At 37.3% G+C, this 72,089-nt stretch overlaps 1 protein-coding gene across 3 annotated transcripts; it reads right to left on the bottom strand.

Annotated features, from left to right (window-relative positions):
• Window positions 1-15,581: 15,581 nt before the first annotated feature.
• NETO2 (neuropilin and tolloid like 2) lies at window positions 15,582-70,932 on the bottom strand. 3 transcript variants are annotated; one of them, XM_037516324.1, is made up of 9 exons: window positions 70,871-70,932; window positions 62,421-62,477; window positions 59,119-59,259; window positions 58,310-58,558; window positions 53,042-53,086; window positions 52,831-52,958; window positions 39,733-39,961; window positions 24,054-24,167; window positions 15,582-16,560 (listed from the first exon to the last, which is right to left on the bottom strand). In XM_037516324.1, the coding sequence occupies exons 1-9, from the start codon at window positions 70,902-70,904 to the stop codon at window positions 15,980-15,982; spliced, it is 1,578 nt and encodes a 525-aa protein (XP_037372221.1). In that variant the 5' UTR covers window positions 70,905-70,932; the 3' UTR covers window positions 15,582-15,979. The 3 variants fall into 3 exon arrangements, with proteins under 3 accessions (XP_037372221.1, XP_037372222.1, XP_037372223.1); XM_037516325.1 differs by having other exon boundaries at window positions 53,063-53,086; XM_037516326.1 differs by lacking the exon at window positions 53,042-53,086.
• Between the last annotated feature and the right edge of the window lie 1,157 nt (window positions 70,933-72,089).

Here is a 72,089-nt window from a genome sequence, read left to right as displayed (position 1 = left end):
CCAACTAAGTCGTAGTTAGGCGCCCCTGAGGTATCTAGGCTTCAACTTTGGCATCTACCCTTGTTGGGCTTGCAACACCCAGTTGCAACAAGATTCTTGCTAATCCAATTTTGAAAGAATTCCCTCCATATTTCATTTCTTATAACACTCAATTTCTGATCAAATTTCTTACCCTCCATCATCACTTAGGTGATGTCTGAGCACCTTGGTCTGCCCTCACCAAGACTGGTGTTTAAGTCCATTTAACTAGAATCCCTTTTATTCATGATGTTTCCTTTTAGTAATCTACCCAGTGACACCTACCACACTCTTTGGCTGTAAGTCCCCAATGTCCCTGGTGTATTTGCAATTTAGCCCAGTTCCATACTGAAGCCTCTTTTCCTCATTGCAACATTTTGAATAAAACGTTGTTGTTGTTTTTAAAACTGCTTTAGTTATGACCAGGCTCTGTTTTTTTTTTTTTTTTTAATTGGGAAGAGGATTTCTTTTCACTGAGATACACATAAATTTTTTTCACTGAGACACACATAAATGAGCAAGTGACCAAACAGATTTTTGGCCTTGACTTGTTGGCATTTTTCAAATATAAATGTTACTGTGGTAACTTCACCACAAACCAGGCAACCATTCATATCTGAACAAAAAAGCAGCTAAGACATCCAACCAATGCTCTGCTGAGCCAACAGATCAGGAGAAGTTGTGCACTAGGATGCAGTGACAAAGAGAAAATCTTAAAAACAGTTAGAAAAAGGCTCATTATATACAGAAACAATGAATGATCGTTGATTCTTGCTAGAAATTATGCAAACTAGAAGACAATAATAATCTGCCTTTAAAATACTGAAAGACAAGAAAAATCCAAACTTAGAATTACATAACCATCAGGCATATTTTCTCAAAATACATTTTCAGAAAAACAAATCCCATGAAACCTGTAACTATAAATTTTTCAGGAAGTTCTTCAGGCAGAAGTAAATGATACCAGATAGACAATTGGATTTTCAGGGAGGAAGCAAGAGTGAAGGAAATAATAAATATGTAGGTATTTCTCTTCATTTAAACTTTCTTTCTTTTTTTTTTTTTTTAAAGATTTATTTATTTATTTATACAAGCACTGGGTACAGTCAGAAGCGCAGAAGGGTGAGAGAATTCACCAGAGCCAGAGCGGGGAGCAGAGCAGGCAGAAGGACAGAAGTACACTGCTGAGGGGAGCAGCGGGCAGCAGAGAGGTGTGCGCGCCATGTGGGACCCTCTGGTGGCCAGGGAGCAGCCGGGGATCGAACCGGCGCTGCAGAGGCTGCAGGCAGCTTCGCAACCCAGAGCTCAACTGCTGTGCCACCGGGGAGGCCCTTATTGTTTATTTTTTAATTGGGCATTTTCTTTTTTCTTTATTATTATTATTATTTTTAATTTTATATATTTTTTACATCATTTTTCATTTTTGCACAATGTATGCATTTTCATCTTGGTTATAGTCCCCATACAATGCCCACCCCCCTTGTCTTGATCCTACTACCTTCTCCCGTCCTCCCTGTAGTATGTCTCTAGTTTATAGTTGCTTATTGATTTTGATTTTTACTTTATTATAATTAGTCTTTTTCCTGGTCCCTTATTTAGGTTTTTTAAATTCCTGCTATGAGTGAGACCATTCAGTATTTTTCTTTTTCTTTCTGGCTTACTTTGCTGAGCATGATCCCTTGCAGCTCCATCCATGTTGCTGCAAATTATATGAATTTATCTTTTTTGATAGCTGAGTAATACTCCATTGTGTATATACACCACATCTTCTTTACCCAGTCATCTATTTTTGGGCGTTCGAGTTGTTTCCAAAGCTTAGCTATTGTAAATAGTGCTGCTGTAAACATAGGGGTGCAGGTGCCCTTTTGAATTAATGTTTCTACGTCATTTGGGTCAGTACCTAGGAGTAGAACTGCTGGATCATATGGAAGCTCCATCTTTAGCAGACTGAGGAATCTCCACACAGCTCTCCATAGTGGTCGGACCAGTTTGCACTCCCACCAGCAGCACAAGAGAGTTCCTTTTTCTTCACATCCTCACCAACATTACTTTATCAAAACTCTCTAAAGGAAGATAATTAGTCATTTTATTATTGAAAATGCTTAAAATAAATACAAATACATGATGGATTTTATAGCATAAGTAAAAATGAAATGTCTGATAATTGTGGAAAGGATGGAAATGGGAAATAGAGCACTACTGTGTTCAACGCTACTGCCTAATACAAAAGAAGGCAGGAATAGAAGAAAAAGCAGATAGGACAAATGGGGCATATAGGAAACAAATAGTAAGATGGTAAACCTAACCATATTAATAGCTACATAATATGAAAATGATCTGTTATAAGTTATACCTATAAGGGTATAACTTATAGGTCTATAATGGTTACATTGTAAGGGATAAAGTAGAAAATTTTGTTATGATAGAGCTGTCAATTCAATAAGAAGACAATCTAGTGAGAATGCATATAAAATAACTTGGAAATACATGAAGCAAAAAAACACCAGAAATGAAAGGAGACACAGGCAAGTCTACAGTTGTAGTTTGAGATTTCAAACTGCTCTTAAAATTGATTGAAAAATAATAGATCTATAAAAGACCTGAAAAATTCAATGAAGACAATCAATAGGCTCTAATGAGATTTATAGAACATTATATACCCATTAACTGTAGGATACGCATTCTCTTAAGTTGCATGGAAATGTTTACCAATAAAATAAGCCAATAAACCAATAAAATAAAATAAATGTTTACCATAAAATAAACTTTAATAAATTGAAATGACATATCATACAGTGTGTATTTTCCAAAATCACAAAACAAATTAGAAATTAACAATAAAAACATTGCTAATAATAGTAAAGTTTAAGATCAATGATTTAACTATTCATGTTAAAAAACAGTAAATTAATCATAAATCAATTAGAAAGAAGAAACCAAAAGTTACAATAGAAATTAATAAAACAGAAAATGGACAAAAACTTGGAGAAAATGAGTTAAATCTATTAGGGAAGGCTTGGTAAAGACTTCTAGCTGGACTGATAAGAAAAAAAAAGAAGAAAATACTAATTACTAGTACCAGGAATGAAAGAAGAGATGAGAAATTAGTTAAAAGTTATCTTTGGTTGAAGGTACCCTGGTGGAGTCTAATAGGAACAACTGAAAATTCTTTTTGGAGGAATATAGTCACACAAGTTTCATTAGATTTCCATGAATATGGGATGAATTCACAATAAGAAGAAAATTAACAGCCACCCAAGAAGCCAACTACTAGGAGCATGGGTCAATAGAGACTGCAAATAACTAAATCAAACTCTCCGGGATGTTTAATGGAATACAGAATTTAAAATGTCTATACAATGGTTAACAAGAGGAAAGAAAATTAAAAAACACAGGAAAAAAAAGATAGTGTAGATTTGGAAAAGAACTAAATAGAATTGCCAGAAATTAATAAAATTATTCAAGTTATATACTTTTTGGAACCCAAGAAGGCTCATAGAAATTAGACATGGCTAAAGAGAATATACAGCTCATTGAAAATATGAAGAGATGGAAATATTGAAAGATTGAGACATGAAAAAAGAATTTTCCAGAACTTGTTAAAAATATATACCTTTGATTCAAAAAGCATATGGAAAAATATGAATGATAGAAAAATAAATTCATATGTAGACATAGTGAAGTGGGAAATTAGCAGAGACTATTGTAACATCCGCTAAAGGGCAAAAGACAAATTATAAAGGAAATTATAATTTATAATTATAATGACATTTATAATTTATTAAAAAAGATTATCATGAAATAAAAACTTAGAGATAATAGCTGTTAACGTAAGCTTTTATATCCCTATATACTGTCAAATCAATTTTCAGAAAATTGAAAATGGGACAGGTTACTAGGCAGAGCACCAAGAAATAACTTCCAAAGCAAGATACAGGGATATGATCCCAATTGTAAAGTCTGGGATGCAAGAAGGTATGACGAGCATATGAACTGATAAACATTGATAGAAGTCTAAATGCCCACTACAAAATTTTAAAAAATCATTTTGGAGAGATATAAAAAACAATTTTAAACCAAAAAACAGACAAGATGGAAATGGGGTGAGTTAAGGCATTATATGGTTATTGTCCTGTTTAGAAGAGTGAAATAGTGATTTTAGACTTCATTTGTACATGAGAAAAAGTGAAGTTCAGCCATAAAAGTAAGAAATAGAGTGCATAGCTTCCAAGCAATACATACATGGGAATGATAGACATCAAATTCAGAACCTCAGGGTGATGGGGTAGGAAAAGAAAAAAATGAAACTGAGGGAGGTTAAGCAGGGATCTGGGTACATGTGTGCTCATTTTTCTTGCATCTTTATCAAAGTCCGAACTATTTCTTTTTTTTATTTAAATATTTTATTTTATATAATTCTTACATCTTTTTTCATCTTTGCACAATGTATGCACTTTTGTTTTGGTTATATTCCCCATACAATTGCACCCCCCCCTTATTTTGACTCTAGTCCTTCCTTTCCCTCCCCCTCCCTCCCCCCACCCCCAGTGTGTCTCTGGTTTATAGTTGCTTCTTGATTTTGATTTTTACTTTGTATTGATTCGTCTTTTTCCTGGTCTCTTATTTAGGTTTTCTAAATTCCTGCTATGAGTGAGATTTAACAGCATTTGATTATTTTAAAGCAATTCTTCTTTTTCCCTCGCAGTAGCTCTCAACCTGGGTTGATTTTGACACCCTCCAGTTAGGGAACATTTGGCCACATCTGGAAGGCATTTTTGTTTGTCATCAATGGTTGTGGTGCTTCTAGGATCCAGTGGGTGGAGACCGGAGTTGCTGCTAAACATCCTAAAATGCACAGGTTGGTTCCACTGTAATAGAATTACTTGACCTTAATACTAACAGTGTCCAACTTAAGTGATTCCATTCTTTTTTTTTAATCCTTCAGAAAAGTTCCTTAATTTTTTTTTAAAGATTGAAGTAACATTGGTTTATAACTTAATACAGGTTTCAAGAATATAATAATTCAATATGTGTTTTGAATAATTCAATATGTACACATGCTGCATGTGACCCCTATCAAATTTTAGTTCTCTTTTACCACTAGAAAATTGATCGCTTTTACCTGATTGCCCCCACACCCCACTTTCACTTTCTCCTCTGGTTATTACTATTTTCCCTCATAATCTTAGAGTTTTTTTTTCTTTTTTTTAACTTCACATGTGCAACTTTATATTTTGAGACCTCTACATACTGTATTATCATCGCCACTATAAGTATGGTTTCATCCAACACCATAAAATTGACCTGTCCCTGCTTTACCTGTCTTCTAGTTCTCTTACCCTCTGGAAACTACTCTTCTATCGTCAGAATTTAAGGATTTATTTTTGCTTTGTTTTGTTTATTCATTTGCTTAGTTTCTTTGCATGCTTTGTTTTTGCTTTGTGATTAAGGTGAAGTTCCGATGGAACTTTCGCCCTGTGTGATGTGTTTGGGGTTGATAGCTACTAAAATCAGAGCACATTCCAAAACTTTACATTTTTATTCCCCTCCCCCATCTTTTTATATTTTTGCTGTCTCATTTTACAACTTTATCTTAAATATATTATTTCACCAATTGTTATGGCTTCAGTTAATTTAACTACTTTTCTTTTTAATATTTAGATTTCTTTTATAAGTGACTGGGGGAAACCCCCCCCACCTTTTTGAAGCACATTAATTTAATCAATAAAGAGACCTACTGGGGGTGGGGGTAAAGAACAGGGCCCTACTGGTTGCATAGGAGATTAAGATGAAGGGTTGGCCAAGGGGAGTGATGGGAAAGAAACAACATTTATATGTATTTATTCTCCTGTCTCTTTTGGAGGTCTAATTCCTCTCTCCAACATATAGCCACACTCTCCAAAGGGTATAACTATTTCTTTAAGATTTCATTACACCAGTAATGCCCATATAGGCTAGGAGTTTGAGATCTCATTCTTTTGGATAAGAAAATTTGTTTCTTCAGAATTAAATTTCTTTTTCTTCCTTGTACTTAAAAAGAAACACTTCCATTTTGTACAATAAATCACGAGATGCTACTTTTCATGAGCAGTATTGTATTTTCAGAAAATAAACATGTTTGATAAAGTCTTCAGGAAAAACGCCAACTTCATAAATAGAAGTATAACTTTTTCGTGTGTGAAAAATTAATTTCCTGTGGTGGATAAAGTGTCAAGAACACAGCAATACCCATCATGGGTTGCTTGTGACTAGAGTCTCTGTATGAGAAGAGGGTTCTATGAAATAGTTCATTACTTCCATTTTCTCCATCTCCAAGAAAGGGACAAAAAAGGTAACTGAGAATGAAGCTGTGTCTTTTCGGTTTTCTTGCTAGTGGCACATTAGTATTCGATGGTGGTAGTATACTAAATCCTGGGGCTGCTACTGAAATGTCGTCATTAAATCCCAACCGTACACATCTGGCATGTAGCCTAAATGCAGATCAGTGTTAAAGTGTCGATTGTAGTCCAGCCAATCAATGTTTTCAAATTGTGAGTTTATGTAAACCAGCAATTAAAACCAGTGTGTAATCACTCTCCTTGCCTACCTGATGAGGGCGAGGGACGCACGCTGCCTTTGCAGGGAGAGGGGAGAATGCCAGCTTAAAATAGAAACACTTCCTGGCACATTCTTTCAGACATGGCTTTTGCTAAGAGCAGTTTCTGGGGATACCTCTTAGCCTACTACTGTCCTGCACCGTTCGGGGCATTTCCTCATCTTCACTGACAAACCTGGGAGTTTCTTCAGAGAACCTGGTTTGGTGTAGTAGTATTTAAAAAGAAAATCTATGCATATTTGTGTATGGGAAGGAAAAAAACATATACCAGCGTTTCAAGAAAGGTGGTACTGATAGCGGAACAGGACAATTTTTGTAAAGTGTGTGTGTGTGCTAATTTTTATTTATTTATTTTATTATTTTTAAAGATTTATTTATTTATGAATACAAGAACTGGGGTATAAACCAGAGGTGTGGGAGTGAGAGGAGTCACCAGAGAGAGTGGGGAATGGAACAGGAGGATCCACTGAAATACACTGCTGAGGGGAGCAGTGGGCAAGGCAGGAGAGGTCTGCTGCACCATGTGGGTTGCTCCCTGACTAGTGGGGATCCAATTCATGCTGCAGTCACTGGTGATAGCTTGATAACACTGTCTTTAACCCTTGCACCACCAGGGAGGCCCAGGTGTATATTTTTAAATGAAAGAGAGGGCATTTGGGGGCATTTGGGTTGTTTGCAGGTTTCACCTATTGTAAATAGTGCTGCAATAAACATAGGGGTACAGATGTTCTTTTGAATCAATGTTTTTGTGTCCTTTGGGTAGATCCCTAGGAGTGGAATTGCTGAGTCACATGTTTGCTCCATTTTTAGTAGAGTGAGGAACTTCCAGACAGCTTTCCATAGTGGTTGGACCAATTTGCACTCCCACAAGCAATGTAGGAGGGTTCCTTTTTTATGTGGTATATATACACAATGGAATATTATTCAGCAGTTAAAATAGATAAACTCATGACATTCACAGCAACGTGGATGGAGCGAGAAGGAATTATGCTCAGTGAAATAAAGCCAGGCAGAAAAAGAAAACTATTGGATGGTTTCACTTATAGCAGGAACATAGAGGAACCCAATAAGTCATCAGTGTAAAAAAGGAATAACAGTACAAAACACAACACAGCAAAACCAGACAATTATAAATCAGAGACATCCTGCAGGGGAGGAGGCAGGAGAGGGATCAGAGGGAGGGAGGGAGGAGCACAGGGGACTGAGGTGATGGTGCACGGGGTGCATTGGTGAAGGAAACTCCGGTGAGGACAACACCAGAGGAGGTGGAGGGAAGCAAATATTGTTTAAAAATGAACAATGATGTAAAAAATTAAATAATAAAAAAAAGAAAACCGGTACCTTTTTTTTTTTTAAATGAAAGAGAGGATATACACAATACTCCTCAGTGGAAATGAAACGCACATTCTTCTCCCAGTCCTGCTGAAGAAAACAAAAAGCTTCAAGCAGTGCTGTCACTGGCTGGCATCTTGCAATTAAAAGTGGCAGGTTGGGAGGAGAGCAGGAATTCCTCCGGAATTTCAGAAAGGCCTCTCTTGAAAAGATCAGAGTACAAGGTAGTCTCTCAAGCAACAGGTGCTATTTTATTTCCAGGGGCAAAGTTATGATGGATTCATATTAGAAAATGATTTAGAACACAATTACACCCACAAGGCAAAACAATGTCAGCAATAGCAACTTCAAATTCAAATGAAAAATTACAAACATATACAATTAAAGATGCAATTTTATTTTTATAGTAGGGAGCTGTGGCTGTCAGCCAAGTATTGAAAACAATTCAGAAAGAAAAACTTTCCCGAGTTGGAATTTTGATCATTTTAACCAAAGCAAAACAACAAAAAGAGTATTTTCTTCTAGGAAGTCTATTTTTTGTTACAACAGAAAAATCTCTAGCTATACTTCTCATTTGGGGGTAGGGTAGGTTCTGGACATGAAAGCTTTGCAATTTTTTTCCTCAGTGACAGTCCCCTCCAACTTTTCCTCTCTCTCTCTCTCTCTCTCTCTCTCTCTCTCTCTGTGTGTGTGTGTGTGTGTTTTATTGCTTTCTGTATCAGTTTTCCCAAGAACCAGTTTTTCATGTAGAGTCATGACTGAGTTGTAAGGGCCTGCAATATATGAAACCGTGTGTAAATGTGATTACAAATATGAAAGATGTTGAGTTATGGGAATATCACATAGAATCCGAATAAAATTTTATCCTTTATTCATTTTCAGATAATTTCATCTTATTCAAAGGAGAATTGATGAGTGACTTGAAAAGAGACATTATACAAGAGCTAGGATTTAATTGTAATCTACTTTACATTTCAAGTGCTGAATCTAATTTCAGTATCGTTTGCTATGCTTGAAAGAAGGAATTTAGTTATGTTTTTATTTGTGTCCAGGGAGGCTAAGATAGCTGACAGGTACTCGTGCAGGCAGAGATCAGCTCTTCTGATTACACACTGCCAGATTCATGATAGTTCTTCTGCAAACATGAAATATGTTCGAGCTCCACCAACTCCCTGGATCCCAGGGGCAGAGATGAGATATGGCGCTTTTTCTAGATTTGTGTGTTATACGTGTTTGTATTACAAGTCACCTCCAATTCAGAACTTAAAATGACAGGTGTTATTTTGCCTTCTTGGGCGGTCTCTGAGTGGGGCTCAGGTCCTCCCACACTGTAATCAAGGTGCTGACTGCTCCTCACAAGGCTGCAGTGGCTCCCCTGGCAGACCCTCTCCTGTGCGTTGCTGGCAGGACACAGCTCTTTGCCAGTGTTTGGATCAAGAGCTTCCATTGCATGTTTGCTGTTGGCTGGAAATCCCATTTCTTGCCCCATGAGTTTCCCCACAGAGCATTTCAGAACATGTTAAATGGCTCCCAGCAAAGCGGGAAAGGACTAGTGTGTTAATGAATCAGCAATAGAGATGCCAGGCTTCTGTCACCTTGTCTCAGAAGTAACATTTGTCACTTTCCCCATATTCTATTCATTAGAAGCAGGTCACTAGGTCCAGCTCACAAGGGTAGAGGATGATACAAGATTGTAACAGAGGCAGCGATTGCTGAGAGCCATCTGAGAAGCCTCCTACACCGAGTTATTCTTTGGTTTTTTTTTTTTTTTTTTTTTGGTGTGTGTTTAAAAACCAATGGCTAAGAAGGAAGATCACCTTAAGACTATGGATGTGAAAGGTAGGGGCTATTATTGGAGTCAGTTGCAGCAAATTCACTGTGTACATTTTCAGAGATAAATTGCCTTCCAAGGCATTACACATGATGGTGATAAAATAACTCAAGGGTATAGAAAGAACTGCCCCATAATTCACTATTTTTTGTTCAAAGTTTGTGAACACTTCTTTGAAACCACTCAGTAAGACAAAGTCATCATTGGATGAATAGAACAAGAGTTGAAAAGCATGGTTTAATATCTAGATTTCTGATGAAAATTCTTTCTAGCCATCAGCAGCTACTCAAAATGTTTCAATAAAGTATGTACTGGCTCAGTGGTTTGCTGGTACCAGATGTTACTGAGTATGACAAAGCTTGGAAGGTGAGAGCACTTTTAGATAAAAGCTGTTTCACGGTCCTAAATAATAGAAAGTAAAATTGCTCTGTAACTATTTGCAGAGAGAGACCAGTGGTAACTATTTCTTCTTTAAAAAATTCAGACATTGTACAAAAATGAAAGACGATGTAAAAATATATAAAATAAAATAATTTTAAAAACCTGATAAATACAAAAATATTTATGATTTTAAAGTAACACTAATAAACCTATTACATGTTAGAAGTCTTTTTTTTTTAAAGATTTATTTATTTATGCATACAAGAACTGGGGTATAGGCCAGAGGTGTGGGGGGGTGAGAGGATTCACCAGAGACAGAGTGGGGAACAGAACAGGCAGACTGACTGAAATACACTGCTGAGGGGAGCAGTGGGCGAGACAGGAGAGGTCTGCTGCACCATGTGGGTAGCTCCCTGGCCAGGGATCAAACTCGTGCTGCAGAAGCTGCAGATAGCCTCATAGGTTGTGTCTCAACCCCTTGCACCACCAGGGAGGCCCTATATGTTAGAAGTCTTTTAGTGAAAAATAACTGTTTTCCAAAATAAGAAAAAAAATTTAGTGAGGTTGGCAGTTTTACATATTTGCAAATTTAATTTCTTACTTAGTAGCTGACAGCTGGAATCTGATATCTGCTTTTGATTCTGTCTGTTAGACTATATTGTTGTCTGAAGGGGGTGAAGAAAAGCTGGATTTACCCAAATATATGATTATAAAAAGGAGTATTTTAAGTTTCAAGTAATTGTGAATACTCTTCCTTGATACTTCATCAAAGCTATTTTTCATCCTTTTTTCTTTACTCCCTGATGTGTGTCTGCACGATGGTAAAACTCAGAGGAGTTTCTGCCTTCCTTTGCTTTCTCCTCAGTGTACCTTTCGTGAGATCTACTCACCCATCCTTACAAAGCAGTGGCTGAGGGATGCTTTCCTGAGGGATGCACTCAAAAGGACAGGGGTTTCTTACACCCTCGCTGCCACATCCGCCGTCTACACAGATGACTGGGCCCTGCAGTAACCTCATGTTGCAGGTCCCACTCAAAAATGGGGTTCCATTGCCCTGCAGGAAAAGAGCTCACCAGACAACCAAGTATAGTGGAAATCGGCCAGGCTTTATTAGAGACTCATGCATGAGGGAGCCAGTGCAGGAACGGAGAATGTGGCTTGGCCCTTCAAGGGGAGTTAGGAGGAGATGTTTAACGGGCATATCCGCAAGGCGAGTAGGAGGCAGCAGTGTCATCACTTATTCAGGGTTGGACGAGGTCCAGATCCAGGGCTTTTTGTTTCTCGTGGTCAGTGTGGCGAGCAAAACCATCTGGACAGGCTCCCCGACCCATGACTTAGTCCACTTGTTGAAACAGGATGAGGGTCCTCTCACCCTACTAACTGGCAATTTCTTTTGCCTAAGTTACCTCACCAAAACGACATTTTTGTTTAAATTCTCCTTCACTTGAAAATTAATTTGAAAACAAGATGGTTTTAGGTGTACTACTTTTATTTTTCATTATAGCTATGATTTCTTTGGTTTGGAAGTTACTTACTGGACAGGAAATGTGACTTTGCTCTGGATATAAGAAAGGGTTTGTTGCTAATTGTAGAGAATTTAGAAACTGAGAGAAGGAAATCTAAACAAAGGTGTTTAGTTCCAGTTCAAGGGTCAAACTGTCCATTATGAAGTATCAAATCCAGGTTTAAATAGATAAGAATTTTTATATGGTCTGGGGGGCTCATCTCTAAAGAAAACTCCATTGCTTTTTAAAAAATTTACTGAAGACAGAACACACCAAACATGCACCCCAGTCATTAGTTTCTTGGGCTGTTATAATCATTAAAACAAATCACAGGAATATATGAAAAAATTATCAAAGAAAAACAAAGTCAGATGTTTGAAGATATTAACAGGAAGTATATAAAACACAGACAACTGATTTTGCAGGGAGCTGAAGACATCTGAGGTCTTGTGCCATTTATAACAGCTCAGAACTCAAATCATTCTCCAAACTCAAGAAATAGAGCACACAAATGTTTAATTTCTAGAGTATACAGTATTTCCTTTAAATTTAAAAAAGATCACAAATGCAAAACACTGAAGCTTTCTGTCTAGTATCAAGCCTATAAATTGTTAACAAACATTGTTTAATAAGAATTCACAGTAACTGTCTTGCAGAGTCTGCAGGAGCCAAGAAATCATGGCAACAAAATTATAGAACAAAGTGTTACATAAAGAAAAAAAAAAGTAAAATATAATGCTTTGAAAAAAATATGGAATAAATTACATCTTAAATCGGAACATTTGACAAACTTACACAGAACATGACTTTTAAAACTTAAGAGTCAACTAAAGCAAAAAGACAGCAAAAAGCAAGTCTAGTTTCTCATTTCTCTTCTGGGGCTTTAGTGTTCACATTAATAAAGTTGGACCAGCTAATATTTCTTGGATCTTAAAAAATTCAAAAATTCAAGGCTCCTTCCAATCAGTTGGTCAGTCTGAAACAAGGGATATTATTTTTAGTACTTGAAATAAAGTAACAAATAATATAGTCAACATTTTACAAGAACAATCTCCTTTGATTGGGAATTATCACTGAATTCACAATTAGATCTTTCCCATCCTCTCTTATCAATTGGCACACTTTTGAAACAAGGAAGCATCCTTCTCATCAGACAATAGCCAAACTATAAAAATGTTTGAAGGCAGACATTTAGGTTATTTTTTAATGCCTAATAATTATATGAAACATGACAAAAGACTTACATAAGAGTTGTTAACGTGTCAAAAGAGCCTTTTACATCTCTTGTGATGTGAAATGTGGAAAATTCTTTGCTTTTTGTTAAACTTCAGCTTGACCATTTCCTCACACAGAAGGTACCTCACACTTTATCCCCACATACTTTTAAAGTTAGGGTTAGGTTTCTTGCAACTTGTGGGTGCTTGGGGTTTCATATCTTTTGTTAAATTCACAACCAGACATCACAGATGGAAGCTAATGACAATACTGTAGAGGTCTGCTTGATGTGACTCCTGAATTGAAGATATTCTTCCTCTAGAATTATAGTTTTGGTTTCATATTTAATATAGGGACTACATTCTTAGGGAAGGGTTTAAAAACTCCCAAAAGTAAGCTAAATTTCATCTTCTATTACTAAAATTTATGGCTTTCACTTTAATAAACAATCTGAAATTTTTCCTCACTGACCTTAAAGATGAAAGACTATACAGCAAAATAGCATTATGCTGGTACTAATGTCTAAAATTCATTAGTTCCATTTTTTCTTCCCATAACATACTGCCAAAGGTTTGACTAAGAAGTAAATGAGATCTAATAACCATGGATGGCTCAATAAAGGGATACAGTATATGTAGTCTAAGGCTGCTTTAGCTATTGATCATCTGGTTCTTTAGTTCTATCCCTGCAGTAGACTGATCAGAAACCAATGCTCCTAGACTACATTAAGATGAGCCTTCACTATTAGGATTTACCATTTTGACTGCTGTTTTTGCATCTTTTAAAAATTACCAGGAAATGTCAACCTATATAAAGATGTTTGGATTTTCTACTGTGAAAAACATAAAGTATTTCTTTTTTTTTAATCTAGAAAAGTTAAAATGAAATTTGTTGTTTTATTTGCTGAATTGCCTGCAACTATTAAAACCAACTTTTTGCTGTTTGAATGTAAAATGTCTCCTTTAAAGGTTCTATATTTGGTAGACCTCTTCATGCCCATTTAAAATACAATAGAATACAAATTTCAAAATAAAAATATAGTTACAAGTGACTATAGGTATAATGTAGTTACATTTACGGTTTTATTGTCTACAATAACCTAGATGTTAAAGATGGATTTATAACAGCTGTTTTTATACTAGATACAATTTTACATAGAAAATATGCTAATTTCCTTTCATCGTCAAGAAGAATGAGATCACAGTTATATTATATACTTACTATACCACTCAAATATTGCCTGGTATAAGTTACCTACTAAAATGCCTATTCAATATAGCTACTGAAAGAATTTAGCTATCTAATCTGGCTCTGGTTCATTAATTCATTGAAAACTACATTCATTAAGTCTTTTTACCTTCCCAAGTTATATTTTTAAAGCAGGAAACTATGCTGACTTAAACTTTAAAATATGAATATGCCCTGTGTAGGTTTTTCTATCACCTGGATATTATATGCTTTTTAAAAAATGAAATATGTGATAGAAGAAATGCAAATTTTGTGGGAGTATATATATTTGTATGAGATTTAAATCACAGCTTTTGCTAATCTGAGAAATTACATTAAGAATTAATGAAATCCAGTAAAACTTCTATTTCTCATTTCACTGAGAATTTACAAAAAATATAGAAAACAAGAAAATATGTCTCCTTTAAAATGGCATGTCTTCATTAGTCCAAATTCTTTAAATGGGTTCCTTTACATATGTATCTTAAGATTCAGAATTTCAGTGCCATAAATAACATGATTGAAGGTTGATGAAAGAATGTAGATTTTAATAAGATTTGTGTAGTGACTTAGAATAAATATCACACAGTGAAAATGTATCATAAACTAAATGCACTAACAAAAGGAAACAAAAAGCTTATGTACACACACAAGGTCTTTACAATAAATTACCGTGTAAAGTTCCATCATAGCATATTTGTATACAAAGCTGCTAATGTGAACAACAAGAGAAATATGTCATGTAGTTCTTTAATCTCGATTTAATAAAGTTTGTACAGTATCAAATAATATCAAAAGTCTAAAAAAACACAATGAACTTTTATATCATGTTTATAAATTATTGTTTCACATACCATAAAAAAAACATAAGGTCAAAAGTGCAGTTTAAAAAAAGTGGAGGTTGTTATTCTAGGTAAGAACTAGAAAAATGTATTGTCCCAAGTCAGAAGCAATGATGAGAAACATTGGAAATAAACCTAAGTATTGGTCTCCCCCAAAATGAATTAAATTACTTGTTGCTTACAGGAAAGCATGAGTTGTATCACTGAAAATGATCCAATTTGGGAATATTTCAAAGGCTCTCTGGAAATTTTAAACTTTTTCAGGTTATTAGTCATAACTGACAATGGTGTGTACTTCCCAGGAATATGAAATTATCTAGTAAAATATAACTAGGACAAAATATGACTTAAAGGTGAAAAATTCTATCATTTGCCTCTCATAGAAAATAAAGACTAACGATAAAGTCATTAAAAGGCAGCAGTATAGAAATTAGTCAAGAAGAAAGAGATGGATGAAATGTAATTCTGGGTCTTAATTAGCACTCACCACACTAACTAGTAACAGTTTGACAAATTCTAGAACAAATATGTATATTGAAATATGTGTGGTAAATTAACCAGTGATACTTACGTAAGAAATCAAATGGTAAAAGTACTGACTTATCAGACAAATTAGAGAAAAGAAAAAGTTATATAAGAAAAATTTTATTTTTAAGCTTATATTGGATCAAAATACCGACTAAGCTGTATCAATCAAGAGCAGCATTTCTGTTGCCAAAACTAACAGACAACCTGAGTCTGGCTCAACAAAACCAATCCCCTCTTTAAATACTGTTTAACTGGTGCTTCATTTATATAACACCAAGCAATAGATGATTATTTTTCTTCACTGAATGGATTAAGTTCCTTGGTTGTTTTAACATACACAGGCTGCCTGATAATAAAAACATCACCATTACAATAGGTTAGTGGCAAATGAAAGTCTTCCTAGTTTTGATAGAAGAAAAGGGTTGGCTGCTGAAAACATTACGGGTGCTCTGTAGGCTGCATACACACATACTTAATAATTAATGTCAATGTCACCTTGAGAAGATTAAAAATCGATGGATATGGAAGCTTGTGCAGAATCTTCTCGCCCCCTGACATAAATTTCACAGGGAATCTCCTCCATCACTCTATCTTCTAGCGCCTGTTCAGGGCACTCATGTGCCTGTTTGAAAGTATAGCTACTTTTTTTAAAGGTGCTATTAAATGTTTTCATTGGCTGTGGTTGTGCAAAATCATTTCGGAAAGGAAGTTCCATGGAACTGAGGTTGGTCCTGCTTTGTTTGACATTGGATGCTTGCGATCCACAGTGATGGTCATGAATGCACCGGGAGGCAGTGGAGGAGCGCCGCATCTTCTGGTAGTTGTCCAGTTCTTCTGACAAGTCGGCCAGGTCTGCAGAAATCTCTTTGTCCCTTAGTGAAAACAGTTCATAATGAGGAGGATCAAACACTTCTTGAAATCCAGTTTTATTAAAAGCAGTTTTGCAAGCCATGACCTTTTTTCGAGGCTGTTTCACTTGTACTAAAATAGAAATAATGAGAAGGACCAAGACAATCCCTGATGTAATGCCAATAATTGTTCCATGAGTTTTAGTGATTTGTTCAAATAGTCCTGCTGTTTTCTTTTCTGCAGAAAAAGAAAGAGAAATGCTGAGGCTTTCAAAATTTATTATTGAGTCCTATCAAAAACACATTCATGGCAGGGGACTCCATCACCCTTCTTTCACCAAAGGACAGATCAAGTAGACAGAAAATAAATAAGGAAACAATAGCCTTAAGCAAAGCCACAGGGCTTATTAGACATTTATAGGGCTCTGCATCCACACAAATCTGCATACACATTTTTCTCAAGTACACACGAGATATTCTCCACGATTGATGACAGATTGGGTCACAAGACAAGTATCAAAAAGTTAATGAAGACTGATATGGTCCTCTCTGATCATAAAGGTATCAAACTAAAAATCAACCTCAAAAAAGATCAGGGAAACCTCTAGTACGTGGAGATCAAATAAAAAATTACTGAATGGCTACTTGGTTAATGAGAAATCAAAGAGGAAATCAAAAAATACCTTAAGACTAATGGCAATGAGAACACAACCTTCCAGAACTCATGGGACATACCAAAAATAGTACTAAGAGGAAAATATATAGCAACACAGGCTCACATCAAGGCAGAGGCAAGAGCTCCTATAAATAAGCTTATCTCTCATGTCAAGGAAAAAAGAACAACAAACAAAACCAAAAGCTACTAGGAGGAAGGAAATAATAAAAAATCAGAGCAGAAATAAATGAAAAAGAAGTAAAGACAGTCCAAAAGATAAATGAAACCAAAAAATGGTTTTTTGAAATAATAAACAAAACTAGACAAACTTCTACTGTAGATAGGATCACAAAAAAAGAAGGAGGAAAACTCAGATAAGTAGAATCAAAAAGAAAGAGAAGTCACAACAGACATCGTAGAAATTCAGAGGATGAGAGATGACTATGAACATTTGTATGCTACTGAAGTTCAAGAACCTAGAAGACATGGAGAAATATTTAGAATTATATAACCATTTGAGACTGAATAGGGAAGAGACAGAACTGAATAAACCAATCACAAGCAAGGAAGTTGAAACAGTAATCAAAACTATCCAAAATCAAAAGTCATAACCAGATGGCTTCCCAAGTGACTTCTACCAAACCTTCAAAGATAGCTAAATACTAAGCTTCTTAAACTCCTTTGAATAATTGTGAGAGAAGGAATACTTCCAAATACATTTTTGAGGACATTAGTATGGAAAACAAAGACAACATAGGACAACAAAACTAAAGACCAGTTTGCAAAAATCTTTGAAACTGAATCCAACAATGCATTAAAAGGATTATACACCATGACCATGTGGGATTTATACCAGGGACATAAGGATGGGCCACATCCAAAAATCAATCAACAGAGTTAACCATATCAGTAAAAAATAAAAACCACATGATCATATCAATAGATGCCAAGAAAGCATTTGATAGCATTCAACATTCACTTATGAAAACCCATAAACACGAGGATAAATGGAACATATCTCAATATAAAAAAGGCCATATATGATAAGCACACATAAAACATCATTCTCAAAAGTGGGACACTTAAGGCTTTTCCACGAAGATTTTGTAAGAGACAAGGATGTCCATTTCCACTACTATTCAAAATGGTATTGGAAGTCCTAATTAGGGAAATTAGGCAAGAGAAGTATATAAAAGGAATCCAGATAGGGAAAGAATAATTGAAGCTATCATTATTCATAGATGACATGATAATATACATAGAAAACCCTGAAGACTCCACTGAAAAACTAACTGAAGAAACAGATAAGTTCAGCAAAGTGGCAGTTTACAAAATCAACACATAAAAACAGTTGCCTTTTTATATGCAAACAATGAACTACAGAAGGGAGAAATTAAGAAAATAATCTCATTTAAAACTACTCCTGAATAATTAAATACCTAGGAGTAGACCTAACAAAGGCAGTAAAGGACCTATACCATTAAAAATGTAAGACATTGTTAAAAGAAATAAAGGTCATGAAGAAATGGATGATATCCCTTGTTCATGGGATGTTAATGAACACTGGAAGAATGTTAATTCTTTCAGCCATTACTGAAATTCATTTCCAAACCACAAGAAACTCCTAGTAACCAAAGAAATGGTGATATCGCATTTCCAAATTTCAAGCTATATTACAAAGCTATAATAATCAAGACAGGATAGTACTAGAATAACAGCAGAAGACACACAGACCAATACAATAGACTGAAAACCCAGAAATAAGCCCACAACTATATGGACAGTTAATCTATGACAAAGAAGCCAAGAATATACACTGGAGCAAGAATATCCTCTTCAGGGTCTCCCTGGTGGTGCAAGGGGTTATGTCTCAGCACTATGAAACTATCAGCAGCCACTGCAGCATGAGTTCGATCCCTGGCCAGGGGCTACCCCCATGGCACAGCAGACCTCTCCGGTCTCGCCTGCTGCTCCCCTCAGCAGTGTGCTTCAGTAGATCCACTTGTTCTGCTCCTCAGTCTGTCTCTGGTGAATCCTCTTACCTCCCTGTACCTCTGGCCTACACTCCAGCTCTTGGATACATAAATAAATAAAATAAATCTTTAAAAAAAAAAAAAAGAAAGTCTTCCTCAACAAGTAATACGGGAAAACCAAACAGCAGCATGCAAAAGAATAAAGCTAGACCACTACTTCACAACAACATACAAATCAACTCAAAATGCAAAGAAGACTTGGGTGCAAGTCCTAAAACCAAGAAATACATAAAAGAAAACAGACAAAACACTCCATGACATCAGCTTCAGAGATACCTTTGTTGACTCATCTCCAGCAACAAGGAAAACAAAATAATATAAAAAAATTGGTACTACATCAAACTATGAAGCTTCTACACAGCAAAAAATAAATAAATAAATAAATAAAATCACTAGGGCCTCCCTGGTAGCCTAGGGGTTAGTTCTCAAAGCTATCACCACTACAACCTGAGTTCAATCCCTGGTCAGGGAGTTAACTCACGTATGGTGCACAGATCTTTCCTGTCTCACCCAATGCTCCCCTTAGCAGTGTATTTCAGTAAATCTGCCTGTTCTGCTCCCCATTGTGCCTAAAAGAAATTATTACAAGAAAAAGGAAACCAACAAACAAAGAGACACCCTATTGAGAGGGAGAAAATATTTGTACACCATATAGCTGACAAGAGACTGATATAAAAGATAGACAAAGAACTCATTAATTCTACAAAAAGAAAGCCAAAACCCCATTAAAAAATGGGCATAAGAGGGCCTCCCTGGTGGCACTGGCAGTTGAGCGCAGCACTGTGAAGCTGTCCACAGCCTCTGCATTTCTGGTTCACTTCCCACCAGCCGTGGAGATACCCACATGGCGCAGCAGACCTCTGCTGTCTCACCAGCTGCTCCAAAAAGCAGTGTATTTTGGTCTGTGTGCCTGTTCTGTTCCCTGCTCTGTCTCGGGTGAATCCTTGCACCCTCCCGCCCACCCATCCCACTCACCCACCCATCTGGCCTGTATGGCAGTTCTTGTATAAAAATAAATAAATCTTTAAAAAAAATGGGCAGAAGGGCTAAGTAAGTACTTCTCCAAAGAAGACACACAGATGACCAATAGGCACATGAAAAAAATGCTTATCATCACTGATGGTCAGGGAATTGCAAATCAAAACCACAGTGAGATACCACCTCAACTGAACCTGGAACTTTTTTGATGATATGCTACATATTGGGCCACAAAACAATGTCAATAAAGACATGAAGGTTGAAATCACATCAACGATGATTTTCTCTGATCACAATGGTATTGAACTAGAAATGCATAAATGACCCAAGACAAAGTGAAACAAATTTGAAATATGTGTATGTGGAGATTAAAAACATGCTACTAAATTGGGTTTATGAAGAAATAAAAAGGAAATGAACAAATATCTAGCGATGAACAAAAATGGAGATATGTAAATCTAGAAACTATAGGACACAGCAAAAGACTAAGAGGTAAGTGTAAAGCAATATAAGTCCACATCAAGAAACAAGATTATCTAGAATACATAATACAGTCTTACCCCTTAAGGAACAAGAAGAACAAGCAAAACTGAAAGCAGACATTAAAAAGAAAGTTCAAAAGATCAATGCAACCAAAGCTGTTTCCATGAAACAAAAGAGACAAGCTTCCAAACTAGTTTCACAAAGTAAAAGAGGGAGAAAACATTAATAAATAGAATCAGAAATGAACAAGGAAAGTTACCAGAGCTCAAAAATACAGATGATCCTAAGATCCAATTTATGCCAATAAATTGGATAACCTAGAAGAAATTGGAAAATGTTTAGAAGAATATAACATTCCAACCCTGACTCATCAAAAAATAGAAAACCTGATCAAACAGGATGTTAAAATAATAATCAAAGCTTCCCCCAAAACAAAAGCCCAGATCAGATGGTTTTACTAGTGAGTTCTACCAATCCTTTTCAAGGTCTTTCAAATGAAATTGAAGAGAAGTGAATGCTTCCAAGCACAGTTTTGAGGTCAACATTACCCTGATATCAAAAGCAGACAATGACATCACAAAAAATGAAAACTATAGACTAATATCCCTGATGAACATAAAGGCAAAATTCTTTAAAATCTCTTAGCAAATTGCATTTGGTAATACATTAAAATGATCAAATATCATAACCAAATGAGATTTATTTTAGAGATGCAAAGAAGGTATAATAGTCACAAATCAATTAATGTCATTCATCAACAACAAAAGATAAAAATCATATGATCTTATCACATGTTTGATAAGATCTAACATCAATAAAAATTTTCTAACATCAATGACAATTTTCAATAAAATGGGGAGAGAACGAAAACTCAACACAATAAGTGCCATATGTGACAAGTCCATAGCCAATATTAACTCAATAGTGGAACTATGAAAGCCTTTCCTCTAGGATCAGGTATAAGACAAAGACGTGCACTTTAACCAGTACTATTCAAAATGGTATTGGAAGTCCTAGCCAGAGCAATTATGAAGAGAAATATACAGAAGTATTACAACCTGGAAGAGAAGTAAAACCATCTCTATTTGCAGACAACATGATAGTACATAGAAAACCCCAAAGAATCCACTAAAAAATTATTAGAAATGATAAATCAGTACAGCGATGTGGCAAGTTACAAAATCAATATACAAAAATGTGTTGTGTTCCTGTAACCCAAACAATGAATTACAAGGGAAAGAAATCAAGAAGACAATTCCATTTATAATCACCTCAAAAATACTAAATAGCTAGGAATAAAGCTAACAAAGGAGGTGAAAGATCAGAACAACAAAAACTGTAAGACATTACTAAAGGAAACAGAATACAAAGAAATGGAATATATTCCTTACTCATGGATTGAAAGAATTAACTTTGTTAAAGTGGGCATCTTATATAATCTGATTTACAGATTCAATACAATCCCTATTAAAGTTCCAATGGTTTTCTTCAAAGAAATATAACAATCATTATTGAAATTTATATGGACCACAAAAGATTCTGCATAGCCAAAGCAATCTTTTTTTTTTTTAATAGAGGCATGTTTTATTTATTTATTTGTTTGTTTGTTTTGTTTGTTTTGTTTATACATGCACTGGGTACAGTCAGAAGCGCGGGAGGGTGAGAGAATTCACCAGAGCCAGAGCGGGGAGCAGAGCAGGCAGAAGGACCAAAGTACACTGCTGAGGGGAGCAGCGGGTGGCAGGAGAGGTCTGCGCGCCATGTGGGACCCTCCTCCGGTGGCCGGGGAGCAGCCGGGGATTGAACCGGCGCTGCAGAGGCTGCGGGCAGCTTCGCAACCCAGTGCTCAACCGCTGCGCCACCGGGGAGGCCCGCCAAAGCAATCTTAACAAAAAAGAATGAGATATCACACTGCAGACTTCAAACTGTATTCAAAATAGTATGGTATTGAAATAAAAAAAAAAAAAATTTACAAGACCAATGGACTTCAACTAAGAGACCAGGAATAAATAATTAGATGGACAGTTAATTTATGACAAAGGAGCCAAAAGTGTACAATGGAGAAAGAAAAGTCTCTTCAACTAATGGTTTGAGAAAACTGGAGCCACATGCCAAAGAACAAAACTAGACCACTATCTCACATCACAGACAAAAATCAACTCAAATGGATTAGAGGCTTGGATGTAAGACTTGAAATCATAAATGCATAGAAGTAAACATGGGCAAACATTTCACATTAGCTTCAGTGATGTCTTTGGGGAATCAGCTACAGTGGTGAGGAAACAAAAGCAAATATAAGCAAATATATCATTGAACTAGCATTGAAAGGGAGAAAATATTTGCACATCATAAGTCCGACAGGGATTAATACCCAAGATCTACAAAGAACTCATACAAGTCAACAAAAAGAAAATTAAGTACCCATTCAAAAGATGGCCAGAAGTACCAAAAGAAACTTCTCCAAAGACACAAAAACGGCCAACCGGCACATGGATAAAATGTTCATCATTTGTCAACAGGGAAATCAAAACCACAATAAGGTGTCAACCTTTATCAAAAAAACCAGGAACAACATATGTTGGCAAGGAATGTATACTGGAATAGCCCCTGTGGGGAAATGCATGGAGTTTTAAAAAAATATTATGTCTGCCGTATGAATGCAGAAATACTAACTTGAATACGTGCACGTGTAAGTTTACTGTGGCACTATTTACGATAGCCAAGTTATGGAAACAACCTAAGTGCCCAAGAACAGACAAGTAGATTAAGAAGGTGTAGTATATATACACAATGGAATAATACTTAGCTATGAAAAAGATGAAATCTTGCTATTTATGACAACATGGGTGGAGTTGTATGGGATCATGCTAAAAGAAATAAGACGACAAATGCAGGATGAGTTCACTTATATATGGAATATAAACAAACAAAATAAAGGGTCAGATAAACACTAGGAATCTGGCAGCAGTCCCTCTGCCCACCTGTGACTATGCAGGTGCCTCTTTTCATCAACTCTCTCCCTCTGCAGGGCAGCGGCTTCCTGCCTGCCCTTGACCTGTCAAGGCCGCCCGCGTGCAATCATGCAGGCCTCTTTCAGCAAACCTGTCCCTTCTGGGGGCAGCTCTTCCTGCCCGCTTGTGTCTGTGCAAGTGTCTTTTACTGTTTTATCCCTTCCCTAATAAACCTGCCCTTTAAATAAAAAAACAAAACAAAAAAAAAAAAAACCAAAGACCAAAACACTAGGAATCTGACTGAAGCACTGAGGCTCCCAGAGGGGTGGGTGAGGTTGGAGAGGAAAATGTGGAGGGGGGCAATGGATTATGGTAGAGAAATACTGGTGCTTTGGTGGCAGGTGTGGTAATATACATCTGAAGAGGTCTGATTCCTACACAGTGTTTTATGCCAATGTTACTTCAACAAAAATGATTCAATTAAAAAAATACAAGAACATTTATACCATATGTATTCATTTTTTGGCCAAAAGAGAGATGCACAGTTGTCAAAAAGGACATTTTACTCTTTTTAAATAAAAGGCAAGAACTACTGTTCTTCAAAAATGTTGGTGTTTGCCAGTGGACTTACCTTTACAATGATTTTCATCCCAAGGGTATGCACAGTTTTGGACACCATTACAGACTAAAGAATTATTGATGCACATGTTGCTATGGCAAAAGAATGTGTTTCCTGTGCAGGGAGCTGTAGGAAAAAAGAAAACTTGCTAAGAATGGAAAGCATATAGGCTATGAACTCACCTTGTTTTAGTCTATGCTTAGTTTCATGAAGTCAGCATCTTACCTCAAAGACTTTGCCATGAATACATCACGCACTATGCAAACTGCAAGAAAAGGCCATTATCTCCTGATGCTGGTTCATGTAAACTTCTACTTATGCTAAACATCAGAAGGTTGTTTAAAATGTAAGAGCAATATGAATACATTACCTATGGTTCTTATGAAACTATATGAATATATTACCTATGGTTCTTATGAAACTACTCTACAGCTTGGTAAATTGTTTCAAAACTATAAAAGTTGTATTGCTGGTGGGAAGGTAAAATGGTGAAGTTACTATGGTAAACAGTATGATGGTCCTTCAAATACTTATTTACCACATGAGAGAACTGAAAGTAGGGACTTGAACAGATGTTTGCAAAACATTAGTCACACTAGTTTGGAAACATCCGAATATCTACGGATGAGTGGGTATCCATGCTGTGGTGCACACTTATGGTAAAATATTCTGCCTTAAAAGTCAGAGTGAAATTTTCATACATGGTACAAGGATGAACCTTTAAACATTTATGCTAAATGGAATAAGCAAACACATGAAAGGAAAATCACTTTTTTCATTCCACTTAAATGAGGTATGCAGAGTCGCCAAATTCATAGAAACAAGGTAGAACAGAGGTTATCAGGGGATGCAGGAATTACAAGTTCTATGGTGTGGAATTTCAATTGGGATGATGAAAAAGTTCTGGAGTTGGTGATGGTCACACAATTTTATGAATCTACCTAATGCCACTCAACTGTATACATACAAAGGGTTAAAATGGTATATTTCATATTGTATAGATTTTATCACAGGAAAAAAAAGAAAAATACTCTTTGGAATGAAATACTTTTTGGAAGAACAACAGAGATCTAAGGAGCAGATCCCACATAAGTTCATATTTTGTGTAAGTTGTTCTTTCAACCTGGGATGTCTCTAGCATCCCCTTCCTGGTGATGACCTACTCATCTTTCAATGTCATCCAAAGGTTTCTGTCTCTTGTGAGGCTCTCCAGTCCTGGAAACCTGCTGTGGATTCCTATCATACACTCTTCCATCTAGCTGTCCTCCTTGTATGCATAAACACGTGACAGTAGGTTATAATTCAGTGTGTTTATTTCTGTTAGGAAATAAAGTCCTAGATCAGAGATGGACATTCAAACATAGTAATATAATGTATTTCAATGTAAAGAAACAATTGAGCCTGAAAGCAAGAAGCGAGACAGCTTTTTTCCTACCAAGCAAAAGATGTAGAGATGTAACAGAAGCCTCCAAAACCAAATAATTGTTTTAACTTCTAAAAATATAACCAGACAAACTGCATTATCTGCCTAAAAATTCTACTTTTTTATTTTCAGGAAATACATATTTCATAAAGGAAGGGGACACTTTACTGACAGATGGCAAATATTTTGAACATTTTTTCTTTAAATGTTCTTTTCAAAATGTATCTAAAATTTACTGGACTAATAGGAAGTCTGTATTACCTTTCTTTTAATAAACATACAATGAACCTCATTAAAATAATAGCCATGATTGAGTATTTCTTCCCCTCTAAAGAAAAGGCTCTCTCTTTAGGGTTAGAAAGTGTTGGAATTCCCAATTACATTTGCCAACTGCATCACCAGTAATCAAACTGGTGACCTGATATCCACCTGCCTGGTCCCTTTTGTCTGTTTCTTGATTATGAACATGAGCTGGAAAAACAGGTGTTGTTTATTGGGTTCACAGAAAATCCTAAAACATAAACTAATAAAGGGAGGTTAACAGAAAACATACAAGGTTGTGGTTATTAGAGAACATAATCTCTTTAAAAAATATTTATTTATATACACTTTGCATCATTGTTCATTTTTGTACAATGTTTGCTTTCTCCTCTCAGGTGTGGCTCCTGTAAAATTCCCACCACCATTCACCCGAGCACCATCACCGTAGTCCCTTGTAGATAACAATGCAGGATTTTTTTTAAAGACAGGATCCTCTCTCTATAAGGTAATATTTGCATAAGTTCCAGTGCAGCAGCCTAATAATCTGTGGTTAATCATTATGAACTAGGATTTCTTTATTCCACTGTAAGCTAAATGGCTATTAGCTATGATTTTGATCTACATATGATTAAAGAGTCCCCAGACTAAATTTCTAAGCTCGCTGATTTGCTGAGTACTTATCCACTATAGCTCAAGTACAATAAGCCCTAAGTAGCTCTTATGGGTAAAAGTCTAAAACAGCTAAGAGCTGTGAATGACGCGGTAAACGGTGCCATGAACAGAGAGCAGATAGAAGAATGGACGAGTAATTAAAAGAAAGTGTTATCCATTCACGCAGTACTTTAAGATATTTAACCTCTGAGTCTCAGCTTCTCTTTTAAAATGAGTGGGGTGGACTACAGGGTATCCCAGATAACTGGTTCTAAAATCTGATGAGACTGTGCAATTAGTGGTCTCAACCACATCGATACTTCTGTTTTAAAGGTAAATGCAAAAAAAAAAAAATGTATATAGTAATTTACTTAGAGACTGTTAGCCTTTCAAATTGTATCATTTAAACTATTAAATTTTTCAAGATATAAAAGTGGTTAATGACAAAAAAGCAATGAAATGTATAGTGCTGTTATTTAACACGTTGTAAACTATCATAAAATTATATTATATAAATATGTGCACTCTAACATATAACCTAGAGAACACAGTATTTTTTTTTTTAAAGATTTATTTATTTATTTATGCATAAAAGAGCTGGGGTACAGGCCAGAGATGCCGGGGGGTGATAGGATTCACCAGAGACGGAGTGGGGGAACAAAACAGGCAGACTGACTGAAATACACTGCTGAGGGGAGCAGCAGGTAAGACAGGAGAGGTCTGCTGTGCCATGCGGGTTGCTCCCTGGCTGGGGATAGAACTCGTGCTGCAGAGGCTGCGGATTGCTTCATAGTGTGGTGCTTAACCCCTTGCACTACCAGGGAGGCCCAAGAACATAGTATTTCTAAGTCTCTGCTATTAACACTGGAGTTTTCTGCTTATATATCATACCACAATTCTGTTATATACTCTATCATATTTTATGTTGAATTTTAATTCTACTTTTTTTTATCCAGTTCACAAAAGGGAGTTCAGGAAGAGAAGCTATTTTCAGGAGAGGTTGAGTAAACAGCACTGTGGCTTCTTGGTATTCTGATTTTCTGAATCAAATGATCATTAGCTTTTAAAGTTTATCCACAGAACATATGTGACTGCATTCTGGTTCTTTATAGGTTCAAATGTGGTAGGAAATAAATAGGTTTTCTACTCAGTGTTTCTCAGTAGATTGAATACTGAGTGGAAAATACCCCAGTTTTATGTAGAATTCTGTAAAACTGCTCTCCACATCTAATGCAATTAGAAAGCAGCACTGATGTTATCAAATTTTGTTTCATAGATAAATGAGTTATGTTTATAATTACAAATATATATTTATTGTGATGTTTATGGAAAAATATCCCCTTTTCATGGACAAGCATAGCTGTTTATAATGAGAATTGAAAAATCAGTTATTGATATGAATGCTAATACATGCTTCAATTCAAAAATACATAAAATGGCTAACAATTATTTATGAATAAGGATAAAGATAAGGCAAAAATAGTGCCAGTTATGAACTGCTCTCTACTTACAGCCTGAAGCCTTTCTGCTTTTCCCTTACATACTACTGGTCCTAGCGTGGAAAGAAGAGGGTTAGGATTTCAGTTCTTTTCTACCTTTGAAGAGACATGGCAATGATGCTGAAAAAAAGGTCTGTCAGCTAAGCCCACAGGGGGCCTGTGGGCAATAGTCACTGAAAATCACGTTATGAATTTATTCTAACAAAAATATCTTACTGCTGCTTTTGCAGTTCTAGTCCTATAAATTATTTTCGTAAACTATATCCCTTCTTAAACAGGGAACATCTAGTATTCAGTACTTGGGGAGAACTCTTTTATCCTGATTGCTATTCTGCAGCATTCTTTTAGTCGAGTTATATTTTATTCACAAGATGCAATCTACAATGGGTAGATATGAAGTAAATCTCTCATGCAGAATTAGTAGATTTATATAAACCTCTTCTGAAATACTGTTTTCATGGATGGATTCAGAACAATTAAAAATCATTAACAGCTTAGACGAGAACAAAAGAAAGAGTTTAGCAATCTGAATTAATGATAAGCATGTAAAAATGTACTATTTTGAGTTCTGAAATAAGCTTATCAAAAGATTTTGAAACTGGGACTTGTGTTTTATAAAAATCCATGAAATCCTTTATTTTGATCACACATACAATTTTTGGAAGGATGGTTTTCTTTTTGTTCTTGGGTAATAAAGTTAAATTTGGGATATGAACCTTAGTCTATTGCAGCTGTACAACTTAGTTTTACACTCATTCATTGTCAAGATAGCACCTGAAGGAGGCTTTTATCTGTTAATTTATCACATTTGTCCAGATGGAGAATGCATTAGTGCATATAGAGAAAATACCCGACCTAAAACACCTTAGAAAAGATTTTTCATACAAGATTTAGACCAGTACTGACCAAAATAAATACAATGTGAACCCAAATCATGAGCAAATAGCCATATTAAAAAACATCTTTAAGAGGAATAGGTGGAGTTAATTTAACTACTTATTTGACCCAACCTATCAATGCAAAAAAGAGAGTGAATAATAAGTGGTTGAAGGCTGCTACCATTAGGAGGGTGTGCATGCACAGCTGGCCTTTAGTGACTTCTGGGAACTTGGCTCCCCTCCAGCCCCACCCAAGTGGTAAGGGGATTTATGGTGCCCAGTATCTGCTATCCTTCTACAAGTCTACAATTTTGGCACACACAAGGCAGACAGTGCTGATATGACCAGACCCTGATAAAATCTTGGGTGTTGCACCTTTTAGGGACTTCTGTGGGCAGAAACACTGAACATGTTACTGTATTTTTCAGTGCTGGAGAAAGGAGCATGCTCAGTGAGGGGAGAATATGAGGAAGCCTAGGAAAGGAGTTCTCCAGGCTCAGAGGGTCTTTTTCCCTTGCTGATCCTATCCTGTATCCTTTTTCTGTAATAAATTTTGGCTGTAAATTTGCTAGCCCTCCTAGCAAATTACCTAAGATGTGGGTGGTTCTGGGGAGCCTGAAACAAAATCCAAAAATTCTCATTTTAACATCTTATGAAATAAAACATTACTAGTAGGGTATTTTACATTTTTTATTTCATGCCATGTCTTTGAAATCTGGGATATAGTTTTACAATTATAGCGCATTTCCTCTTAAGTTAGTCTCAAAGGAAGTCCTCCACAGCTGCCTGTGGCTGGTGCACCCAGTACTGGAAAGCATATATAAAGAAAATTGAGAATAAACAGAAGGAAAACAGCAAGCAGGCTTTGTGGCTAACAAATCTGTGTATCAAGCACTGATTTGTAGTTATTTGGAATAGTTTCTGGATGGTTGTTTTTTAATTTTCAATTTTAAAAAGTTCTCCAAGTTAAAAAAAAAATGTTTAGAACCACCATGGTTCTATGTTCACAGGACAGCAACCAGCAGCAGTACAGTCACTTGTGACCAACGCCACAGCTGAGTTCTGACCTTGCCATCCGCCCTGGAATGCTCTGTATTCAAAGCAGCTCAACACTTTCACTTTCTCCCTTTTATCTCTTCACTTTTCATTTTCTAAGAAATCAGATACCAAATTGTAGATATCGCTGACTCATTCTCTCTTATTTTTCATTCTTGATTAGCGAACAAATCTTGGTTATTCTCTTCACAACTCTTCTTTCTTGTTACTGTTTTGGCTCAGACCTTCCTGTTTCCCACCTATAATGTGGAAGTAGCCTACAAACTGGTCTCCATACTCCAATTAAAGCATAGCTTTGATATCATTTTGTACCACACAAAACCCTTCAACACCCCCCATGCCTGTAACTAAGTCTAAATATAGCCTTTAAAGACCTTCAAATTCTAGTTTTACTCTATTCTCCCAGCTTTTTATTTCAGTTCTCTCTTCCATTCCTTTGGCGGCACAAATTAGGTCTAGTTCTATGCCTTTTGTCCACAGTAACAATGCAGTTAACATTGATGCCTTCTATAATCTACCAATCTGACTCTCAAGGATAAACTCAAAGGACCTACCTTCTAGGATTACTTACTCTATTATTGATACTGCCTGCTAGAAGTAACTGGAATATTTAAGAAGAAAGCACTTTTGCTTTCTCTCCCAAATGGCCTTTGTCACGACTAGCTTATATTTGCTTCATTTACATATATGTTACCTCACCTAGTGAGTATAAGATCCTTTGGGACAGGGACTGTTCTAATCTAAAATAGATCTTCATAGCATCAAACACAATGTCTCATATGATAAATGTTAAACAAATTAATGGAATACAGGTAGGAAGGCTGGGAGGCTAAATTGGCTTCATAACCCAACTGACCATCTGGCAATTCATAATGTTCTTTATAAGTAAAGGGAAAAACTATTAATTCCAAAATTTCTCAAGAAAATATCCAGTAACAATTTACAATTACACCTTTGTATTTATAAATTTTGTAATTGCAAAAATCATATACCTTGCCATATTTACCAGCCAAGATATAAAAGCTAAAACAATAGTTTTTCTTATGAGGACAACAGATATTTGTGATATAAACACACACAACAATATCTTCGTAGTTCAGATGTGTCTTTAAATGACAATGTTCTTTATATAGGAGACAAATCTGAGTAAAGGGCCCAGTACTGCCCAAATGTAGATTAAAGTTAAGGGCCATTCAAAGCCTAGTTTAAAAAGGTGATGGTATTTATTTATTTATTAATTGAAAAAGATTTATTTATTTATTTATTTATACAAGCACTGGGTACAGTCAGAAGTGTGGGAGGGTGAGAGAATTCACCAGAGCCAGAGTGGGGAACAGAACAGGCAGACGGATAAAGTACACTGCTGTGGGGAGCAGCGGGCACGGCAGGAGAGGTCTGTGCGCCATGTGGGACCCTTGCCAGCAGCCAGGGATTGAACCGGCGCTGCAGAGGCTGCGGCAGCTTCTCAGCCCAGCACTCAACCGCTGCGCCACCAGGGGAGGCCCAATGTGATGGTATTTTTTAAAGCAATTTCTTGTCAAAGCTGATGTAATATGATCTGTACTTATGATAAGCATATCAACAAATAATTGTTAGGAAGTACTGACAAGTTGCTTGCACTTTCGTAAGCTAGAAAAGCAGCAGGATCTTTTTTTTCCCAATGGAGATTTGTTTATCTGAATTATCAGAAGTTTGAGGAAAGAATCCTAAAATCTGTCCTCAAAGTTTTTCCTCTTTAGGCTTGGTCAGTGCCTGTATATCAGGCATAAAATCCTTTAATATAAAAGGTTCCACATGCTAACAAGAGAGTAATAATGAATTTTAAAGGCTTAAATAAGTCACAAAAACACATAATCAACAGGGAAACCACAAAGAAAAAAATTAAAGACTATACACAAAAGGACATTAAAAGTTATCACTAAAAAAATAAACTAGACACAAAAAAGGCTATAATGAAGGACATAAAGAACAACAAAACCAGAAGACATATAGAAAAGAAACAGAAAATGGTAAAAGTCCTCACTTTTTAGTAATTATTTAAGTGTAAGTGGATTAAACTCCTCAATCAAAAGATAGAGACTAGTAGAATGAATAACAAAACAAGACCAACTACATGGTATTCTATGCTACTTACCTTAGATCTAAAGCTATAAATAGGTTGAAGGGAAAAGGATTGAGAAACATAGTTCATGCAAATAGTTACCCAAAGAAAGCTGGGATGGTGATAGATATATCAGGCAAAAGTAGATTTTAAGGGCCTCCCTGGTGGCGCAAGGTGTTAAGCATAGCGCTATGAAGCTATCCACAGCCTCTGCAGGACGAGTTCGATTCCCAGCTGGCCAGGGAGGTGACCCACATGGCGCAGCAGACTTCTCTTTCTTGTCCACTGCTCCCCTCAGCAGTGTATTTCAGTAGATTCGCCTGTTCTGCTCCCCACTTTGTCTCTGGTGAATCCTCTCACCCCACTCCACCCCCACACCTCTGATCTGTACCCCAGTTCTGGAATAGAACCAGAAATCAGTAACAGAAGGAATACTGGAAAACTCACATCTATGTGGAAATTAAACTATACATTCTTAACCAACCAGCGGATCAAAGAAGAATTCACATGGAAAATTAGAAACTACCTTGAGACAAAAGAAAAGAAAAACTCAACATACCAAAATTTATGGGAAAGATCTCAAATTAATAACTTAACCCCAAAGAAGTTGGAAAAGAAGCAAAAAGTATTAAAACAATAAAGATAAAGCAGACAAAAATAGAGAATAGAAAAACTAGAGAAAATAAACAAAACCCCAAATTGGTTCTTTGAAAGATCAAAATTGATAAGCCTGTAGTTAACACTAAAATAAAAGAAAGAAAAGACCCAAGTTATTAAAAACAGAAAAGTAGATGCGGACATTGGTGTATATCTTGCAGATGTAAAAAGGATTAGAATAGAATATTAAAAACAATTATAGGACCTCCCTGGTGGTGCAGGGGTTAAGACCTATGAAGCAATACACGGCCTCTGCAGCATGTGTTCGATCCCCGGTTGGCCAAGGAGCAACCTACATGGAGCAGCAGACCTCTCCTTACTCACCCGCTGCTCCCCTCAGCAGTGTACTTCGGTCGATCCGCCTGTTCTGTTCCCCACTTTGTCTCTGGTGAATCCTCTCACCCCCCGCACCTCTGGTCTGTACCCCAGCTCTTGTACGCATAAATAAATCAATCTTAAAAAAAATTGTATATCAAAAACTGCTAAGCTAGATGAAATAGACAAATTCCTAGAAATACACAATATACCAAAAGTGAATAAAAGAATAGAAAGTCTAGGGCCTCCCTGGTGGCACAAGGGGTTAATTTTTTTAAATTTTTAAAAAATTTTTTACATTATTGTTCATTTTTAAACAATATTTGCTTTCCCCCCACCCCCTCAGGTGTAGTCCCCATAGAGGTGCAAGGGGTTAAGACATAGCCTGTGAAGCTGTCTACAGCCTCTGCAGCAAGAGTTCCATCTTGACCAGACAGGGAGCAACCCACATGGCGCAGCAGACCTCTCCTGTCTCGCCCACTGCTCCCCTCAGCATTATACTTTGGTCGATCTGCCTGTTCTGTTCCCTACCCTGTCTCTGGTGAATCCTCTCACCCCCAGCACCTCTGGTCCGTACCCCTGCTCTTGTATGCATAAATAAATAAATCTTAAAAAAAAAAAGAATAAATGGTGCTGGGAAAACTGGGTCGCTACATGCAAAAGAATGAAGCTTGACCACCACCTCACACCATACACAAAAATCAACTCAAAATGGATTAAAGAACTAGACATAAGACCTGAAACCATAAAATATATAGAAGGAAATATAGGCGAAACACTACGTGATTTGCACATCAAAGACATCTTTACAGACACATCACCCAAAGCAGTGATAGTGAAGGCAAAGATAAACAGCTGGGACTACATCAAATTAAAGAGCTTTTGCACAGCAAAAGAGACAATAACAAAAACAAAGAGAAACCCCACCAACTGGGAGAACATTTTTGCACCCAACACTAATGATAAAGGACTGATCACAAAAATCTGCAAAGAGCTGATGAGACTCAACAACAACAAAGAAAATAATCCAGTCAAAAAATGGGCAGAAGAGCTTAAAAGAAACTTCTCTGAAGAGGAAATGCAAATGGCCAACAGGCATATGAAAAAATGTTCAACATCACTTGTCATCAGGGAAATGCAAATCAAAACTACCATGAGATACCATCTTACACCAGTGAGAATGGCACATATTAAAAAAACTAGCAACAACAAATGTTGGCGAGGGTGTGGAGAAAAAGGAACTCTTCTGCACTGTTGGTGGGAGTGCAAACTGGTCCAACCACTGTGGAAAGCTGTATGGAGATTTCTGGACCTACTAAATATAGAGCTTCCATATGATCCAGCAATTCCACTCCTAGGTATTTACCCAAAGGACACAGAAACATCAATTCCAAAGAACACCTGCACCCCTATGTTTATAGCAGCACTGTTTACAATAGCTAAGCTTTGGAAACAACCCAAATGCCCAAAAATAGATGACTGGATCAAGAAGATGTGGTACATATATACCATGGAATATTACTCAGCATTCAAAAAAGATAAACACATGCAATTTGCAGCAACATGGATGGCGCTGGAAGGGATCATGCTCAGCAAAATAAGCCAAAAAGAAAAAGAAAAATACCGGATGGTCTCACTCATAGCAGGAATCTAGAAAACTTAAATAAGGGACCAGGAAAATGAATAACTATAAGAAAGTGAAAATCAAAATCAACAAAAAACTATGAACCAGAGACACTTTTAGGGGGGCGGGGGTGGGAGGGGAGGGATTGGGGTCAGAATGGGGGGGCTGCAATTGTATGGGGAATATAACAATAAAATTTATTAAAAAAAAAAAAAAAAAAAAAAAAGAATAGAAAGTCTAAATAAATCTGTATTTAGCAAGGACATTGAATCAGTAATCAAAAAACAAAAAACCTTTCAACAAAGAGAAGATAGACCTAATAGCTTCACTGGTGAATTCTACCAAATATTTACATAAGAATTAGCACCAAATCCTCAAATATTTCTAGAAAGCTGAAGAGGAAGCTTTTTTCTTACTCTTTCAATAGGCCAGGCAAAGATATTTCAAGCAAACAAAACCACAGACTAGTAGCCCATATGCACACTGATGCAAAAACCCTCAAAAAATACTAGCACTGAATTCAGCTACTTATTAAAGAGGATTATATACCATGATCAATGGGATTCATTCCTGGAATGTGAGTATTGTTCAACATATGATAATCAATCAGTGTAAATAAACCATACTAAAGAGACTGAAAGGAAAAAACGATTACCACCCAAAATTGGAAAAGTATCTGATAAAACTCAATACCCTTTCATAATAGAAGTGTGCAGTAAACTAGGAATAAAATAAAATTTCCTCAATATAATAAAGGCCATTTTGAAAATCCCGCAGTTAACATCAGAGTCAGTGGTCAAAGAATGACACTTTCCCCCTAAAAAAGATCAGGAGGCAAGACAAAGCTGCTTGCTGTTACTTCAAAACAGTATTAAAAGTTCTAGCCAGAGCAATTAAAGAAATAAAAAGTATCCAAATTAGAAGGGAAAACATAAAAATTATCTGCTTACAGACATGATCTTATATGTAGATCTTATATGTAGAACCACCCCCCAAACACTACTGATAGGGTAAATAAACTCATCAAAATTGTGGGATATAAAATCAACACACAAACATAGGCGGCATCTCCTTGGCTAAATTTATCCCTAAGAATTTTATTCTTTTTGATGCTGTTATATATTGAGTTCTTAATTTCCTTTTCCATAGTTCATTTTATAATATATATATATATATATATAATGAACATAGGTTCATTATATATATATGTATATATATACACACACAATGAAGAGTAAAAACATGTTGAAAGAAAGCATAGACAAATAAATGGGAAGACACCCTGGGTTCATGGATTGGTAGACTTAGTATTATTGTTAAGATGACACTCAAAGCAATCCACAAATTCATTGCGATTCCTATCAAAGTCCCAATAATGTTTTTCTTTTTCTTTCAAAGATAGAAAAACCTACCCTAAAATTCATTGTATCTCAAGGGACCCTGAAGAGCCAAAACAATTTTGAAAAAGAACAAAGTTGGACGATTAACTCTTCCTGATTTCAAAACTTAATGCAAAGTTACAGTAATCAAAATAGTTGGTGCCCGCATAAGGACAAACAGTCCAAGAATAGGGGATACAGAAGTAAACCATCACATATAAGGTAGGCTGAGTTTTCATTTTCAAATGGTGCTAAGATCATTCAATGGTGAAAGGACAGTCTTTTCAATAAATGGCGTTGGGAAAACTGTATACTTTGAAGAAATATCTATTCAGGTACTTTGTTCATTTTTCAGTAAGTTTGTTTTTCAGTTTAAGTTTGTATATATTCTGTATAATAATGTTTTATCGAATATACGATTAGCATATGTTTTCCCATTCTTTGGATTATCTTTTACTCTCTTGATAGTGTTATTTGAGATGCAAAGGCTTTTTATTTTTGTGTAGTTCAGTTTACCACACGCAAAGTAATGAAATGGAAACCTTATACTTTGTATATTTTTTTTAAAGATGCATCAAATGTAAGAACTAAAAACCATAAAACTCTTAGAAGAAAACAGAAAGGAAAAGCTTAAGGATATTGTCTTTGGCAATGATTTCATGAATATGGTACACAAAGCATAGGCAAAAAAGAAAAAAATAGGTAAACTGAACTACACAAAAATAAAAAGCTTTTGCATCTCAAATAACACTTTCAAGAGAGTAAAAGATAATCTACAGAATGGGAAAACATATGCTAATCACATATTCAATAAAACATTATTATACAAAATACATACAAACTTAAACTGAAAAACAAGCTTACTGAAAAATGACCTTTCCTTTTTTCTTTTGTTTTTAAAGATTATTTATTTATACAAGTACTGGGTACAGTCAGAAGCATGGGAGGGTGAGAGAATTCACCAGATGCAGAGTGGGGAATAGAACAGGCAGACTGACGAAATACACTGCTGAGGGGAGCAGTGGGTGGCAGGAGAGGTCTGTCGTGCCACGTGGGACCTCACCGGTGGCCGGGGATCGAACCGGCGCTGCAGAGGCTGCGGGCAGCTTTGCAGCCCAGCACTCAACTGCTGCGCCACCAGGGGAGACCCGGGGAGAATTAATACTTAACAGTACAGAGTTTCAGTTGAGATGTTATACAAATGCAGTCAATAGATAGTGATGATGTTTACATAATGTTGTGAAAATACTTAATGCACTGGACACTTAAAAAAAGATTAAGGGTAAATTTTATGTTATGTATATTTTACCAAAATTAAAAAAAAATACAATCTTTCTGGAAGGTTATCTAGCAATATCTGCTAAAGCACACGACTTATCTTTTAAACCAACATTCTACTTCCAGAGGAAATACCTCCAAGAACATGAAAAAACATATGTGTAACATTACTCATTATAATGTTCCTTATCATTGCAAAATATTGTAAATAACCCATATGCCCACAAATAGGATACCGAATAATGTATGTACATATATTATATTACTATGAAGCTACAAAAGTAATAACGATCTCTATGAACTGATAGGAAGTTATTTCCAGGATACACAGCAAAGTGAAACAAACAGGGTTCAAAGAGTATGATATGCAGTCCTTCATGTAAGAAAAAAAGGAGGTTTATAAGGCACATGTATCAGGTCATTTATCCAAAAAAAAATGCAGGTTGGATACACTGGAAACCATTGTGATTTGTTACCTACAGAGTGAGCAGGAACAGAAGTCAAAGAATGGGGGTGGGGCTGGGACAGTGGAGATGAAAGGAAAATGACAATTTGAGTATAACTTTTTGGATAGTCTCTCTGGGAACATAACAATGTTCTGGGTGTCCAAAAAGTAACAATTTATAGTAACCATGAAGTGGGGGGAACATAAGAAATATAAAAAGTTACAAATGAGTAAAGAGTCTGCCTTCAGTTCAGTGCATTTATAAATAAATTACATAACCATAAGGAAAGCAAAGGAAAAGAACTTAAATAACTGGAAAGCTGTTCTAACAATAAGGTTAATGACAAAATAAACTACACAAATGATATACTCTGACAGGAAATTTCTATTGGGTAATTTCAATTTGGAATTTACTTTTCTAGGATTGAGAAAATCAGTTGTGGATTGAGTCTGTTTTCTCATTGTAAGATAAGGACAAGTCTTCTTGGAAATACGGTTAGTTCTAGACTGGGGCAGGGGAATGGCTAGACTGGCTCTAGACTGGCTCAGGATGAGCCAGTTCATTCTATGGTGACAGAAAGTAAAGAATTGGTCTAAAAAAATAGGGCCTCCCCGGTGGCGCAGCGGTTGAGCGCTGGGTTGCGAAGCTGCCCGCGGCCTCTGCGGCGCCGGTTCGATCCCCGGCTGCTCCCCGGCCACCGGAGGAGGATCCCACATGGTGCGCAGACCTCTCCTGCCACCCGCTGCTCCCCTCAGCAGTGTACTTCAGCCCTTCTGCCTGCTCTGCTCCCCGCTCTGGCTCTGGTGAATTCTCTCACCCTCCCGCGCTTCTGACTGTACCCAGTGCATGTATAAACAAAACAAACAAATATAATAAATAAATAAATAAATAAAAAAAAAATAATAATGGGCACACGGAAGAAGGTAGCTTTGAAGGAGGTCCCAACATCAAAGCTGGGACTTTGAGCAACAAAATGTTAGTATTAGAAAATACCATAAATACATATTTTATATACAGGTAAAATTATTAAGTAAATATTTGTGAGCATATGCTAATATAAATAACTGAATAAATCAATGAGGGAAAAATAGTTGTTCCTCATAATAGAATTCCATTAAATGCAGAAAGAATGATGGAAACAGAAAACTACTCTTAGGTTAAAAACTATGATGATAACTATCACAGATTGACAGTATTCATGGATATGAAAATTAGAGGGCAAAACGCACTTAAATAATCTCAAAGGGATTAACAGAAAGGAAAAAATGATGAACTTTATAGTGAACAAATCTGGCAAACAGCATTCCAAGGAGGTAACTGAAGTTAACGGAACACAAACCTACACCGTGGAGCTCTACCTCAGAGGTGCACACGCAGTGAGAAAGTTTTCCAAAATTTCTGTGGTATTCCTGACAGACACGAATACCTCAATCAAATTCTTAAGAAAACATCACACACTCCCAAATAGATACCTCCTACTAAAGACCAGGCTGGAGCTCTTCAAATGCATCCAGGTCATGAAAAACTGTCACAGATGGAGGAGACCGAAGGAGAAATGACAACTGTGATGTGTGGTCCTTGAACAGGAAGACATCGATGAGGAAACCAGAGCTATTTCAGTAAGGTTTCTATATTGGTTGATAATGTGTCAATGTCAATTTTCAGTTTTATTATGATCTTGTAAGGTGTCAGCATTGGAGAATCTGCATGAAGTGTGTATGAGAACCCTGTACTATTTTTATAACTTTTATATGCTTAAATCATTTAAAAATAAAGCTTAAGAGAAAGAAAACATATCCTATCTAAGTCTTTGATGATCATGCTTTAGCAGATTCAAAATTATTCACCAAGCTGAACTAATACCACTGATAATTATTTCTACCTTTGAGAATCTTGAGAAGTGTCCTCTATCTTATGTTTATTCCTTTAAAATAAGATTGTATTACAATTTACATATACTTTTTTTCATCCATTACAGTCAATTAGTTGGTAAAAGGGACAAAGACTTTGCTACTTCTATAACCTATGTGACTTGTCTTTATCACAAAGAAATACTCAAGAAGTTACTGTGAATGAATGAAAATTGTGAGGAGATCTCAGTGCTGTGAGAATTATTTACTTACGCTCCACAAAGGAAGTAAAGAGCATTCTAAACCTGCTGAGCCGACTACCTTCGTCCGCCCACATTCGTATCACTCCAACCCCTGTTTTAAGCATCACGTCATTGGCTACAGTGCTGCAAAACTTGGCTTTCAGATTTTCAATGGCACTGCTTCCATCGTATACGGCAACGAAGTTTCTCTTGCATTCATTCGAGTGCTCCATTTGATAATCTAGGAACCTCAAATAAATCTGTAACATTAAAACAAAGAAAAACACAGCTTTAAAAAAGACATTAATTTGAATCTTCTGGTTCTATTATCCACGCAACATGGTAGGCTGAATTATGATGGTGACAGAAAAAAAAAAAAACTCAGTATTCATCCATCCATCCATCCATCCATCCATCCATCCATCCATCCATCCATCCATCCTCAAGTAGTTAGAAGAACTAAGACTAATGATCTGTTTCTTTGGTTGTCTTAATAATGGGAGCAAACATTAAGGAACGAAAAGTTTGTGTTTTGTCTATAAAGACATTTCTGCAATCTCCTGAAAATTAGGAAAATTAAAGAATCACTCACAATTCTTTTATTCTGACAATCAATATGATTAATTGGTGAGTTTTCATGTTTGCTTCACATTTTTAAAACCTAAATTTAATGGCAAGATAATGCAACCTGCTTTTGCTGTAGCACATAAAACATTTTATCTTATCTATAACTTTTCATAACCATAATCACTCCTGTTAAATCCTGTCATTTATTTACTTATCCTATTATGTAAACTTTAAGATTTTACCCTGCAAGTAAGAGAGACTAGAACTCTAGTATCAAAGTTAACACTATCAGCATCCTATTTGGGTTAGTAACCTCTTTCTTCAAACTTCATAGGCAGGAAGTTACCTTTTAAAATACAATTGGCCCATTCTTGCTTCCGTTGAAGGACTAAAAAGACTGAACATTAACCTTTAGTTGTGAGCTTTCAAAAACTTTGAATATAATTTCTAAAAGAAGTGAATGAGATAGGTAGTCTTAACATGCAGGGAGGAAATTAAGGTTCAGAGAGAACCCTGACGGTCTGACTTTAGGGTGTGCACTTCCCACGCCCTCTACACACACAGCTCACCTTTTGGCTCTAGTTGCTCATATGTGGCTCTACAATGTACATAAAGTTTTAGTGAGTAAAGAATAGATTCCTCTGACTTTCAATGAAGATATTTAATGAGCATTTACTTCCTAGTTGCCATCTCTGAGGAAGCAGTATGATGGCTTTGTAAAACAAAAATGTAATCCTAAAATACTTTGATAACATAAAACTAAGAGCAAGCAATGAAAAAAAATATAGCTCAGAGTTAAATCTGACCAGGTAGCTTCAGCTTATTTGAAACAACCAGTTTGACACTTTCATGAGAAAGGTAGTAAATAGGTGACAAAAAAGGATTTCCTTTACAAAACTCACAAAAATCCTCATAAATATATTTTAACATAGAAGAAATGTTTCTTAAATATATCATCTGTTCTCATTGATTTCTCTATCAACACTCTGCCTATGGTTCTGTGGTAGCAAGTATCAGTAATACTGTAAATATTTGTCTCCGTTAGATTCTAATTCCATTGAGAGGATCATATGCTAATCATATCCAGTATAATTCTTGCTCATAACACATAATGGATAAGTGACCAGGTTTCTAAAACTATGAATTGGTAGAGGGAAATACCAGGCAAAACAATCAAGAAATCAAAAGTATTTATTCCCCCTTTTTTTAAATCCAAAGAAACAATACTATACAAGGCAATAAAGAATGCTTTTTAAATATAATTTTCAAAAGAGTAAGTTTTAAGTCATATGACAAGAATGATATTTTATTGTGGTTCACATCCAGATACTGAAGTTAATTTCAACTAATTTCACAAAATATTTTTACCAATATGAATCTGACAAATTGAGATAGGTGGAAGGGGTGGAATCGACTCTAATCTTACTCCAGATGTATGAGCTTTTACTAAACTCTTTCCTGGCATTTTACACTTTTACTAAACCTGCCCTCTTAACTGTCTCTTATACCCTCCCTAGGGAGGTGGGAGATTTACTTGAATGGTGGAGATTTCGGTCTTTTTCCTCCCTCTTTCCCTGGACCAGTCAGTAGGAAACAGTGACCCAGGTAACTGAGTGTCATTTGCAGATTCAAGGAGAGTTTCCTAAACTTTCTTTGGAGTGGAATGGTTCAGTCCAGACATAGGTGGTAGGGGAACTGGTGGATAGGGAATTAGCAAGTGTCATTTGTCTCTCGTTGAGTTGTTTCCCTACCCTTTATTGCAACAAAGGGGCTGTTCTGAATCTTCACACACTCAATTGGTTCATTAACTCCAGAAGGGAAAAAGGATGCTATTTACAGGAAACCTCAAGACTCTGACAGAAATAAAATGAAATCCCCATAAGCCACAATTATTATAGAAGGGTCATTGATAAAAATGGACTACAACTTACTTGTATACACTTAAACATCAATGAATTTTTTTTTTGTATTTTTATCTTTATAAGTGTATTTTTCTTTAACATCACCCCTTAACTAACTTACTACATTTTGAGTATTCATGGGTTATGGTGACCTTTAACATTTTTTTATTTAAATTTCTTAAAATAATCTACTTACTCATTTAATACTTAGTTTCAAAAATCTTATCTAATTCTCATGTCAATTGTGCATAATTTTTTTTTGTTTGCTTGTTTTTGTTTTTAAGATTTATTTATTTATTTATACAAGCACTGGGTATAGTCAGAAGCGCGGGAGGGTGAAAGAATTCACCAGAGCCAGAGGGGAGAGCAGAGCAGGCAGACTGACAAAATACACTGCTGAGAGGAGCAGCGGGCGGCAGGAAAGGTCTGGGCAGCAGGAGAGTTCTGCCCGCCATGTGGAGAGGTCTGTGCACCATGTGGGACCCTTGCCCAAGGCCGGGGATCAAACTGGTGCTGCAGATGCTGTGGGCAGCTTCGCAGCCCAGCGCTCAAGCGCTGCGCCACCAGGCGAGGCCCTGCGCATAAATTTTTTAACTTTTGAAACTCAATTGACTTTTACTGAAGGTAACATTCACTGATAGTCAACTTTCCAGGTAAGACAACTAAAAATAAATGTCAAATTATTTGTTATTTTAATAAAGAAATGATAATTTTCACTTAAATTTTTAAATACTTAACTATTCTCAAAAAATAACTATTATTACAGACACAGCTGAAGCCCCCTATGTTCCCATTATCTTTCCTACATTTCTATTCCTGAGTTTGATTTTATAAATTTCTACGCATGCCTATTTTCATGTTTACATATTTATAAAAATATATAGTATTGTTCTGTATATTTTAAAGTTTTATCAATTGTAGAGATTAATACTTACCCTGGATATTGGGCTTACTTTGACTTTTTAAAATATTAATACTGCTATATTCTTGCATTCTCATTATTCATATGTTTGATTTCACTTAGGTGTATCTCTAGACATATACCTCCTATAGTGAAGGACATAAGCATTCTCAACTTTACCAGAGCATCCCAAATGGCTTTCCCAAGTGGTTATAGCAATTTGTCCTTCCACAGTCAGTTAAGAGTTGCTTCCATTACTCAATCCTTGTTGACATTTGGTCATGTGGAAACAGTAGGTCGTGTTAAGCAACATACTGTAAAAGTCTGATAAGTGAATAGTCATGTGCTAGTCACCCTAATCAGAAAGTTATAGCACGTCACACATCCCAGGTCTCTTGTGCTTGCTGCTCCTTTACAGTTAAAACCTATCTCCAATCTTGATTCCTGACAACCAACGATCTGTCTGCTGTCCTATAATTTCATCCTTTCCAGAACTTCATAGTACACGAGTCTGGATTCCCTCACTTAGCATGATGCATCTGAGCTTCTGTTATTACATGTATTAATAGTTTGTCCCCTTTTAAAGTTGAATAGATTTCAGTGTATGGATGTACCACAGCTTATTTTTTAACAGCCAAAGACCATTTTGACTGTTTCCAGGTTTTGTTTTTTATGGATAAAGTTGCTATAATGGTATATGTACCATTTATTTTTTTATTTTTCCTGGATATCCATCCAGAAGTCTGCTGAATCACATAGTAACTTTATGTTTTCCAAAGTAGCTATATCATTTTTGCATTTCCATCCAAGTTGTTAGGATTTTTCAGTTGCTCTACATAGTTCTCAGCACTTGGCTCTATCAGTTTCTATTACAGTTTTTCCGGGGGTTGGGGGGTGGGCAGTACAGAGCTATCTTATTCTGGTTTTAATTGGCACTTTTGTAATGACTAAATCTACCTATTTTTAAATTGGGTTGTTTGCTTCTGTGGAGTTTTGAGCTCTGGATTAAAGTTTTTTGATAAGTAATTTGCAAATAACTTCCCAGTTGTTGGATTTTCTTTCCACTTAAGAGTCTCTGACAGAGAAAAAGCTTAAATTTTAATGAAGTGTTATTTGTAAGTTTTTCTTTTATGGATTCTCCCTTTGTTTTTGCATCTAGGAACTCTGCTTAACAAAGTCATAAAGTCACAAGTCATAAAAATTTTCCCCTAAAAGTTTTAAAATTTTATATTTATTTTCAGGATTCATTCTGAGTTAAATTTTGCATAAGGAAAGCACTAGGTTTAGACCAACATTTTTGTTTTTTCATATGGTTGGCCGATTGTTCCAGCACTATTTGCTGGAGACTATGCATTCTCCACTGAAATGTTTTTGTATATCTGTAAAATCTTAACTAGTCATATATGTAAGAAATCATTCTGGGGCTGGGCTGTGGTTCCACCGATCTATGTGTCCATTCTTTTGTCAGTGCCACACTCTGTTGTGGTAGCAAGTCTTCTGTTCTTGAAATTTCTTGGGTTTTTACTACACTCTGGAAAAAATCTGTTGATATTTACAAAAATAAACCTGGGGTTGTGATAGGAATTGTATACATCGGAATGCATCAATTTTTAGAGGAATTGATATTTTAACATTATTAGGTCCATTGCTACATGTATCTACATTTAGGTTTTCCTAAATGTTAGGGTCTCCAGTCTATGTCTCCCTATGTAGGTTTTCATTGAATTTCAGTTTACAATGCTGATTATATTTTTCTGGAGGGTGTGCTTCAAATGGTACTGCTTATTTATTTTTGAGCTCCAAATTGTTCATTGCTGGTATATAAAATTACTTTACAAATTTACTTTTGCAATATAATTAACATGTAATTCTAAAATGAGATATAAATAACAATAGTTTCAGGTCTACCACATAATGATTCAATATATAAGCATATATTGCAAAATGATCACAATAAATCTAGTTAATATTCATTACCACATGCAGTTACAAATTTGTTTTTCTTGGGATGAGAACTTTTAAGATCTACTCTTAGTAATTTTCAAATATATAGTATATTATTAGCCATAGTAGCATGCTGTATACATTATCCCCAGACTTATTTATTTTATGACTGGTAGTTTGTACCTTTTGCATCTTCTTCACCAATTCTCACTGGCAACAATCCATCTGTTCTTTCTATGTATGAACTCAGTTTTTTCTTATATATTCCTCTGGTGAGATCACAGTATTTTCCCTTTTCTGGCTTATTTTACTTAGCATAATGGCCTCAAATTCCATCCATGTTGCTGATAAAATAGCAAGATTTCCTTCCTTTTTATGGCTGAAAAGTATTCCAGCGTATATGCCACATTTTCCTTTTTTTATTCATCCATCAACAGACACTTAGGCTGCTTCCATGTCTGGACTATTGTGATTTTGCAATGAACATGGAGGTGCAGCTATCTTTTTGAGTTAATGTCTTCATTTCCTTCATATAAATACCCAGAGGTGGAACTGCTGATTCATACGGTAGTTTTAATTTTTTGAGGAATTCCATACCACTTTTGATAGTGACTACATTATTTACATTTGACTGAAAGAGTTCTTTCAGTCACATCCATACTAACACCTGTTCTTTCTTTCCTCTTGATAATAGCTATTCTGTTTGGCTGTGTGCCTCATCCTGGTTTTGATTAGTATTTCTCTCTGATTAGTGATGCTGTGTGCCTTTTCATTTACTTGTTAGACATGTATATGTCTTCTTTGGAAATGTTTATCTAGATCCTGTGCCCATCTTAAGCAGATTGTTTATTTTATTGAGTTGCATGAATTACTTCTAGATTTTGGATATTAATTCCTTATCAGATAAATGACTTGCAAATATTTTCTCCCATTTACTCCGCTGTCTTTTCATTTTGTTTTCCCATGCGATGTGAATCTCTTTTAGTTTGAGGTAGTTCCAATTGTTTTTGCTGTCAAATTCAAAAAAACCATTGCTAAGACTGATGACAGCTTGTCACCTGTGTTTATTTCTAGGAGTTTTATGATTTCAGGTGTTCAAGTTTTTAACCCATTTTAATTTTTATGCATATATATCAGATAGTGCTCCTGTTTCTTTCTTTTGCATATGACTGAGCAGTTTTCCCAACATCATTTATTGAAGAGACTGTCCTTTTTCCACTATATATTTTGGCTTCTTTGTCATATTTGACCACAAATGTGGGCTTATTTCTGGGCTTTCTATTCTGTTTAATTACTTTGTATCTGTTTTTATGACAGTGCCATTCTACTTTGTACAATCCTGCAATAGAGTACAATTAGGAAGTGTGAGATGCTTCCAGTTTTTGTTTTTAAGACAGCTTTGATGAATTAGGGTCTTTTATTTCATACAAACTTTAAATTTTTTCGCTCTCTTTATGGAAAAATGCCACTGGAACTTTGATAGGCATTGCACTGAATATGTAGGTTACTTTGGGTGGCGGAAATATTTTAACAATATTAATTCCTCTAATTCACAGGATATCTTTCCATTTATTTGTCTCCTTTAATCTTTCTCAATAAAGTCTTCCAATTTTTCAGTGTATCAGCCTTTAAACTCCGTGGTTAATTTTATTCCTAGGTATTTTATTTACCTTGATGTAACTATAAATGTGATTTTTTTCTTGATTTGTCATTCTGATAATTTGGTATCAGTTTATAAAAACATAACTGGTTTGTGTATACAGATTTTTATTCTCTGCAACCTTACTGAAATTTATGTTCTAATAGTTTTTGGGTGACGTTTTCAGGTTTTTCTGTATATGCCACCTGCAAACAGACAATTTCATTTCTTCCCTTTCAATTTTGAAGTATTTTTTTCTTGTCTAATTTCTCTGGCATGGACTTCTAATACCATGTGAAGTAGAAGTGAGAGGCTATCCTTGTTTTGTTCCTAATCTTAGAGGAAAAGCTTTCAGCTTCCCACCACTGAGCATGATCCTAGTTCTGGGTGTGTCATGTCTGCCCTTTAAGTAAGTTCTCTCAATATCTACTTTGTTGGGAGTTTTTCTAAGTGGATGCTGACTTTGTCAAATACTTTTTCTGCATCTACTCTGAAATAATCATGTTTAGCCTTCATTAATGTGATGTATCCTACTGCTTGATTTGTGGATGTTGACCTCTATACATCCCTGGAATAAATTCTACTTGATTCATGGTGCAGGGCCCCTTTATGTTTTGTTGCATTCAATTTGCTGTCATTTTGTTGCGTTTTTTGGTGCCCATGTACATCAGGGATGTTGGTGGGTAATTCTCCTTCCTTGTGGCATCCTTGTCTGGTTTTAATATCAGGGTAATGCTGGCCTTGTAAAATGACCTTAAAATTGTTCCCTCGCTTTATTTATTTATTTTTGGAAGAGTGAGAAGGACTGGTATTCCTTCTTTGAATGTCTGGTAGAATTCAGTGAGGTCATCTGATACTGGATGTGCTTGGTGAGAGATTTTTAATTACTGATTCACTCTCCTTACTAGCAATCAGTCTGTTCAGAGTTTCTGTTGTTTTTTTTTTCCCCTCCATATTTTAGTCTTAGTAAGTTGTATGTTTCTAGGAATTTATCCATTTCTTCTAGGTTGTCCAGTTTTGGGAGTATTTTTGTTCAGTCTCTTGGTGTCAGTAATGTCACTTAGTGAGAGTCCTCACTATTTTCTTGGTGACTCCTGGTAAAAAGTTTGTAAATTTTTTTTTTAATGAAAAATAGCTCTTAGCTTCATGGTTCTTTTCTGCTGTCTTTTCCATTTCTATTTTATTTAATTCTACTCTTATCTTTGCTACTTCCTTTCTTCTACTGACTTTGGGCTTTGTTCTTTTCCTCCTTCATTGAGGGGAAAATACAGGTTGTTTGTGATCTCCTTACTTTAGGGATTTATGGCAATGAACAACCTTTAGAACTGCTTTTGCAGCATCCTATTAGTTTTGGTATGTTTAATTTCACTTTCATTTGCCTCAAAGATCACTATTCTATTATGTCACGTAAGGCCAAAATTTCCTTATTTTCTGTCTGGATGACCTACTCATTGATGAAACTGGAGTATTAAAGGGCTACTACTATTGTGTTGCTGTCTCTCTCTCCTTTTAGGTCTGTTTACATTTACTTTTTTGTATCTTGCTGCTCCTCTGTTAGTATAGTTTATATATAAAATTGTGTAAATTTGGTAAAAGTTTACTCAAAATTCCTATTTATTTAATTTTGGTGATTTTCTTTGGATATACATGTAAACATCTGTTATGTATTTCAAAAAATTGTCTAGGCTGTTTATAAATTTATTAGCAAAGAATTACTCATATTACTCCTCTTACAGCTTAAAAAACAGATTATGTAAAATTTCAAACATGCAAAATCATAAAAAATAGTATCAATCTTGCTTTACCGTACCCCTCTCCACTTCTGCCTTTCATGTATTTAGTTTGAGAAAAATTCAAGTGATATTTAAAATGTAAACAGTTACGTATATATTGTGAAAGATCACTTAAAAATAACCTCAAACCAAATAATTTCTTAGTATCAAATACCAGTATTCAGAATTCTAATTGTCTCTTAATATTTATAGTTCCCCTTTGAATTCACAGGTACATCAGACTTTCATATTCTTTTAATCTGTTTCCCTGCTGCTTCCCCCTCAACTCCCTCCACTCCCTTGTCATTTACTGAAGAAAAACTGGCTGTTTTTCTTTTGCTTAGATTTATTTCACAGTTGGCTTATAAAAGTTTTTGATCTCTGCTGTGGCTGATTTATGACTTCTCCATTTCTAATTTATGTCTTCTTTCTCTAGACCAACCTGATTAGAGTATGTTGAGGTATTATCTTTGTTTTTACAAAAAGCCAGTTTTTGATTGTATTTATTTTTAAACTTTGTTTTAAATTTCATTTATTTGTGCTTCTTAGTGATTGATCTTTACTTTCTTTGGATTTTTGGTCATTCTTTTAACTTTGGAGTTGATTCATAGCTCATTAAATCTTTTCCTTCTTCCACAGGAAGCATTTATGGTCATAAATTCCCTCAAAATGCTATTTTTAGGTTTTTTTTTTAAGATTTATTTTATTTGTGCATCCAAGAACTGGGGTATAGGCCAGAGGTGTGTCTTGGGGGGTGGTGAGAGGATTCACCAGAGCCAGAGTGGGGAGCAGAACAGGCAGATGGACTGAAATACATTGCTGAGGGGAGCAGCAAGTGAGACAGGAGAGGTCTGCTGCACCATGTGGGTAGCTCCCTGGCCGGGGATTGATCTTGTGCTGCAGTGGCTGCTGATAGCTTCACTGTGCTGAGACTTAACCCATTGTGGGACCAGGGAGGCCCTATTTTAAATTTTGATGTGTAATATTTTCATCATTATTGAGCTTTTTAAAAATGGAGTTTAAAATATGTTCAAATACTGATTTCTTCTGTGACCAATGAATTGCTAAATTGGTATAGTATTAAATTTCTTTTTTTAAAAAATATTTATTTATTTGTTTGTTTGTTTGTTTGTTTTTTATACAAGCACTGGGTACAGTCAGAAGCGTGGGAGGGTGAGAGAATTCACCAGAGCCAGAGCAGGGAGCAGAGCAGGCAGAGTGACGAAGTACACTGCTGAGGGGAGCAGCGGGCAGCAGGAGAGGTCTGCGCGCCATGTGGGACCCTCGCCCAGTGACCAGGGAACAAACCGGTGCTGCAGAGGCTGCGGGCAGCTTCACAACCCAGCGCTCAACCGCTGCGCCACCGGGGAGGCCCTATAGTATTAAATTTCTAAACATATGAGGGCTTTAAGGCTATCTTTTGGTTGCTGATTCCTAATTTGTTTGTACTTTTGTTAGAGGAGTGCTTGACATATATATGTCAAGCAAGTATATATTTCAGACACTTTTTTTTTTTAAACTGAGAATTCTCATTTTTTTAAATTGATGCTCCATATGGAAAATCAGAAGAGGGTACACTCACTGTATTGCTAAACAGGCTAGTTTGCTCATGCGGGTTAGGTTTCAACTAGTTCATTCAATCCCTGGACTATAGCATTGGTCTAATCAGAGTTGAAAAATAAGGACTTTAACTTTGCCTTCTCTGTTTACTAGGTTATAGCCCCTTCATCTTTAAAATGTTGGAAGTCTTGAGAAAGAACAGATAAAGTTTGTTTTTTTTGCTTTTGACTAGATTTCTATAGGGGTATGTTAAAAACATGACTGAATTTTTTGTTGCAGACCAGTTATTGTAGTTCACAGTGAAAAGCTTGGTTCTTCATAAATTGTCCTTTCCACTTAGGCAATTCCCCTATAGTAGAAGAATGGTCTAAGAACAATCCTTGGCATTTCTCGATGATTAGGCCAGAAGGAAGTAGGATGTCAGACACCCTTTTTTACTCTGGAGTATGGATTAGTTTTTATAAATGTGTCATACATCATGCTTGCAGAGAATGTATGTTCTCTGGATTTTGGGAGGAAGGTACCATGTCCCATTAGGCATACTGTTAAATGTCCTGAGCCTTACTAATTTTTTTATGCTTATTAATGACTGACGTGAAAAAAATTGCCCATTTTAATGGTGGATTTGTCTATTACCCCTGGCAATTTTCAATTTATGCTTTGTTCATTTTGAAGCCATGTTAATACATAAATTTAAAATTATTATATCTTCCTTGTATGAATCAGTGTCCTGATTTCTACTTTAACAACTATATCAGCTCTCTTTGGGTATTTGTCTAACATATCCTATTTTTATAGTTTCAAAATTTCCTGTACTTATCTTGAAACAGGATATTTGGATTTTAGCTATAGCAGTTGGTCCAATAATTATTTTTGCCACAAAATTCAATTTTACCTCAGTCTGGAAGGACAGTTTAGTAGCATATGGAATTCTGGAATCTTAGATTGCCAGTTGTTTTCCTGAGCACTCTGAAGACAGTAGTACATTGTCTTTGTGTTTCCACTGGGTGGTCAGAAAAGTCATGACACATTTTTTGCTTGAAAACCAGAAAAATAAGTCATGACTTTTCAATCTGCTATTGATGCTGCTGATGTCACTCCTTCATAGGGAATCTCTTTTCTCTCTAGTGGTTTGAAAGATTTTTCTCACTGTCTATGGTGCCCAGTGGGTATGAGCTTAAAAACATTTTATTTCTTGTCCTGGGAGTTACTGTGTGTCACCTTTTGGTCAACTCTTGAAAATTTTCTTAATAAATGCCACTCCTCAGAACTACATTCTGGGTAATTTCAACAGACCTTTCAATAGGCATAAATTTTACTTGTATTAAGTTCTATTTGATTATTTTTCAAGTGTACCTAGTTATCTTTTTCTCATCTTTTTGATTCCTCCTTGTGGGATATTTAAAACATGCAAATTCTTGAGGATCTAAAAAACCTGCTGCTGTTTATGTCTATTACTCTTGCTTGTGACTGGCTGTATACTGGCCTGTTTTCCAGTTTTGGTTATGAGCTTGCCTTTAGCAGCATTTTACCTAAGGTAATCCTGTAGCCTCCATGGTTATTTTGCATTTACTTTTTCCAGGCGCCTCAAAGATTTTATGAATCCAGAACCTTTTTGCTAATTTGGGAGCTTAGTGATTTCTGGATTGAGTAGGAAATAAAAATTCAAATCCCAAACTCTAATAAAAACAGGCTTCTAAGTATAAAGTTTTAGAGGAGACACCATCTATACCTATACCCCAACACCAAGCCTAGAAAGAGAGGTTGCTTTGTTACCAACCTGCTGTAGTGGAAGATTCTTTCTAACCTATCATTTCATGGCAATCAACTCCCTCTGAGGTTGTGGCTTTGTGTGAGTGATTTGACAAAGGTCACATGGACCTCAGGCCTTTTCTCTTCCCTCCCTGTCCCAGCGTGACCAGTAATACCAAGCTCCCAGCACGTCTCTCCCTGAATAGTCAGAGGCTACTGAATAGTCGGAGGCTACTGAGACCAGCAAAGGATATTTGTACCATCAATTTCAGTTTATCGCTCTGGTTTACAGTTGTCTCTCTTCATTTCTGTAGTCCATGAATTACCTTCTATTTAGGAGCTTATGCATAATTTTAAGAGGGTATTTTATATATTTTATCCAGTGTCTCCAGGTGTTTTGTGACAGATAGGTTTTCAGGTTATCTAATCATTCATATGATCATAACTATAAATTTTTCTAATGCTTTAAGGGTTTGTTCTCCTGCCCTCATTTATGTCCATACACACTAAATATAATTTTAATTGTGTTGATATTCCTCTAAGTAGAAATATAAAAACAAGAGGCAAAAGTAGTTAGCAACCAATCTCAATATGCCAGAGTTATTAAAAACATCCCTCCCTGGATTATTTTCCAATAAAAGCTGCATATGATCAGCATGGTAACCACACAGGTCTAAGAACAATGTATTTGTGTTTTGGTTCTTACAAAGCTATGACTAACTCTAATACCTTTGCAGGATACTTTAACCTTCTGTGAACTGTTTTCCTTGTCATAAAAAGTTTTTAATGAATCATTGATCATACTGACCAATACTTAACACTCTCCATTGCGAATGTCAAAATTTTAAGAATCTAAACATTCTTAAAATGAGAATCTTACGTACGTGTGGAATTCTTAAAATATATATTCTATTTTATTTAAGTACACAATGCTGAGATCTTAGGAGGTGCCTATAATGTGACTGAAACAACTGTTTAAAATAGTTATAATATTAGTTTATACAATAGTAAACATATGTATATATCAAAGTGATACATTATACAAATCATGTCTTAGTATGTGTTGCTCTGAAGTGACTCTACACAAGAGTACCTTAGCTTTTGGCGTAGCTTTAATGGTCCATATACAATCAACGGCTTGGCCTGGTTTCGTTTTCTCTTCTTGTTCTACCTGACTAGAACGTACTATTCCATCAGCTCCTGAGAGTTCAAACTGGCAATCTAGAAAGAATAGATGGATGAAGTTCAAAGGAAAATAAGACTGATCCAAAATTCCATGAGGAAAAAGAGGTAATATACTAAACCTGGGATGGGATTTAAAATACCTCCTAAGTAAGTAAAGTCTGGATCTGTAACAGAAAAAAGAAAATCATTGCATAGAAATATATTACAGAAACTCTAAGGTTTGATATCCTAAGTTATGTCTAAAGCTACATTTAACATTAATAACAAATCAACAAAGCTTTAATTGGTATAGACTACTGGTCTACACTGGTTATTTATAGGCATATTCAGTACTCACTCATAGGATCAACATTTAAAAAATGATGTTTATACTTCTGAATTCACCATGAAAACTGTGCTACCACAAAACTCATAACTCTGTCAAGAACAGTATCTAATGCAATGACAAATGAATGAATAAACAAAATGTGGTACATACAATATCATGGAATATTATTCATTCTTAAAAGGGAATGAGATTCTGACAACATGGATGAACCTTGAGACATTATCATAAGTGAAATAAGCAAGACACAAGGGAAAAATATTGAGTGGTTTGGCTTACTGAGGTGCCTAGAGAAATCCAATTCATAGAGAAATTAAATACCAGGAGCTGGTGAGAGAGGGGCTAGGGAGCTCATATTTAACAGGTACAAAGTTTCAGCTTGAGTTGACAAAAAAGTTGTGGAAATGGAAGAAATGATGGCTGCACAACACTGAATGTACTTAATTTCAGTGACTTGCATACTTCAAAACAGTTAAAATGGTAAATTTTATGCTATGTATAATTTATCATGCACTTACAGAAAGTAGTGACTAGTGAGTTTTTTTATCTTTTTTCTTATTAAGAGAGACAGATAACTAATACGTGGGATTTTCTGGCCTGTGAAGTAATTTGTAGAAGATTAAGAACCAACAATTTATGTCAAATAACTGATTTAATTAAGTTGTTCAGATAATTTATTCTGAACGAAATCAATTAGCCGAAGGAATTGATACTTTAGTATCAAAAAGACATGTTACAAAATCTTATATATCAAGAAGATCTTTGCACATAATCTTAAGACTATCTCAAAGAACAGACATTCAAAATAATGCTTGTAATGATTTGAATGTTTCAAGTATTAAAACAACAAAATCAGGCAGCATTATATGAAAAAATTTTTTATTTGGAAAAAGTAGCTGTTTCTTTTTTTATGTATCTATGTGAGTAACTTTTTATGGCTTACAGTTAAAATATAGAGAAATTAAAATACGTAGGATTCCTAGACTGTATTACCTTATATTTGCATTTTATAGTACTTTAAGAGTTTTTACATACATTATGTTTAAAATCATGCTAATGACAAAGTCATCATCAGGAGGATAATGTAATACTCTGTTTTATAGATGAAGAAGCTGATTAAGAGAGAGAATATGATTTTCTTAGCTCATAGAATGAATGGCAAAGCCAGGACTATTTCTGTTTTCTCTATAGCTTTTCTTGCTCTACCTTGTTATCTTTATAATGTGGGCAAGGATTCCATAATTTTATCACTAAAGGAAAAATAAACATGTCAAAATAAATAGGAAAGGCATAATTGGATATATCATGGCCCTGTCTACTTATTTAAAGACCTACTTATAACAATGATGAAAAATCAGTGAATTTCTCAAGGCTACTGATAATATTTGATGAAGTACAGGTTTTTTTTTGAGTTTCAGATATTTATTAATCAGTGTGAACCTCAACGTAATATTTTAGCATGATTTCATTCATTGAAAGGGAACTATTTTCTGGTTAAGTTGAAAATTGTGCCAATGGCTTCTGCAATACCTTCATTTTAAGCAGCTTTATAGTGAAAGACTTCAGTTAGAAATCTTGCCCCTCTTCTGCAGTTTGCTGTCATCTACATTCACTGCGCAGAGCGTGTATTGACCATTAACACCCAGTTTAGTCCAAGGTTCTAGATTGTTCTTTCTGTCCCAGGTGACATCTAGATTGAACAAAGCCAGCTCCAATAAATGCGAAGAGGGGATCAAGCTGGTTGCTCCTTGGTCTGGCTGAGGGTCTGGTGGAGCTTGGTTATGGGAGAGACCTCAGGCCAGGAAGGAGAGAAAAAATCTGCAAGATCTGGGACCAAGTCTTTTTCAAGGCAGAGGCTCTGAATAGATTGCTACTTCCTGGAAATAACTAGGATGATTCTGGAAATTTTGACTGATAATGACAATATCCTAGAATTCTTGCTAACATAGGAAGAAATGGATTAATTTACCAAATAGCTGAGGTGTTATTACCCCTTTTAGCAAGGTTAGTTTATTAAGTTAAAAAGTCTCAAAGATGTGTTTTAAATTAAGCTAAAAATCCCCTGCGAAAAATTCGTTCAGTATGTAATTTGATAACCATTCCTAAAATATTGAAATTAAAGACAACAATTTTAATAAAAATTGAGCATCATTATATACAATAAATTATATATTGAAATAGGTTTTGCAGGCTAATTAAAAGACTGAGACATTTTAGGCTAGCAATTTTTCATTCTGGCAGCTTAGTATATATAGTCTCTATTTGAACTTTTCAAAACAAGATTCTGTTTTAGACATCTGCTTACACTTTTTTAAAAATTACTTTTATTGTAGTAAAATAATATTTAGCCTTTTAGCCATATTTAAGTGTGCAATTAACTGGCATTAAAATGCATTCACAATATTGTGGAATCATCACCACCATCTATTTAAGCAAAAATTAAAAGGATAAAATTTTAATATGGTGCAGCAATTGGGCTCCTTTATATTTGCCCTAATGAGTTAAAAACTTGCCCATACAAAAATTTGCATGTGAATGTTTATAAGTAGGCTTATTCACGATTGCTAAAACTTGGAACCTTAAACCTTAGTTTATTACTAAGTGAAAGAAGCCAATTTGAAAAGGCTACCCACTATGTGATTCCAACTTCATGATATTCTGGAAAGAGCAAGACTGAAGACAATAAAAAGCTTAGTGGTTGCCAGGGATTTGAGGTGGGAGGGATGACTAGGTAGAGGCACAGAGGATTTTTAGGGCAGTGGAAATAATCTGAATTGACACTATAGTGGTGGAGACATCATTTTGCATTTGTCCAAACACAGAATGAATAACACAAAAGAATGAGTCCTACTGTAACTATGGACTCTGGAAGACAGCCATGTGTCAATGAGGGCTCATTGATTGTAATGAATATGCTATCCTGGTGCAGAATGTCTATGTTTGTGGGGGCAGAGGGAAGGGTCAGTGGCAAAGGTAATTCCTTTTGCTCAGTTTTGCTGTGAACTTAAACCTGTTCTAAAAAATAAAATCTCTAAGTTTTGCTTTTTGAAAATGTTATTCTTCTGACATTGAGAAGATAAATACTGAAGTAACCATAAAAAATTCCCTGAACAGGGCCTCCCCGGTAGCACAGTGGTTGAGCGCTGGGTTGCGAAGCTGCCCGCGGCCTCTGTGGCGCTGGTTCGATCCCCGGCTGCTCCCCAGCCACTGGAGGAGGGCCCCACATGGCGTGCAGACCCCTCCTGCCGCCCGCTGCTCCCATCAGCAGTGTCCTTCGGTCCTTCTGCCTGCTCTGCTCCCCGCTCTGGTGAATTCTCTCACCCTCCTGCGCTTCTGACTGTACCCAGTGCATGTATAAACAAGCAAACAAATAAATAAATAAAACATGCCTCTAAAAAAAAAAAAAAAAAAAAAAATTTAAAAAAAAAAAAATTCCCTGAACAGGTTTACTTATAGGAAAAAAAAGTAGACTAAGTTGTTTAGATAAAAAAGCAGGTAGTACAGGGCCTCCCCTGGTGTCGCAGCGGTTGAGCACTGGGCTGCGAAGCTGCCCGCAGCCTCTGTAGCGCCGGTTCGATCCCCAGCCACAGGCGAGGGTCCCACATGGTGTGCAGACCTCTCCTGCTGTGCCTGCTGCTCCCCTCAGCAGTGTATTTCATCACTCTGCCTGCTCTGTTCCCCGCTCTGGCTCTGGTGAATTCTCTCACCCTCTTGCGCTTCTGACTGTACCCAGTGCTTGTATAAATAAATAAATAATAAATAAATAAATAAATAAATACATAAAAATTAAAAGGAAAAAAGCAGGTAGTACAGTTGCATGGACAGCAGGAGCTCGGTTGCGTGACACAAACAAAGAAAATACAGAAAACATCTGAAGGCATACACACCAGATTGTTCACTCTGGCTTTTTTATATACAGATTGGTAAGATTATGAATATTTTCTTTTCACTTGGATATAATTTAACTTCTTTAAATTAAGAAATTCCTTGCATGCAAAAATAAATAAAGCAAAAAGAATGTATAATTGTTATACTGTCACTTCTTCATTTTGTGACTTTGTAAGCTCTTTGAAGAGCAGCAATTTGTGTTACTTTGTGTTTCCCGTAGGAGCTATGTAGACTATCCATTCTCACTTACCATGGGGTAGGTAAAATAGGTAAAATAGACTGAATAGGGCTCCCTGTCACCCCTATCCAAAATGTCTATACCCTAATTCTCAGCTTATGTATTTTACCTTACATGGCAAAAATAAAGAGCGATTGTTACAAGGCAAAGTAAGAGATAAATCAAGGACTGATGAGAAGAGAAGGTGGTGTGAAGATGGAGACAGAGCTGGAGTGAGGTGGTGACAACCCAGGAATACTTGAGCAAGAGCAGAAGTTAAAAGAGGCGGGAATGGATTCTTCCCTTGACTTCCTAGATGGAATGTGGCCCACTGGATTTTGGACCTTTGGCCTCTAGTACTTTAATTCAAGAGAATGTTTCTGTCATTTTCAGCTGCCAATGTGTGGTGTTTAGTCATGGCAACCTCAGGAGAGTAGCCCAGAGGTATTCCCGTTTTACTAACAGCAACTCACAATTCTGTACTGTTTTTTTACAGCTTGGTGGCTGAGAAAGGATTCAAACCCAGATCTTTTGCCTCCAGTGTAGAACAGTAGTCTTCCTATTGCTCATTATATTCTAGAGATTATTTAGTTAAATGAGCAGTTAATTTAATAAGTCTAATGGAAAAATCTGCCAATATAACGTTGGCTGTGATGATGAAATTAAGACAATTTTATGAATTTTTAAAAACAGATTCATTTTGGTGTTTCTGGCCTTCATATATACTCTAAAACATAAATATATCTAAGAAAAAATGTGATACCATCTATTATACGTTCTAAAATTTAAATAATAAAGTTCTGCTTCCACATTTATTTATTCATGGGATGATTTCCCTGCACCTTACCAATTTCCTTAATGCCTTGATTTGCTTAACTCAACAAAATTTTCTCTTTTTTAAACTTAAGATTCTAAGGCCAGAATAAGAACTAACCACTGAAAAGAAAACTTCGTTACCTGGAATAAATGAGTATTTTGCTCGAAATCCCAGTCCTTCAAGTTCTTCATCAGAACTAAACTTAATCCACATGAATCTTCCTGTTGATCTAATTAATGGAGGGCTTTTCACGCCACAGTACCGATCTATAAGTGGAGAGAAACCAAATGGCCCATCTCGAACTTCCAAGTGATCAAACCGACATTCAAATGATGGTTCTATGTAATAATGTTCATCAAAGGTCAACTCTATTCTTTGACGAGGAGCAGCTGGGAAATAAGAATAAGCAAATCAGGACACTATGAACAAGAAAAAAAATATAAATATGCTGCCAGTAAATGAGAAAAGTAAAACAAGTGCTCTGCTTTGTAGATGAGGATCATAAGAAGAATAGTTTTATGTAGTTAAAAATAAATGTTTTATTTTATGTCAGTGACAATACTACTCTGTAGAACTATCATAATCTTTCCATTTGGCACGTGCTATTTATTAAGTTAAATGTACTTAACTGTTAGAATTAAAGGGTCCCAAGGCTAATGCCTAGTTCAGCAGATACAATGCACCGCAGTGAAAAGCCTAATAAGAGATGCCAGGAAGTTTCTTATTGCATCTAGTGGGATTATACTTTAGGAAATTTAAAATTCTTGTAAACATTTAGCTATCATTTTGTGAATATGTTCCGTATTCAGAAATATGTATAACTACTAGACTTTAATTTAAATACATGCTTTGTTCAAACTGGTTTAAGCAGGGTATTTTCAATGAGTGTATTTAGTCTTACAATAAAGTAAAATTTCATCCAATAGAAAGACACAAATGAGTCAAATACCTTCCAAAATGTAGATACACTCCTTGTTTGGTGGATATGAATCAGGATAATTTGGTGAAGCAAAATGACCTCCATTGCTGGTTCGAACCCAAATGCCACACTGGGTTGTAGGAATGTGTTTGATTCCAATATTCTGTCCATCTTAGGGATACACAACATTTAAAATGTTAATTATAGTAAAAAAGAATAGCATTCTCTTTTCCCCAAAACTTACCCAAATAATTGCCCATTCTATGTTGTGTATATAAGTATATGTATAAACATATATGAATACATACATATACATGATTTTGTGAGAACCACTTCTACAATAAAGTGAATATGGAAATGAAAGTAAAGATTGCAATGCTGTGCTTACTGGAAGAACTTGCTGCTAGAGGACAAGTGAACCACACAAGAGAGTAGGAAGTAAAATGTTTAAGTTGTACAAGGGCAAAATCATGAAGGAGAATATGTAAATCAGAAAACACTATAAAATTCAGTTCTGACATAAAGAATCCCAGGAGTTTATCTCTGATGTGGTACACCTATGTTTAATTCAATACAGCAGTCAAATAAAATTCAAAGATTACAAAGGGGTTTTCATTAAAGATTATTTATTGAACATAAGTATTTAGTTCTGTTCCCTGCTCAAATGTCACATAACAACAGTAAATCACTTCTTTTAGGGCTTAAGCTCTAAGTACTATGAGGGAGATACAATAGTAACAATTAGCATTCTAGGTTTTTCTGAAAGCCCAGGTGATGGTGGTGGTGTTTAATGCAGTTAGAAGTCTATCGGTTAAAAGTCTATTTAGAATCTATTTGGTTTTGGGCCTCCCTGGTGGCGCAGGGGTTGAAGACAGCACCATCAAGCTATTGCCAGCCACTGCAGCACGAGTTAAATCACTGGCCAGGGAGAAACCCACATGGCACAGCAGACCTCTCCTGCCTCGCCCACTGCTCCCCTCAGCAGTATGTTTCAGTAGATCTGCCTGTTCTGCTCCCCACTCTGTCTCTGGTGAATCCTCTCCCCCCCGCACTGCTGGTCTGTACCCCAGTTCTTGTATGCATAAATAAATAAATCTTTAAAAAAAAAAAAGAATCCATTTGGTTTCCAATATTTTCTCCTGCTCCACAAATCCAGGTAGCTGCTGTCCGATCACCAATCAGAAAGCTGGAGATTATTTCTTTGAAGAAAACAGACAGACTTAGTGGAGCAGGGGATACCAGGCCCAGACTGGGAGTTAAAAATCCCAGCCTGAGAACAGGGAGGTGAGGTGAATGTATACTGAGCGACAGCCCCAGTCTCCTTCCCTACTGCCCTGCCCAAAAGCCTCTAGGTCAAATGGGAGAGCTTCGAGACAGGAAACGGAAAGCTTCTTGTCTAGGGAATTTCAATCACCCCAGAGAAAAAGACCCAACAAAGCCAATTTAGGGGCTCCCCAAAGCTGGACCACTCACCAGCAAGGGCCTCAGTAAACTAGAAATGCCTACACTTGCACCGTGACCAGACGTTCTCACACATATAAGCAGACACCTGGGGATCACCAGGCATTTGAGGAAAGCCTCTAACACAAAACAGAGCAACAGAAAACAACAAGCAACCATGACGAAACAGATTATATAAGAAAAATATTTTAAAAAGACAACACGAAATGCCACCATTATCTGATCTCCTCTGAGAAAAAGAACATTTGTAAAACAAGCACAAAGGGACTCGAGCAAAAGAATATTCAGAAACCAAAGACAGTTTCTAAAAACAGAAGAAAAGAAACAATTGGTAGAAAGTTCAGAGTGAACCATGGCTGGGCACCAAGCGGCTGCGGCCCCATCAGCCTGTAAGGCCACCCTAGGGGTGTCATCTGCTTCTGGTGCCGTCTGCTCTGCGGTCCACTCGGCCACACAGAGCTGAGGACTCACTCAGAAACCATAAGGTCTGGGAAATCTTAAATATTTATTCTTAGGCCCTTTACAGAAAAAGTTTTCCAATTACTGTTTTCGAGGATACAATTAAAGAAGTCCCAATAGAGACAAAGGAGAAAGAAAACAGTAAAAGGAGAAAGAGATGGAAAATAGAAAGACTGACAGTAATAATTATAATAGGAATTCCTTTAAGACATAACAAAGAAAATGGAGAAAAGGAATTAAAAAAAAGACTAATCAGACAAGAAAAAAAGGGAAAGAAAAATCTCTGAAACTGACAGAATTTTTGTATTGAAAAGTTCACGGAGCACCTTAATATAAATCCTGAATACTGATGTCAGCAGAATGATGATGGAGCTATAATGAGGTGGGAGGGCAGATGGAAAGTAGGACATATACAGTTGGGGATGGAGGGTAAGTGCACGAAAGAGTTAAACTCTTGTCTGCCATGGTGGGAAATCATATCTAATACCTAAAGCTGAAATAATTAAGTAACAGTGTAATATGTTAGAGATATAAAAGGGAAAATACCAAAACAATCTGCTAAATCAGTGATTATCTCCATGGAGCAGAAAGTGGAGCAGGTAAGATGGGGGATTGATTTTTCCTAATTAACTTTCATAATGCTTTGATTTTTATAATGTGTAATTTTGATGAAAAATTTAAAAATCAGATTATATAGGAAATGTATAAAGTCTGACATGAAAATCTGGTTCAAAAATCACACTAGCTAATCTCCTTTCAAAAGGAGGACAACAGAACAGATCCAAAAGGCTGTGGACAAGTTGTTGATAGAAGTATTTCACTTGCCCACCTTGGAAAATGAGATTTTTATTTTTCCTTAGTGATAAGGCAGAATCTCATTTAATTTTTGGACATAATCCATAGTGTGCTAGGAGATATTAGTGATGACAACTTTTAAAATTTCTCAGGGCAAGACTATGACAATTTAGTCTAGTTAACTATAGCTGTATCCAGTTAAATTGAGGCTGAAAGGCTGACAGAAAGCCTTAGGTCACTGGAATACCCCAGAGGGATTAGAGAAACAGTATTCAAAGTTGTAATCCTGGGGCCTCCCCAGTGGTGCAGCGGTTGAGTGCTGGGCTGCGAAGCTGCCCACAGCCTCTGCAGCGCCGGCCACCGGCAAGGGTCCCACATGGTGCGCAGACCTCTCCTGCCGCGCCCGCTGCTCCCCTCAGCAGTGTATTTCGTCAGTCTGCCTGTTCTGCTCCCCACTCTGGCTGTGGTGAATTCTCTCACCCTCCCACACTTCTGATTGTACCCAGTGCTTATATAAATAAATAAATAAATCTTAAAAAAAAAAAAGTTGCAATCCTTTCACATAAACTACCCCACTATTCTGAACACACAGTAAGTGACCATTGTAAGTAACTTACCTTGGGTCTTTTGGGCCACAGCAATCCCTTCTACTACAAGTATTGTGATTAGCAACACTAGAGAAATAACAGAAGAGAGAAGTTAAATTGAATCTATGTTACATTTTACGAAGTTTACTAGGAAAATCAGATGACAAAAAGTTTAACAAAAATCACTATTTGTTACTAACATTCAGTCTCAAGATTTTTAAGGTTTAAATGTTATGTTCTCATTTACTGTTTGACACAAACAACCTGAGCAAAAACATAATTAACATTGTATTTCCTTATATAAGCACTCAGTACACAGTATTCAAAGCATTTTTCAGTTTATGATGGATTAAAAAACACACTGTTTTGGGAAACAAACTTTGCTAACCCTAATTATTCCTGTATTTACTGTACTCTACCTCAAAGTGTTTACTTGTGACCAGCTCCACAATGTATATGCCAGGAACATCCATAGTGGAACACCCATAATAAAGAATTCACAATAAAGAACATTCATAATAAAAACAGAAGTAAGGAGGCAGCAGTCTCCTAGAAATCAACTCGGGACATTTTACTTGTACTATGCAGCGTGTCCTGTGTTAGAACAAATATGTTAGCATATCTAAAAAAATGAAGCTTTTATTCTGAGTTGACATTTCTGAGCCCTACTCAACAACATATTGAATTGTGTTGTGTATGTGTTTTGAAGATTCCTTTAAAGATTTTCTTTTTATGAATGGTGCACTGGCATCTTTCACTTCCCTTTTCAATGGAAATTGCAGTACCAGCCTGCTCCAAACTCTTGTGTGAGCTGGAGTTTTATTTATTCATTCACTCAATAAGCATTTACATAGTACCTACTGGAGAGTAGACATGGAGAATACACAGATGTGGGGAGAGAAAGTATAGAGTCTGGACTTTAAGAGTTAGATGGATCTAGGCTGGGATTTCATGTACACATGTATAGCTTACTTTACTTATTTATTATATGGGGAGTTATACTAATATAAGTGACCTCATGCGACTGTTGTGAAGTTAAATGAGCTGATGCACATGGCACTTTTTAGGAGCTAGGCATCCTGTTAAATAAATGGCAGTTATCAGGACTAACTGCCATCTTTATGAAGTTAATCTACTGTTAAAGACAATCTATAATACAAGGTGAAGACAATCTATAATACACTCTATAACACAGAGGTTATAAAAAAGCATAAGGAAAACAGTTAATATATGACTTCAGAAGGTATATTCTGGTTCGCTCTTTTAGGATTTCAGCTCAGGAAAGAGAAAGAAATATCATAGACAAAAACCATGGAAAGATGAGCACATATCTATTGGCGGTGTCAGTGAACTCTGAATAAAACAGGTTTTACTGGGGAACAGCATGTTTAACATGTGGAGGGCAACAGTGGCAGATCAGGCTACAAACAGTAAGATTAGATCTGACTGCAGAAAGTCTGGGTTGCCATGCTAAAGAGTTTGGGCTTTTGGCTATAATGAGAAGCCACTGTAGGTGTTTAAATTAGGTAGTGACATTATCACATCTGTGTTTCAGACCAGTAATCCCCATGGTTTAGAAAGGGAGAAGGTCATTTAGAAAGCAGAAATGATAAGGTCTTTGAAGCAGAACAGTGGTAGTGGAAATGGAATGGAGGAGAGATTTATAACACGATTCAGATGTACAGTCAACTGCAACAGGTAACATACAGGATGTTAGGGATGAGGGAGGTGGAGGCTTCTGCAGAGGATACCAATTATGTGACTGGCAGATGGTCATTCCACTGCTCGCCTAATAGCATGTTCTCTGTATTCACCACCTGCTGTCACCAGTGTGTAAAGGTAGTTCTTGCTATTGAGTTGTGCACGCTTTAGAATCTAAGCATTTGACGCTTCATCTTTGGTTTTTGGTCTCCTTGCTGACCATTCTCGCCTCTGTCTTCTCTCAACATTGATTTCCTTTCTTGGTGCTAGTAATGTTGCAGATCTCATGTTATGATGGAACAATCCTTCCTTCAAACTTTCCCCTTCTTTGTGCTGGATCAGAGGTAGACATACTACTTTTTAAAAACAGAAGACTTCTGGGCCAATAGAAAACTCAGGGTAATATTAAATATCTCAGAATGCAGCGAATAATACTTCCATTTATATCAATTTATCTTTTAGAGGGCACTATTTCCCAAGGCATTATATTCAGACTATACGCAACTGATAGAAATGCTTGGCATATCCTTCCTGAATCATAGCATAACAGTTTAGCAGTTTTCATATTTATAATTCACAGTAGATAAGTAACAGTATACAAGTAACACAGATTCAGGCAGACAGGGTAACTAAGACATCACCAAACTGAAACCAGGAAGGCAACAGTGAAACAATGGCAATTGTGCCAGGAAAATTATATGATAAAATGACCAACAAAATTTGGCTGTGTAAAAATAACTGCTACATGAAATGTGTACAGAACACACATCCAAGATAATCATATAAAAACAAAATTATAAAACTAAATGAACCCATTATATTCTTTTCTACTTTATTTAGAGGGCTGCTCACAATTTTCTTTCTTTCCAAATGTTAAAAATTATTCACAACTCAATTAACCACATGAGCTGTAGTACTGAATATAAAAATGATGTATAAAAGAATAGGGCAAATCTGCACTGCAATTAGGGAAATATTTAGTGATAGTTTTTGGTGATGCAGTTTTAACTAGCAATCAATCCAAATTTTATAGGTAATAAATTTATGTCATGATAAAATAGTTTCCTCTGAGTTGTGTAATAGGATCTTATAAATTGTGTTATAATCAGACTGAGATACTGAAGCAATCCAAACCCCACTAGAGACACACGCTGGAGTTATCTAGCACATGACAAAGTGGTACTGTGGGCTCTGGGCTTTGTCTAGCCCCAGTCTATGTGCCACTCACCCTTCCCTTCTCTTACTGAAAGAATCAATAATTTCTCAAATCCAGAAATGCCTCATGCTCTAAATCCAAAGAAAATATACCCAGGAAGGTACTAATTCTTTAAGGTAGAAATTCATGTCAAAATAAAAATTCTAAGCTCCATAACTATACAGTTTGGTTATGCAGAGAACAACCTGCGACTTGATGCTTCTTGAAAAAGGTAGTGCCCACCACTGGCGTCCTGACTTTGGATCCTGGAGTTTAGTCTAAGCCTTGAAATAACCTACATACAAACCTGACTTTAATGACAAAGGCACATAATATTCAAGGTATAAAATACAAATCCTCAAGCCACTCCTTTCAGTTTACCTCCTGTGACCCTGAATCACTGTCATATTAGCTGTACGCAGAGAGTCTCATTCCCAGGCCTTTTACTTTAAAGGTCCTACTTTCCATGGCAAAAATCAAGGTCACTCTCTGAACAGAGGCTATGCTAGTCAATGCAATTAATACTGGAATGAAGACAAAACTCCTATTTATAGATAATGTTGTTTAAAATCCGTAAGTCCAAAGAGAATCACTTGGAAAATTATTAGACCTATTATCGCCACCATTAGAGTTGGCAAGAATGAAGAAATGGCACAGGCGTTCCTCCTTCTTTTAAAAACACTTGTCCAGTATCTACAATGATCTCAAAATAAAAACTTTAAAGAAGGAAAAAGAACCATCACCTCCCAAAGTTGCACACAAATGTAACTGACTGACCAGACTTACATTTAGTCACATGGCCACACGTAAACCTAAAGAAAACTGGAAAACTTACTCTTTATTTTGGGTGATTGTGAGCTTAGCTAAAATTCAGAGAATTACTGAAGGGTAAACATGGATACTGGGAAACAACTGACTGTTTCTGCCACAGTCTCCTGTAGTCTATTCTGTACAAAGCAGCCAGTGATCCTCTCAATACAGAAATCAGATTACATAACAATCTTTCAAAAAATCTTCCAACAGAGACCCATTACATTTAGACTAAATGCATAATCCTCACTCTGACTTCAGAGGCCTGTGTGAGCTGGCACCCAATCTTCTGATTGCAATCAATGGCTACCCAGGTCTCCTTCCCATTACTCCAACACACTAAGCTAATTTTGACCTTAGGGACTAGTTACACCTCCTGCTCGGAATCTCTCTGCATGACTGGTTTCTTCCTGTCATTCAGACCTTGTAAGGCCTCCCTGACTTATGAGGAAATGTACATTTCCCCTGTCATCCTGTTTTATGATATATACAATACATTAATTGTTAAATTACTTGCTATTATCTTATTATCTATCTCATTGTCCCTTGCTTAGTATTTCTCCCTAGAAAGAGGGGTCTGATTCACTGATGTGTTTAGTGCTGAGCGGATTATTACAGCAGCACTCAATAAAAAAAAAAGCATGATCCTGAGAATATCTTTATAACTACAACAGAGTGAGAGAGCTCTGCACTAACAAATTAACAAACATACATCATGGTCAACAGAATCCACAGAGTATCCATGTATTTTCCATATGAGCATAAATCAGGGGATGAGAATTGATTTTTCTTTCTTTTCAGGCACTAAGTCATTATTATTTTTCTCAAGGTGGCTCAATTTACCTTTGCTAGTAATTAAACGTACCTCTTTCTATGCCTCCCTTTTTAAGCATCTTAGCGGAAAACATAAAGTTTGTTAACAGCCATGAGATGCCAGACCATCACAACCACCTAACTGGTCTGTCCTGCTTGCTGTTCTTCTATAATGAAAACGGAATGGCAATTCATTAGAGTACCCAAGGTGTGAGTAAGTTGCTTTCCATAAGCTGTGTTCCCAAGAACATTTCACATTTAATCAAACTCAATTCTACTTATTAGATAAGAAAGAAGATGGCTCTTGGTGAACTCAGGGATTACTCCAGTCTGCATATGCTAATCACACTGCCAATCACTTTTACAAGAAAAAGTCACTGCAGCAGAAGCACTTTCTCTTTCCTCCAGAATGTGACAACCTCCTTGTTAGCCAGATGCTCCTGAGATGGCAGTTTTGTATGCTCTAATTATACAGTAGTCTTCCTTAGACACCCACAGCAAATACCATTAAATTGTAACATGACCAGGTCAAATTTTTAAAGTGTATTTGATATCTTCTCACCCACTAGTGCACAATTTAAACCAACATGTTTAAATGTCATTTTGACTAGAAAGAATTGAACTTTCAGATCAGTACACCCTGTAATTCTGCCAGCATTATAACAAATATGTTTGTTACAAAGTGTCAGTTTTTCAGCAATCACTTTGATTAGTAATTAAGAGGGTGAGGCCCTCACCAATTAGAGCAACCTTTCTCTTATCTGTTGTTTTGCTGTTTTTAAGTACTCGCTCACAAAGGTTCCTTTGAGGGAGTTCCACAGTGAAGGAAAGTTTGGAAAACACTGGATAAAATCACCTCTTTGGATTCTCCCTTCTAACTCAAAGATTGTAAGTGCCTTAGGGGACACAATGATGATTCTGCAGAAGCATAAATTTAAAAGTGATAGGAGATTGTGTTGAATGGTAGTAATCAAAGCAGAACCTGGATTGTTTTAAAAATTTTAGATATGAACTAAAACTGGACTGCAAGAGGTTTTGATTTGAACTTGCACATGTGTGTTTATGCAGGAAAAACTGTTTTTCTTAAAAGGTGAGTTTGGTTATAAATTGTACACACATTAGATTTTAGCTGAGGATTCACTATAATATAGTCATTTAATGAAACTTTGCAACTGCTAGTATTAAAACATTTTCTCCATCTCCTGGGAGAAAAACCAAAAACTTCACTTCTTTAACAAGGTTCAAAACTTCACTATTTAGAAGGCTAGGTTTTTAGAACCTAGCCCTTTCTGTATAGTTTCCTTTCTTGCATGAAGCTTAAGTATGAAGAACAGGAGTTAATATTTGTCACAGTCTCAGACATAATTTTCCTAATACAGTGCCAAGGGATATTTGTGCACTGTTATATCATAAATTTAATCACAGTTTATATAACTTTAAATGTAACTGAGTCTAGTAGGAGTCTCCTGAATCAACTGTGCAGAATGACTCACCCATACACTACTTTCATGTGGCTATGAGGCTCGCTTAACTTTGGCAGAAGGTAAATCAAATTTATCGAAACCTGAAGTGATCAGAAATAGTTGAAAGTGACCTGTTTAGTTTTAATAACATGTGAAACGTTTTAAAAGCCTAGTAGTTATCCCTTTGTTCTCACTGCTGAAAATAAAACATAAAGATTCAATGGCATCTTACAGTAAAATCACTTTCTACTTAAAATCTTACTTGCTCATTAAGCTGATTTGTTTTAGTAGAAACTGACCATAATGTTCCAAACAAAGCTTTTGGTAGGTAAAATCTATAATTATGCTAATGTTAAATAACTGCTCCTGATAAGAACCCCTTATGCATTGAAGCAATTCACTTTACAGGACACTTGAGGGATCCTTTTTCATGCCTTGGTGCACACAGTGAATGGCAGCACTGGGGAAGGTCAATTAGTTTTTAAAAGGTAACTTTTTAAAACATAAAAATACAATTTTTGTGTATAGATTAACACATTTGGGCAAACAAACAAAAAAAAAAACAGTGATACAACTGGGTGTGCACTGAAATGGAAGTCTTCCCTTAACCGCTGTCTCCCCAAATTCCCTTCTCAGAATTAAGTTTTATTAATATCTTCAATCATCCCAGACCAATTCCCTGTATTTACAAGCACAGAGAAACTTTGGAAGCCTTAACATAACTTGCTTTCTCTCCAATAATCCTACCACAGAGATTTTTAGCCTGAGCTTTAAAAACATCTCCAGCATGTAAAAACAATGCAGGGTGGGTAATATTTAAAGAAAAAAAAAAAAGCCAAATCCCACATTGTTTTCATGGTAGCTCCACCATCACCACAGAACCCTCGTTGAAAGAGACAACGAAAGGAATGCTTCCCTCGGCGCCCAGAGAGGGCAGTGTGTACCCACGCAAGGCAGCAGAAAGGCTGCGATGCCTTCACCGTGCCAGGAGGACCAGGGAGCCTGTCCTATTCAGCTCAGTTTCCTCAAGTTCTGCAGGTAAAGCTGTGCACCAGAGCTCGGAGATTTCTCCCCAGGGCGGCTCTCAGAAGGGCTGTCATAATTATGTTGCTAACCCTTACCGCGTTCAGAACTAGGAAAAAAATCTGGGTAAGAGGCACCATCAGAAATCCTGTGATATGCGTTATTTTCGAGGAGTAAAACAAAAATCTTAATTTCCAGGGAACGACAATAAATAAATCAGGAGCTACAGCCGGGGAAAAACCGTGGCATTAATTTCAGAGTTTTAAATTTCCATACAATGAATCATTAGGAATTTATGGGGTAACCGGAATAATCACCAGCTAAAAAGTCTTAGGTGCCCTAAGTACAAAAACGTCTATTTTAAGTATGCAGTTGGATAGTGAAGCGTTTTAAATTAAATGGCTGAAATCTCAATTATGAATTTAGTAGCTAATGCGTGCGATCAAGACTAAAAGCAAAATTACACTGACTTTTCTAATAAAACCAGTTTGAAAAGTGTTAATATGGAGTGGGGGAGAAACACTTGCCACTCTCCAGATATTAAGATACGATGATAAGCTTCTAGTTGACACCCTGAATCCAACCTTATTCCTTCCCCAATATTAAAAAAAAAAATACTAGTTCATAAGGCCACATATCTAGTTATTCAGTTTTCAATGTAAAGCACTAGGGGAAGGAGAAACCCTTCACGAGGCGTTAGTAGTGCTGTTTTCCTCCGAGGATTGAGAAGGGCTTTCTTCCACCCGAATTTCAGGAGCAACTTTGTATCACGATGTTGATGATCTGTGTCGAGCAATTTTGATCTAAAATAGCACATCCTGGAAAATGCAAAGCGGCTGCAGCCTCTTCAGAGCTTTGTGCACCTGCCACCGCGACTGTTCATTCCCGGTGCAAGAATCGAGAAGAAGGCGCCCCCGGCTCCGGGTCTGAGGTCCCGGGAAGCGGCGGGCCGGGCCGGACCGGACCGGACCGGGCCGGGCCGAGCCGGGTGGCGGCGCCCGCAGTGGTGCCGCAGCCTCGGCGTCCGCAGCAGGTGGGACCCGGCCGCGCGGACAGGCCGTTCTGGCCGCCCCGCGGGGCTCTTGGAAACGCGCCCCGCGACGCCGCGGCCGGGGCTCCTCGGGCGGGCGCGCCGCCACTTTCCGGAGCCCACGCCGGAGCCCGGCCTCCGCCGCGCGCCCCGGGGCCGCACAACTTTGCGAAGCGCTGCGCGGAGGCTCGGGGAGAGGCGCGAGGGCGCAGCCACCCGACCCCGCGGGCCGCCCGCCGCCGCCCGCCGCCGTGCCCGGAGCCGCCCGCGCGCCAGGGCCGGGAGCAGCGCGCGGGGCGCGAGGGGGACCCGGCGGCGCGCGAGCCCCGCAGCCCGCCCGCTCCAGACAAAGAGCGCGTCGGGGCCCGGCGCCGGGCAGGGGCGCGAAGCCGCGCGCCTCGACCCGCAGGGGGCGCCGTCCGCGGCCGCAGCCCTGGGCGCTTACCTTTGAGGACCGAGCCGAGCTGCGCCAGGGCCATGTTCCCGGCCGCCCCGAGCCTCGCCCGGGCCGAGGCGGCGCGGCGCAGGGGCAGCGGCGGAGCGCGGCGCTCAGGACCCGGCGCGGCGGCCGCCCCGCTCCGGCCCCATCGCCGGCGGGGCTGGGCTCGGCTCCCGCGGCGCGCCCGGCCCCCGACGGGCGCCGCCTCCGGGCCCGCGGCGCCCCGTCCCCGCGACCGCCCGGGAGCCCGGGGGCGCTGGCGCCAGCGACGGCAGCTGCGCGGGCCCCGCTGAAGTGGCGGGCGCGGGAGCCCCGGCTCATTTAAGCAGCGAGCGCGAGCGCCGCGTGCCGGCCGCGCCGCCCGCGCGCAGGTGCCCGCCCCCGTCCCCGGCCCCGGCCCCGTCCCCGCCCGCGGCCCCCTCCCGCCCCGCCAATCGCCGGGCGAGCCTGCCCGCGGCCTCGCGCCCTGGGGGGGCGCTGCTCGGCGGGCGGCCGGGGGCCGGGGCGGGGCGAGCGGGGGCCGGGGCGCGCCGAGAGGCCGGCGCTTCGCAGTCCCCGCGGGGCGCCCGGGCTCTCCGCCCCGGCCCTCGAGCCCCCGCGCCCGGGGAGGGGCCGCGCCGCCGCCCACCCTGCTCCGCCGCGCGCCCCGGGGGCGCATCTCCGCGCTCGCGGACCGGAGGGCTCCGGCCCCCGCCTCCCTGGATCTCCATTCAAGGTCGAAACTCTGCCCGGCTCAGCCCGGTCCCAGGACCTGCCTCGGGCAGCGGAGCGCGGGCCGGGAGGGGGCCCAGAGGCGGGGGCCTGAGGTCCCCCGGGTGGGTTGACCTGACACCCGTCACGGGGGCCAGCGTTTAGTGGCCGCCTGCGGGGTTGCCGGGCGCACACCTCGTGCGGGAGGTGCTGGAGGGCATGGGGAAGGCCGGGCCAGAAAGGTTGGGTGGTTTGCTCAGAGCCACACAGCAGGTGAGGGACGCAGGGACGCTGCCTTCTTGAGCACCTGCGCCGTGTTGGTGGGATCCACTGAAACAAATCTGCGTTTGCAAATTGCTGCATAGATGGTGGGATGATCCTGATTTCTCCACAGTCGGGCTCTGAAGTTACTTTACGCACCTGCCTCCGGTTTACGCCCCACTCCATTAAAATATAAGCTGCTCCCGGGCAGGGGGACTGCATTCATAGAGGCGCGGCCAGGACACTGGGTATTTAACCGTGCGCAATGATGGAT

The sequence above is a fragment of the Talpa occidentalis genome, unplaced genomic scaffold (genome assembly GCF_014898055.3).
Source record: "Talpa occidentalis isolate TD23 unplaced genomic scaffold, MPIMG_talOcc4v2.1 talOcc4.17, whole genome shotgun sequence".
NCBI classification, from domain to species: domain Eukaryota; kingdom Metazoa; phylum Chordata; class Mammalia; order Eulipotyphla; family Talpidae; genus Talpa; species Talpa occidentalis.
This window is presented reverse-complemented; position numbering and strand designations above follow the sequence as displayed.

Excerpts from the sequence above, each read along its gene's own strand:
- NETO2 (XM_037516324.1), bottom strand. The coding sequence starts at position 70,904 with ATGGCCCTGGCGCAGCTCGGCTCGGTCCTCAAAG. Across the intron at positions 58,559-59,118 it reads GTGTATCTACATTTTGGAAG|CTGCTCCTCGTCAAAGAATA; the intron begins GTATTTGACTCA and ends CTTATTTCCCAG. Across the intron at positions 52,959-53,041 it reads TATTTTAAATCCCATCCCAG|ATTGCCAGTTTGAACTCTCA; the intron begins GTTTAGTATATT and ends TATTCTTTCTAG.